Raw genomic sequence first — 72,089 nt, 5'->3', positions numbered from 1 at the left:
CACATGTTCACAACACAATTTCAATATGAAGTACTCAACCTGGAAAGACTCGCAAAGAGAAGACAGGGATGCAATTAGAAAAGTTTATTAGTGAATGTTTATTTCTTTCGCTCTCGGACCCCAGTGGAAGACATGAATGCTGAGAATGACATGCGCTTGAATGAACATCTTAAGGTTAGATTTAGAGATGTCTTCCCCGCTGAGATCCGATCCTGGTGGTGGAGTGGACGCCTGAGGAGATTTGAAGGCCAAATGGTGGAGAAGGGGTGGATGAGGGTCAAAGTTCAGCTGCAGAACGGAGGGATCCATGGATGAAGATCTTTTAAAGCGGAGCCTTGAAGGATGACTGGTCAGGGAGAAATGCAGACTTGACGCTGATTGGTGGAGCAGAGCCACACTGAGGAGTAATTAGACGAAGCTGGAGGTGATAATGAGTCTTCCATGTTGAATTGTCATTTAAACTCCATTTGAAGGGCATACGACGAGTGGCACCAGGTCTTAACCCTGGAACAGCTAGAAACTGCTGAGCCCCTGACATCACCGCTATGCCGCCGAGAGAGAAATAAGGGGATAAAATCTAGGCAGCTGGGCTTCTACAATTTACAGTCACCAACAGTCTACAGCTAACTCACACATTGTGAATAATGATTGTTAGAATGGCTACCTGTAATTAACCTGGCTCCCTGGCTGTGCTGGCCTTTTTGGCGGGCCTGAATCGCTGCCAACAAAAAAGTCGGCTTCATCTCCAGGACAACGAACAAAATATGTGTCCAGGTTTTGTGTCTTGGCTGTTCCTTGCTCTCATTTTTCCTTTTTTTTTCGCTTTGCCGCTCCACTTTTATGCTTATATGAAGTGCCACTCATGTTAGCTTAGTCGGTAAAAATGCTCCACTTAGTTTACAATCTGTTGCCTCGTGACCGATGATGACGTTGGTGGACATTTGGTGACGAGTTTTACCCAAAATACACTTGGAGAAAATATCAGAAAATAAAGTCATAAAGTTAAATGTAAGAGTGAAAATAAAGCCAGTCATGCAGAACGTTTTATTCAATATTTTACAGCTACTACATCGCTAAAGTCAGTCGGTCTTCTAAAGCTTTTAGAAACCATGACTCATTCCTGACTGTGGCACCCTTGAAAACCCCCGTGTTGACGAGTGATTTAAAGTACGCTATGCCTCTGGCCATACACCGTGCTCATCTGGTCAAGTCAAGTAGACGAAATGTATGAGACAGGCTGACCTTGTGAGCAGTATTTGATTTCTTGTTGCTTGATGAGGTTGCCAGGTGTCCTGTTTGAATAACAATCATCTCCTGCTGGTTAATCTGTAGGTTTTACCTGATAGGAGGGAAACTGACAAGTTATTTGCATGATGCAAAACTACTGATGAATTGTTTGTCCATTTATCTCTGTAGAAACATCTGCCAAAGTCAGATTTGGATTTTTCCTTAAAAGCATGAAACGTTGCCAGGTAAAATAACGACAAAATCAGTTTCTTTCTCTAAACTGCAGCTTTTCAATAGATTTTCCTTTCCAAGAATGTCCTTTTGACTCTCAGTTTTTAGGTAAATCTTTACACTTACAGCAGGGAATCTGTGATTTATTGATATAAAGCCCCAACTAAACATTTATGTAATGTTGGACTTTATGTTAGATGTTATTGTTCTTTTGAAAAGGAGTTTTTGTTGTTAGGAAATAAATAAACCAGGCTACAATGTACAGTCTAATTTGTTCTGCAGAGCATAATATTCTGATGATTGGGGGAATCGGAAGGGTTTTTAATGCATAAACGACATGGTGTCGGGGTTCTGGAGTTCTGTTTTCTGTGCCTGCTAATTACCTTCTTCAGTCACTAAATGGCGCCAGGAGCCACTGGTGTTCTCCATCCATATCATCTGCTGAGGAGCTTAAATACTCTAGACAGCCAACACTCCAGTGCCTGAGTTATGACCTTCAGTGGTAACTCTAGCTGGCCGATTCTTAATGCTTCTTGTGAAAGCTATTTCCAGAGACTTATCTTCTTGTGTCCTCCTTCCAGGTTACTTTGTGGTCCTGCACCCAGTATCCAGTTCTGCCGTCTAGCAGAGGTTCTGACTTACCTTTCTCAAGAGGATTGTCCTCGTATGTCATTTCCAGTTGGCTGTCTCTGGTTGCGAGGCTCCTCTGGCTCTCCTACGAACGAACCTTGCTCACCCTCCACCGTGCTCCCTCTACAAGAACATCCACCAGGGGCCAAGTTCACCTCCCCAAGCAAGAGAAACAACTTACCCGGATCAAATCACCATCTACTGGAACTCACCAGTCCTTCAGGATCGGACTTGGGCCCACCGAGGCATCCAGTGGGCAAACTTCCAACAAAAGAAAGAAGCCGGTTAGTTCCAGATTTCATTCATCCACAAAATAAGATCACTTGCCTCAAGATAGAATCCCATGTCCTGCCGAAACCCCTGGACCCCAGCAGTAATTTCCCCCTGGACAATCATCTCAAGCCTAAGGTCAACAATATAAATAAAGGGTAATTGTTAAGCATACAAAGTTGTGCAGGTTTCTATGTTTCTCTCCTGCTCCTTCCTCCCAGGGCGTTATCGCAGCTCTTTGGATGTTATCACTGTTCATTTTGTCTGCCTTTTCTAAACATCCATGTGATGGTGGAAGAGCTTCCAATATTTGACTTTTATGGAAAATCAAAAACACTGCCACCTCAGCTAAACTCCATACGCTCCTATGTATGGCGTGCCTTGCAGCTCTTGCCGCCGAAGATGTGAGGAAAGAGGTGGACGACTTCTAAGACTACGGGCTCTCCTGGATTCATCCTTTAGAAACACTTTCTGTGATTCCACTTTTCTAGATTTCTTGGGAGTACACCCACTTTTATCTAGATCGCCTTGCAGAGTATTCCCACCGCTGTTACAACTGGTCAACTCAGACTCCGGCTGCACGTTTCCTCGCAGCCCAACATGAAGATCTGCAGAAGGGGCAGATCCGGTAGAACCTCTGCCCACCCAGTGGTGTCTCCTAGCAGGCTGACCATTGCTCCAGTGGCATCGCTCGGTTTAATACTAGATCACTAACTAATAAAACTTTTATACTCGGTGACGTTTTTCATTCTCACTTCCAGGATTTCTTTTTGTTGGTGGAAACGTGGCTGAAACCAGGTGACTACAGTGCGTTTTCAGAGCTCCTCCCAAATGACTGTTGCTTTTTTAATTCTCCATGTTTGATTGGACGAGATGGAGGTTTTACCAATATTTACACAGACATTTTTAAATGCAGACTTGTGCCCGCTATGACTTATTCCCCCTTTGAATTTTAACTGTTTGTGGCTGAGCTCATGCATCCTGTGATATGTGCTTCCCTTAAGAGGTCGGACACCGTTGGGGGTCAGACACCAGGAAGCCCAGGTCGCTGCCTTGCCATCATGGCGCTGTGTGGAGCTTCAGAGCTCTTAAGGGAAGCTGCTAATAGACTGGAGGAATTAGAACGCTGTTAAGAGGTCGGACACCAAACCTCTGCCTGCTGCGTTCGCCGATGAATGGAAAAAAATTGAGTAAAAAAAATATAAAGGAAAAATTCAACAGACAGAAAATTTTAAAACATACCCATAAATACATTTGAAAATAAGTCATTAATGAATAAAGTTAAAAATAGCAATGGATAAAAACTAAATAAGGTAATTATTACAAAGGTGAATAAATAAAGAAGCTAATTAAAATAGATGTAGTCATTTATGTCTCATTGAATAATTTCATTACATTTATTTATTTACTGCATTTTTGGGTATTTAATCGTATACTTATTTATTTATTGAGGATTTATTTATATATTCTTAATTACAGCAGGACTGGTCCTCCAAAACCTTGATCCCTCAGTTTTACCTAATTTTAGACCAATTCCATTTTTTTTTTTTTCTAAGGTTTTAAAAAAAATTTTATTTCATTTCAACACTTTTTAAAGAGTAATGGCAGCTTTGAAAAATGTCAGTCTGGCTTCGTTTCAAGGCCGCTTGAAGGACTGCTTTATTAAAAGTACATAATAAAATATCTATGTCTGTCGATTAAAAGTCCCCTGTGGTTCTGATTTTGTTGGACCTCATAGCAGCCTTTGGCACAATGGATCATTCTGTTCTTTTGTCCCAATGTTAGTATCCGTGGCACAGCACTGAAGCTTCCTTTGGATCTTCATACTGGTGTATTTAGGGTTCCAAGCCCGCGGGTGTGGGCCAAGGCCATGCAAGGCAGGCTTAACAGGTTTGAACAGGTTAATTTTATGAAACCCATTACATCTAGGGACATCATAAACAATGCATATTATTGCAGATATAGACAGTTATGAGAATATTTTGGACATTTTTAGTGAAGCAGCCTTGGTTATTTTTTGATGAAATATAGATTCTGCAGAAAGCTCGCTGTCTGCCGCCCGCGGAAGAAACAGTGCCCCCAAAATGACGCTAGTGGCCAAAAGGTGTATTGCATTCGTAGTGTTCACAACCACTATCTCCGGTCGGTACGCGGGTTCGGGGTTCAGTAGTAACCTCTGTTTTATTTGTTTTTTTTTCTGACAAGTATCAGAACCCTAACCCTAAACTAAACCCCCCCCCCGCCTTCTTCCTCCATAGCTGCAAATATCCCTCAAGGGCCTTTCAAACAGGACGCGGTTTGCGCTGTGCTTGCCGCTGGGTTTAGTGCATTTGTGCTGCATGCCGCTAAGCCTGTGAGGTCTGAGCGCTTCTGCAACCAAGATCTGACCTGACAATTTGGAAAACGTGGTCATGTGGGCGTGTGACGTGGTAGTCTGGAAGGGGCGGAGCAGGAGGCGGAGTTGCTGGGAGGGGCTTGGAACCCGATCATAACTGCTTGCAGTTCTAGTTATTATTATTATTATATTATTTAATATTTCATTTAATAATAACTCGGTAATAAGTGTTGTCCTGTGAATACCAGCCCAGTAAGGTGGTGGTATTAGGACAGAAGTGAAAGGGATGAGCCAAGCTCTGACATTATTGAACAGCAAAACTCTGCACACACATGGAATAAATTCATGCAATTTCTTAAAATACAAGAATTTCTAAACAAAATTGAGTCAACTCAAAGTCAAACATATTTCAATCAACAAACCTTTTACTATACTACAACAATCCAGCTAAGACTACCAATCAGAATGAAAGCATAAGGAAGACCAACTATATATAATATGGACCAATGAATCAAAGATGGTTAAAAACCATGACCAATAAAGTGATGCAATATTACCATTCAATGTTATTTATGTTTGAGAAACCAGGATTATCTTGAGGAATCTGGAAATGAGGTTAAGTTAGTCTTGGAACTTAGACAAAAATTGGAATGCAAAAACCAAACTTCATGTAAATATTATTCATAATATTTCATCCTAAACTTATTTCCTCTTCTATGAACCGTGCTGAGGAAAAGGTCCCAAAGGGCACTGGGTTTGGGAAGCCAAGTTCCGGTCATCCACATGTGGACTGAAGTGTATGACAAAAACACATTTCGACTACCTACACGGTGCGGCGGGGCAGCTCTCGCTACCTAAACGTGTGCAGATCTGGCGGCTCCTACGCTGTCGTCTTTTATGCAGGGGGAGAACCACTTCAATTAAAGCAGCTGTGGGGACCTGGGACACAGGTCGCTTCTGTAGGCCTCAGAAGAGAAGTCAAGCTTGTCTTAATTACCCCCTTTTATGAATGAATGCTGGGTACTCGAACAGTAAATCATTACTTAACTTTGTGGATCTGAGTTGAAGAGATATGCCTTCTCGCCTGCAAGGAGATTTATAAAGAGATATGATATTTAAAACATTATTATTGTTATCATTGCTGATGTTTTGCTGCTTTTATTGGTAGTAGTATTGTTTGCTTATATATAAATATAATGTATAATACATTATTTGTAAATACACTATATTTCCAAAAGTATTAATAATTGAAATCGCACTTTTCCATCTGGTTATCCAATTGACGAGTCTGAAGTCGGGGGTTGCCAGGTGAACTCTGCTTCCTTGACTGTTTTGTGCCAAGTTGAAAGTTTGGTAGAGGGAGGATTATGCTGTGGGGTTGTTTTTCAGGAATGTGTAGATAATATTAAAAGAAAATACATAGGTTGTAGCAACAGTTTCTTCTCGTAAACAGGAACAGTGTATAAAAAAGGGTCTGGTAAAAGGGTGGGTCCATATACGTAAATTAATATTTCTCCCCACCATTTAAATATGTACACCAATTTTTAATTAAATGTTAAAATCAAATTGCTAATTTGATTAAAAAGATTTTTGTACAGTCAGCATAAACGGCCTTATATTTTAGTCCAATCATTATATATTTAAAAATAATGTTAGTAATAACTGTAATCCTAGCGGAGAGTTTTAGCTATCTCTTTTAATCAGCTAAAGGAGGATGTATAATCTCTAACAGGTTTCTGCAGAGACTGACACAGAGAGACAGGTGTGCCTGGTTGAATGGGCCATTGAGATGGATCATTTTATTTGCATGAGATAAAATGGCTAATGACCCAAAATGTAAATCAGATTTATCTCTTTAACTGAACAAGACGCAGAATTATTTGAAAATGATGGTATGAGTGAGACCTTCAACACAAATTAATGAGAGGTGCTGTTCATGACTACCACTCTGTCATATGCTGACCCTTCTTTGGTTCTGTGGTACCAACTCAGACTCTGGCTACACTGCTATGGACATTTTACTTAGCCTTTTTTCCTCTGTTTTTAAAGAAATCTGCAACAATCAGATCCAGATTTCAAAGAAAAATGTTGTAATGCCTGATTAACACCAGCAGGTGGAGACACCTCAGAGAATGGCAACATAAACAACACCACCCCAGCTTCTGCTTGGGCATGGAGGCTGGGGTAGGGTGGCGCGGGGCCCTTGCCTTGCCATCGCAGCGAGCTGTGTGGTGGAAGCCGGGATGCGCCGTGGGTGCTTAGAGCGCCAGGGGTGCAGAGGTCATTCAAGTTTGGGCGGTGTCTAGTCTGGTGGCTCGGGCTGTCTGCCTGTCTCCACCCCAGAATAAAGGGGACAGCCTCCTGTGTCCAGGGGCTGGTTGCGGTATCGGTACCTGGACTTGGGAGTATAGAGTATATATGGGGAGTGTGAGTGAGCGTCCATTGTCGTGTGTCTTTATATTGGATGTGTGTGTGTGAGTGGTTTTATGTGTACACATGAGGGTGGGAACGCATGATTGTGACTCTGTGCGCCTGTTTTTGTGCCAGGTTGGGTCTTGGGCTGCTCCCTCTTATGTAAAATTTAATATGTTGGGCTTCTTCTTGGCAGTCAGAAAACTATTTTGAGTGCTACTCTGTCGGATAGGACACGTTAAAATAAACTAATAATAATCAAAAGACGCTCCTGGGCATAGCTAGGCTAGAGTTATCAGCCATGATTGTTTTTACCGGGTTTTCAGGTGTTGTTCTGATTCCCTAATTAGGGTCTTCTATCAATCTCTGCTTGTAAATAATCTGTCAGAGACAGAAATATTGACAAATATTGTAGTGATGTTAAACTATAATCTACAGAAATTGTACGTTTTAGGCAAGCATATTTTGCAAGAATATTTAATTTCAGTAATAAGGGACTTGAGACTTGACTTACAGCTGAAGAAATGACTCAGAACACCTCTAGGTCTCACATAACTCAAATTAAGTTACGTTTATGACATGTTAGCTTCCTATTCCTATGCAGAAACAATAAAGGTATAACTAGATTACTTGGTAAACACAACCAAGTCCCAGAAAAATAAATTTCACAATAATACAACTGCATTCCTGGTATAGAATTAAAAATGAGCATGAAAACAATCTGCCCATAAAATCTCAGCACCAGTGTTCCTGTTATGGCTACGATGGTGTGGAACGCCCTCCATTTAGTCTGATCTCTTCTCATTCCTGAGCACATCAAGACACAGAAGACAGCAAGGCTGCAGAAACACATGATCAAGATAATGAAGACATAGATGGAAAAGTACACTGAGATCGGGAAGATGGGGAAAAACATGGCTAATAAACCACCCGACCCGAGGCTCAGAAGCCAAGCTAAAACAATGCAAATGTTTCTGATTCTGACCCCATGTGAACTTTTGAGCTTCATGTAGATGATGGGGTGAACAACAGCCAGATAACGCTCTACACAGGTCAGGCAGTGAAAGAAGGTCTGTGCAGTAGAAACAGTGCAGGCGCAGCAATAACCTAACACCATGATGGTTGTACTGCAGGTATAGATGGCACTACAGTAAGAAAACAGACCAAAAACGGTCAGAATCTCCACAGCAGCCATGTAGTAGGTGAAGACATCAGTGTGGCTGGTTTGACTTGGATGATATCTCCATCTCTGGAAACCCATCCAGAGAATGAAAAGGTACAGAGGGAGGATGAGGAGGAGGTTGATTAGGATGTAGAGGTGGAGGTGGATGTTGTGTTTGGTGTCGCTGAAGCAAGAGAAGACGACAGGATAGAGGGATGTATTAAATGAGCAGGCAGGTGGGGATGATGGGAAGATGGTTGAAGAGGAGTTGGTCAGCATGACTGATGAATGAAACCTGAGAAGAAGAAGGTATAGAATGGATCAGTTACCACCTTGAAGATAAACCTGGATGTCTTGAGAAACCAACATTAAACAACACCTTTAAATTTTTAGAATGTACATTGACACTTAGCATTTTACCTTCAAGTAAGAAAGTGTTCGGCTACAGTTTTGCAAGACCATGTGCTAACAGGAGAGTGGGAGCGCATGGTAAGTTGAACCAAACGTACCAAGCGCTCATTAAAACTACCCAAACCGGGTTGCTGGATGGGGTCTCGGAAGAAAGGAGAAAACCAAAAAAACACAAAACAGAATTCAGGTGGACAGCCAGGAAATCATCCCGAGGACGCACAGAGTTAAACCGAACCTTTGGGAGGTCATCCCGAGGGCAATCTGGAAGCCAGCAACAAAATAGCAGGGACCTGAGAGGTCGATGGCGATGCAGAGAGTCTGGAGGTCAGCCGCAGAGCTTAGAGGACCTTGGAACCCTGTCTGGAGGTCGGCCACAGGGTGTAAAGGACCAGGAGAACCTACGAAGGACCCCTTCAGGTGGCTGACTGAGAGGTTGGACAGGAGACCTGAACCACAAACACTCCCTGGAGACTTGAACCCACAAAGGAGCTCTGGAGACTTGAACCTTGGATGGCGCCCTGGAGATTTGCTGTGGAACCCATGACGGAACCCTAGAGAACGGCTAAGGATCCCATGATGAAACCCTGAAGAGCGACACAAGAACCACTGGAACCCTCGACGAGGCCCTGAAGGAAGGCGTGGAAGACGGTTGAAAAGCAGACAGATTTGTGAAGAGTAGATTTGATACCCACAAAAATAAATTGTGGCCACATCTCCGGGGACATTTCGGTTTTAAATAATGGTAAGTTCTCAGTGAAAGACACAAGTATATGATCAGTTATCAGAAAATCTGGTGTTGTAGAGTTCATTGGTGTGAGACCAGCACAACAGATGTGGTCCAGTAGATGTGGTCCAGTATATGTCGTTCGGATTGAGTAGGTAATTCAGCACATTGCTGGAGACCAAAACTGTCTAAACATGATGTACAATCTTCTGTAAGAGCTTTATGAGTATTGTCCATGTGGATGTTAAAGTCCCCCAACAATTTGGACACAAAGAGGTCTGTCTGGCAATAAAATCTGAAAAATCTTTTATAAATTTTGGGTTATGCACACAGAGGTTTTGCAGCGTGTTTCTGTTTATGTTAAAGGTTTTATTAGTTAAAGTTAAGGCTTGCTTTTATTGTTAGTAAGTTACTGCATGCTGTCTGGTCATGTTTTTTTAAGTCATGAACAGATTTAATGGTCAATTCTGCTCTTAGTGAGATGAACTGTAGTTATTACTGTTGCTGAGAAAGACAAATAACAGCTAGTTGAAAATCAAAAAAAGGAGATTAAAGTGCCGCTCTCAACGAATGTTCCAGAACTTCTTGAGCGTGCACCAGGCTCCTGAGAATCTGATGTCGTCATGGGCTGAACTATTGCTAAACTGGTTTTCCGTCCCACTTCTTGGCTAGATAACGTCTCTATACTGTATAAGGTTGCATACTGATAAGTTGAGGCATCACTTTCCATTCAGAGGGCTGGTTTCTCCAGCAGAGCGAGAAAGGAAGTGTGGCATTTAGATTTTGTTTAGTGTACATGCATACAAATAAATACAAATAAATTAAAACTTGTGTACCCAATTCTTTAAAGGATCTGGCAAAACCTAATATCAATGTGATATTCTTGCCCACATACACTGTAAGTGCCAGCTTCTTCTCATTCAAACACTAGTGTTGCAGCTGTGTAAGAATATGCTAAAAAGTTTTTTCTCTTTAGGGGACTTGTTAGCAACAAAAGATCCAAAAACAGTGAAGAAATGTTCATAAATATATTTTGAATTTGTCTTCAATGATTGTGGGACAGAGGCGTGATCACTGTCTACGTCTAGACAATAAATGCTCAAAACCATCAATCTGAACTGCACCCTTCACCAAACCTCCAGCGTTCATGGCGAAGAATTTACATGTTTTGTTTTTAAATTAGAAAATACAAGCTAGAAAGTGTTAAATTACTTATTTATGTTCTAAACCTTCTAGTTTTATTTTCCTTCTTTATTGTGGGATTCCATATTTGTTCTCTGGTAAAAGACATTTTCGGGACTTACATATTTATTTCTAATTAGTTTACAAACCCAGAATATTCAATGAAAAATGCAATTCCTTTGTTTACCTTTAGAAACAAACAAAAAAATATGTGACAAAATAATAATTATAACTGAACATGTTTTAAAAGAATCAAGAGCATTTTAAAGGCAACATGGGGGATCATCACAGCTCATTTAAAGCAGAGTTATTCAGTATTTATCCTTAAGCCAAGAAACTTTACCTGCCCCTAATCTCAGAGAAGATACATCAATGATCAACAGCTGTAACCAAATGTAAATGAAGGCAAATCCGACCATTTGTAACAGAAAGGTGTCTATACTGGTCAGACTGGTTCAGGAATACCTCATATATTTGTCACCATAACAAAAGTAGCTCATTAATACATAGTTTGATTGAAGGCACCTCATGCTGTTCAGTTCAGTTCTGATCCCCTCTCACAGCTCATTAAAAATAAGTCATCTGAAGGTGGACCCAGGTGGTTCTGAACCCAGTTTGAGACAAAAAACTCAGTCCAGTTCATCTTAATAGAGTCCAGTTAAATCCACTTGCAATTCAGTCCAACCATCCCAGTGGTTACATCATTTATAAAAGTAAAGAAAAACCGGAACCTGAAAGTTTCTACAATTTAATGAAATACATAAAAATGATATATAACTTTATTTAAAAGACACAACCCTTACCAGCAGAGTTTCTTCCAGACAGAGGAAGGAGAAACTTTAACAGGCTTTTGCACAGAACGGCATGGAGCCTGGTTATATATCACATATGTGTTATTTGCATGTTACAAAATGACTAATGATTCACTATTTAAATCAGATGTGTTCTGTTTCTATTGGGACTGAAAGAGCAGAAGCAGAATTATTTAGAAAAGAAAGTATGAGCAGCATTTTCAACAAACATTTTAAACATGGAGCTCTGCATCGCTTCCTCTGAGTCAAACTGAACACCGTCTTTGGTTTGGCTGTTTGCATTGTTTTTAAACACCCATTATTGTGGGCGGTGGCTGGTTTAGTTGATGTGTTGTGAAGACAACGTCTGAAGAGGTCTTATTTATTTGGGATTTTATTCAGTTATATCTTATTAGTTGATCTTTTTGTTCATTTATCAAATGTCTCAAATAATTCATCCTGGGAGCTGTTTGTGAATTTTGTCCACTAAATAAAACTTTAGGGCTAATTCTTCCAGGAGTACCATTTGACAACTAACCCTCACCAAGGCAAATATTAAATTCATAGAACCTCTTCATTCATAAAAAACATAATGTTAACTATAGATACAACCACTGCTGTTGATGGTCAACACACCTAAAACATGTCCCAAACTGACACTGCCATTACTCCATTACTGGAAACCCATCCAGAAGACAAAGAGGTGCAGTGAGGGAATGAGAAGTAACAATAACATTGCCAGAATAGTTTAAATTTAGGTCACTTTGCATTTCACCTCCCCTGAAAGTCAAGCTTATGGCCATCTTCAAAGAATAAACCTGACTTCTTAAAACAACTAAAGTCTCAAAAATTGTATTGCCAACTGGGTTCTATTTTAATGAAATTATATCCTATGTTTTTGCCTCTCCATAGAACTGCCACCTTAACATAGAGGAGTGGTTTTAGATGTCCTTGCAGATCCAGACTGGATGTAATCAGCTCCAACGTACCTCAATTCAAGCTGTGCTTCTAACACGTTAGCTTCCCATTCCTGTACAGAAACAATAAGGGTAGAACCAGACTGCTTGGCAAATAAAACCAGAACCCATAACAGATGTTTTTACAAAAATCCAACTCTTTGACTTGTGCTGAAGTGAATAGGATCGTGAGGGATATCTGCCCATAGAATCTCAGCACCAGTGTTCCTGTTATTGCCACGATGGTGTGGAACGCCCTCCATTTAATCCGATCTCTCCTTACTCCAGAGCAGATCAGAACACAGAAGACAGCAAGGCTGCAGAAACACATGATCAAGATAATGAAGACATAGATGGAAAAGTACACTGCGATCGGGAAGATGGGGAAAAACATGGCTACAAAACCAGCCGTTTCGAAGCTCAGCAGCCAAGCTAAAACAATGCAGATGTTTCTGATTCTGACCCCATGCGACCTTTTAAGCTTCATGTACATGATGGGGTGAACAACAGCCAGATAACGCTCTACACAGGTCAGGCAGTGAAAGAAGGTCTGTGCAGAGGAACCAATGCAGATGCAGTAATAACCTAACACCATGATGGTTGTACTGCAGGTGTAGATGGCACAACAGTAAGAAAACAGACCAAAAACAGCCAGAGTCTCCATGGAAGCCATGCAGTAGGTGAAGACATCAGTGTGGCTGGTTTGTCCTGAGGCATGCCTGTTATATCTCCATTTCTGGAAACCCAACCAGAGGATGAAGAAGTATGGAGGGAGGATGAGGAGGAGGTTGATTAGGGTGTAGAGGAGGAAGTGGACGCTGTTTTTGGTGTCGCTTAAGCAAGAGAAGACGACAGGATAGAGGGATGTATTAAATGAGCAGACAGGTGGGGATGATGGGAAGATGGTTGAAGAGGAGTTGGTCAGCATGATTGATGAATGAAACCTGAGAAGAAGAAGGTATGGAATGAGTTAGCTGTTTTACCTGTAAGATCAAATCTCAACGTTATTTGAACTGTTCTAGTTTGTTATTTAGAGTCAGTGTTTTCCTGCTGCAGTAAAAGCTAAGGGCAGCTCTTTGTAAATTGATTTCCTAAAACATTCATTGTTTCTGATGACATAAAGGGTTTAATATGGACTTTTATTGTGAAAGGTCCCAACCTTATGATATTGTTCCTATGAAATTAGTCTCATCCTTTAATGTAAAGGTTTATGGATATCTGACCAAGGTTAACGTTAACCCTAATATCTATCTTAGTTCTGCTTCATTCTTTAGATATTTCACCATTTATTTAATTTAAAAGGAAATTTGGCTTGAAATATTCCTGACATCTGCAGAGAAGTAAATACATTTTACCTTATTTAGTTGGCAAATACGTTGGGTATCTACTAATCTACAATCCTCAACAGAATGACAATCCCAGCGCTAATCTCAGAGCAGTTCTTCTAGAAGTTTACTTTCTATCAACATCCATAACAAAGGTCAGACGTCCATTAATATATCCATATAACAGTATCATAGAAACCCTTTCCTAAAACATTTTATGCCTCTTTCTGAAACTGCAGGACTTAAATCTGAACCTATTACAGGGATATAAAGACGCTGACGACTCTGATAGAAGGAACAGAAAACACAAACAGTGATCCAGAGATAATCAGAGAGTAATAAAGTCAGGGGAAAGTTTAGGTAATCTTTATCTTTGACTGTATTCTCTGAGTTATGTCAATTTAAAACCAGTAAAAATTGAACTCATTCACCCTCACAATTAATTATTTTTAAATAATCTCCACAGAATGTGATAATTATGTCAAAATTAATAATTAATAAAATAGCCTGACCTTATGCGTGGTATTTTGATTCGTTGTAGTTGTAAATGTTTGCAACCATCCGCTCGTCCGACTTGAAGAGATGTCGTGTTTGAGTAACAATGAGTTACTGCCGGGCCCTGCGTTGCTTTGGCTCAATGGGAGGGAATTGACAGGCTCTTTGCATCATGTCATTTCCTTCATGTTTCAAGGGTTCCTACACAGCCTGGAAAAGGATCTTTCTTGATATGTCAGAACAAGAAAACAAAAGTAAAAAGGTTTTTCTGTTCCAAGAATTTATTCCTAATCCTATTGGCTAAAAGTTGTTTTGGCGGTCCATCCATCTGTCCATCCATCTGTCCATCCATCGGTCCATCCGTCCATCCCACCAGCCATTGGTCCATCCGTCCGTCCATCGGTCCATGCCCATTATGGTTCTGATGATCATATCTGGTGAACAGATGTTCCACATGATGATGCATTTTGTATCTGTGGTCGCAAGGTCTTTCTGTCTCTTTTCGTATCTCTCTGTATAGTTAAATTTATGTCTTGAATGAACTCTGAGCTACAGATCTACTGGGTTTACAGATACTTCATCTCGCTGTCTCTGTGGAGAGGGTTTGTGTCCATAGCTGCACCTGATGCTTTATGGATGCACCTAAGGGTGATAAGGATGAAGGTGGCATTCAACAGGAAGTTGCTCGCATTGTATTGTGATTTCATCAATGCTGTCTATAGAGCTGACAGTTCTTGGTTTATAACGCTCCAAATGTGATTTATACTCACAGGTGGGATGGCCTGGTTTGGCTGCTCGAAGGAATACCCACTGGTCAACGTTTATTTACAAGGCATTTCTTAAACTCGTACACCTTTCCCTCAAACAATTTGCTGCTTCTTTCTGTCCCTTTTTCACAGACTGAATTGGGCAAGAAGGCTTTTGTTCACTCAGCTCCCTTCTCCTGGAACTTGCCTCAGAAAACTCAGTTCAGAAATAGACTGAACTTATCTCACTGAATGATTTTACTTCCAAACTAAAAGTTTTAGAGGTTTATTCTATAACGTACCTTTTTCTCGTAGTTTGTTGTTTTTCTTTTAACTGTTGACCAGGACACTCTTGAAAAAGAGGTTTTTAATATCAATGGGATTTTTTCTGGTTAAATAAAGTTAAATAAATAAATGCAGCTGATTCTTATTCCTTGTTGCAAAGCACTGATTGGTGAGGTCCGGTTAAATAGACCCACTGTAGTACTATGACCAGCTTGCTCTGGTCCAGATCGACCGCTGGTCAGAGTATGGGGTCCTTAAGGAGGAATATGTTATACTTTAAAGGTCAGTCTGCAGATTTAGCAGTCTGGATAATGTTTAGAGAGCTGGTATTACCTGATGCACAGAAGGAAAATGTTGTAGCTTATTGGTCTGTAAGGATTGATGCACACAGTTCTTCCAGCTTGATAATTGTTACTGGCTCCCCCCAGGGCTGCGTGCTGAGCCCACTACAATCCGTCATTTACACCCTTGACTTTATCCCATTTCCCCACCAACACCATCACCAAATTCACAGATGACACTACTCTTGTATGACTTATAATTGGTGATGATGCGTCAGCACACAAGGAAGGGTTGTAAGGGTTGGTAGAGTGATGTGCCATTAACAACCGGTCACGTAATACCAGAAAAACCAAACAGGTGCTCATGAATTGCAGGAAGAACAAGATTGGCCCCAGTCCACATCAGTGGCGACAGTATGGAGACAGTCCCCGATTGGATATCTTTGGAGACTTACATGTCAGAACCTTTCCTGGTGCTTTAACACCACAGTGTTGATCAAGTAAGCCCAACAACGAATGCACTTCCTGGGAGTACTCAGATGAAATAACTTGGTAACTAAGCTGTTTTCATGGTTTTGGGAGGTTTCCTGACTCACATGCAGAAATACCCAGGAGAGTAAAGTTTAAACTGATTATTTCAATAAAGAATTTATCTTGGGCTGGATCCAGAAGGGGCCTCAACAGTTCAGGTATGGCAAGCCACTGGAGGAAAGAGAAGGGAGTGGTGAGTAAATGAATAAGGGAGAATGGTAAAATAAGATCGATTATTGAGGCTTTCTGGTGAAGGTGATGATCGAGCCTTGGAGGAGGTAACGAAGTTCGGTGTGGCAGCTTGAGCTTTTTCAAGGAGAGGAACCAGGAAGCTTCCAGGAGGCCCTTAACAGGTCCAAGAGAAACCAGGGTTACATTTCTCAAAAACACTATAGTGATCAAAGAAGTCAAAGGGAGGGCTAGAAGTATCACTATGGTTGACACTCAGGCGTTGAATGTCCAGCAGCCAGCCTGTATTTCATTGAAGTTTCTCTTGTCAGACTAATTGTTTGATGGTCAGTTTTTAGCACAGATTTAGGTATTTTGGATAGAAACTTACAACAAAGCATCTATTGAGTATTTTATGGTTCTTATTTCATTGTCAAAGTGGGATTCTGTCATTTTTCTATAGAAAGGTAAAAATATAGATATAGATATAGATCTCCAATACATAATATTCAGGTGAGTCAGATAATAAAAGGTGGCTTAATTAAGTAAAATCCCCAGCTGGAAGCCACTTGTATCTAAGCACATCTGTGTATCTTTTTCCCTAGAAAGAGTAAACAAGAACAAACACACATCAGCTCATTGGGTTTTCTCATCACTTATGTAATCATCAGCTCACAGGTGTCCTGTCAGAGAAGTATCCATCAGGGTGGTGTTTGAGTAGGTTCAAAATCAAAAGAACACAGACAACCACCTACAGGGCAGTCTTCATCATTCAAGGAGGTCCCTGACTGTATGTGAGTGTGAGTGGTGTGAGGCTTTTTCCGAATTGAGGATCTCAGCTGGAGGGCTCAGCCGCTGACTGCAGCTTTACACACCTGTCTGTAATCAGCTGTCGGGGATTTATGGTGCAGCTGGAAGACTTGAACTCTTTTTTTGTGCCTCTCAGAGGGAATCTCTTCTGAAAGATTCCATGTTTCTCCGAGATGCTTCTACCAAACTCTCCCAGACAGATGTCTCCGGAAATCCTCTCAGTCTTCGCAGCATCTCCTACGCATACCAGATGTTGCCTGTTCACTCGGATCACAAATCTCTGAAAGTTATTCAGGAACCCGACCTTCAAATGGAAGATTCCCTTATTGTTATCAGGATCTTGTCTTCTCACTTGAACTATCTCCCAATGATAATTCAGTAAGCTGCTCTGTCTTTCTGCATTCAGAGATTCATATTCACTCCATTTTTTGCTGCTTCATCTAACTGCACTTCTGTCCTTTCCCAGAGGGGGCTGAAGCCCCTTCTGAAGTCTCTCTGTCACACTTTTCTCTTATCGTAAATAAATCCTTGTTTTATATTTTATCTGAGTCCTGAGTTTTGATTCTAATTGTCTAATGGTAGACAAAAGAATATATCAGAGGGAATGTGGCTGAAGAAGTAGTCCATTAATTTAACAGTTGCTGAAAAGTAAAGTGTCTTCTAAAGATTGAGAAATAATCACAGCAAATTAATTCAATGTATATCAAATACATTTCACATTTAGAAGTAATCAGCAACCATTTTTGTTGACCACATCCTTGGTTCCATAGTATTTGTTTTATATACTAAACTGTCAGGGCACTTTTCATCAATTGTCCATGACTCTCTGTAAGATAGATGGCAAAGACAGGGAGCCATTTTTCATTGCCATTCTTCAAACTGAGAAAGACGAGAACATGCAATTCAATTATGACCCATGTGTGCCAATCTATGAATCATTCAAACATGAAATGGTGATAAAAATAGGTGCTCACCCAAACGTATCCATCTTCAGAAATCGTCTGTAAAACAAAGTTGAAAGGTGTCACAAATGGAACAGGGAGAAGCAGTGGCCTATCCATTCCTGCCCTTAACTTTGCCCAGATAGAGCAATACTTGAATATATAAGAACCGGAACTGTGACAAGGCTGGATGAGGATCCAGGTTAATTAGAGTCAGAATAAAGTTAATAGAGAACTACAGAAAAGGGTGGCGTTTCAGGGTTGCCAAGTCTCCATAACACCCACCACCTAGCTGCATGCCAACTGGTTGTTTCAGAAACACCCCATGGAAAAAGCTTTTCGTAAATGTGTGAAGTTTGATCAATGTTTACAGGAGTTTAAATGGACCAGTGCACTTTGGTTAGATGAGACTAAGATTGAGCTTTTAAGGAAGAAACATTACAAGTGTGAATGGTGTAAATATGTGAGGAAGGTCCCCTGTTACATATGGTGGATCTGTGATAATGTGGGCCATTTCTCACCTGCCTAGTCATCTGCCTAAACAAGAATTAATTGTATCTTTACAACTCAGCAATGACAAAAAACCACTGGACATCAAATATCTGAAGTACCGTACCTGTGATGTGGAGATAACTATTTATCTGAGATGATTTTAAATCTCTGGATGTGAAGTCATATCTGTAGAAATGTTCTATAATTGTACCGATTGACCTCCTGAATGTTAAACACAAACAGTATTTCATGCATTGTTTTGCCTACTTGCTTACCCTTGCAAATTGAGGTGCAAATCTTTTTTCTGAGGGCTTAATGAATCAGAGAAATTGTCCTGCTCTGGTTTGCATGCATGGTTCTTTAGTGAATTGCTCTGTGAGTGTTGTTTTCTTAAGCCATCACAGTTTCCCATATGAAGCTAATTGCATTTTTGCATGCCACTGATTCACACTGATTTATATGTTTGAGCTATATACAACGGCTACCACTGTTAGGGCTGTTTGCTGACCCCTTACTCTGAGCCTGAGCCTGAGCCTGGCCAGCCGCACCGTTAAAACATGGTTCACAGCTGGACACGAGCTAGGACTGAGATGACAAGAGGGATCCTGATGGCTCAGTTTCAGTGCCTTTGCCCAAATTGGGTCTGTGACATAGTAGTTGCTTGTATTATTCTACACAATGTAGTCACTACAAGAGGCAAAAGCTGTCCTGTTTATGAACAAATTTTTCCAGATGTGGACCACACCGTTGACACGGGCAGAGAGACGGCCGAGCAGTTAGAGATGCAGTGTATCATGGCCATAGGTGAGTGAAGGAACGTAGACCGATCGGTAAATCGAGAGCTTCGCTTTTTGGCTCAGTTCTCTCTTCACCACAATGGACCGGCACAGTGCCCCCATTACTGCGGCGGCTGCACCAATCCGCCTGTCGATCTCCCGCTCCATTCTTCCCTCTCTCGTGAACAAGACCCCAAGATACTTGAACTCCTCCACTTGAGGCAGGAACTCCTCTCCAACCTGAAGAGGACAAGCCACCCGTTTCTGGTTGAGTACCATGGCCTCGGACTTGGAGGAGCTGATCTTCATCCCAGCCGCTTCACACTCGGCTGCGAACTGCCACAGCGCATGCTGTAGGTCTTGGCTAGAGGGGGCCAGCAGGACCACGTCATCTATAAAAAGAAGAGACGAAATCCACTGGTCCCAAAACCAGACACCATCCGGCCCTTGGCTGCGCCTAGAAATCCTGTCCATAAAAGTTATGAACAGGACCAGCGACAGAGCAGCCCTGCCGGAGTCCAACATACACCGGGAACAGGTCCGACTTATTGCTGGCAACGCAGACCAAACTCCTGCTCCTCTTGTACAGAAACTGGATGGCCCCCGACTCTATACTCCTGGAGCACCCCCCACAGGGCACCAAAAGGGATATAGTCGAATGCCTTCTCCAAGTCCACAAAACACATGTGGACCGGTTGAGCAAACTCCCATGAACCCTCAAGTACCCTATAGAGGGTGTAGAGCTGGTTCATTGTTCCACAGCCAGGACAAAAGCCACACTCTTCCTCTTGAAGCCGAGGTTCTATGAAAGCAAATCGTTACCACATTTCAAATGAAAAAGCATTTTCAGAAATGCTTTTTCATTTTAAGAATGTGGCTGCATTGTTTGACTCATAAATGAAATTAGTAATCAATAATCCTATTTGCATTTAATTTTCTTCTTGAAGACTGCTCATTCTTTCACTTAATTAAAATGAAAAAGAAAAAGACATTTGAGATTTATTTTTCAAAATATGCCCCAGCCAATAGATACCAAAATTCAATTTGAAATGTAAAATTTGAAAATGAAAAAGCATTTCCAGAAATGCTTTTTCATTTTAAGAATGCGGCTCCATTATTTGACCCATAAATAAAATTAGTAATCAATCATCCTATTTGCATTTGCATTTTCTTCTTCACGACTGCACATTTTATGCCATAATCAAAAAGAAAACAAAGCAGACATTGCTTTTTCGTTTCCGTGGTCTGCCCGCAAAGTACTGCCCAGAACTTGAAAACGAAAAAGCATTCCGAGCTGCGGGCGCAGCCGAGTGACGTCAGCAGCCGCTCTTCCTCAGCTCCCTGCTGACCGAGCTAACCATCTTGTTCGGTAGGGGGCGCTGTGCACGTCTGCAGTGCATTACATTGCAAACCTGCCGAGAAATTGATTGAATTGCAGCAGGACCGAGCTCAATGTGTGGCAGTGGCAGAACTGCAAATAGAATGATTGATAACTAATTTTATTTATGAGTCAAATAACGCAGCTTTTTCATTTTCAAATTTTACATTTCAAATTGAATTTTGGTATCTATTTGCTGGGGCATATTTTGAAAAATAAATCTCAAATGTCTTTTTCATTTTAATTAAGTGAAAGAATGAGCAGTCTTGAAGAAGAAAATTAAAATGCAAATAGGATTATTGATAACTAATTTTATTTATGGGTCAAATGTTGCAGCCACATTCTTAAAATGAAAAAGCATTTCTGGTAACGATTTGCTTCCATAAGGTTTGACTATCGGCTGAACTCTCCTCTCCAATACCCTGGCATAGGCCTTTCCAAGGAGGCTGAGGAGTGTGATCCCCCTGTAGTTGGAACACAACCTACAGTAACCCTTCTTATGAAGGGGACCACCACCCTAGTCTGCCAGGCCAGAGGCACTGTCCCCGACAGAGGAGTGTCAACCATGACAGTCCCACAACATCCAGAGACTTAAGGTACTCAGGGCGGATCTCATCCACCCCCGAAGCCCTGCCACCGCAGAGCTTTTTAACTATCTTGGTGACTTCAGCCTGGGTGATGAAAGAGTCCAACCCCGATTCCCAAGCCTCTGCTTCCACCATATTTTGTTCAAACAAATAAAATCATTTGTTCTCTGTGGGCAGCTCACCCACATTTAAGTGATGCTCAAGCAGTTGTATTTCGACTTGTGTTTTCTAGAGCTGCATTTTTAGGCCTTCCTTATTGATTGCTCAAGTTTCTTTGTTGTCTTGTAAGTACACCCTTTACAGCTGTTTCACATGGAGCTTTAGGGACAGAAAAACGTCTCCGTTTTTATATTAGGTCATGAGCCAAGGTTGAACGACTTACAGAGACATGTTGTGCTCTAGAGGTGGATGTACCCTCTTCACCTGAATGACCATCATTGTCAGTTAGGGAAAAATGTCCAGCTGTCATTCGGCTACACACTATAAAACATAATCAACTGTTACAGTACACTTTTAAGAGCCAGACCTCAAAGAGCATCGATGTCTGCTCCCTCTGTGAGGCAGTAGACCAAGTGTCTTCATCCTTATCTTTATCCTTATCGTATAATGATTGATGGGTGTAGTTGGGTGTACTCTGATCCATTATGAAAACACGTGTGAACTATAAAGACTGCTTACAACTTCATGGAGAAGGTTTGGGACAGAAGTCAGTAGACCATCCACAACTGATCGGTCAAACATAAGAGTGTTAAATTGCACATTTACCCCAGACAAATGTACCACTTCATTTGCTTGTTTTTTGTGGGGGGGTTTTCCAGCCACATGATATTTGTTTACTTATATAACTCCACCTCTACTTAGCCTTACTGTCATGATCTGCCTGTGTTAGGTTCCTGTTTTCTCAACTTCAGTTGATGTTATTTCAGTTCATTCTTGTTTATTTGATTCATCATTAATTCTTGTGTTTAGATTAATTTCTTGGATTCCTGTGTTAGATGTTTTAGTTTGTATTTCCTTGTAGATCTGGCTCCTCTCTGTTTATGTTCTTTAGTTAGTTCTTTTGTTATTCTACTGGATTCCCTGCTCATCGGAGTTAATTAGTCTCCCTCCATCAGCTGCCTTGCCTTATCTCTAACCAGCTGCTTCCAGTTCCTTCGGATTCTCCTCCCTACCCCAGTATTTATAAGCTCTGGCCTTCACTGTTGCCAGCTGGATCCAACTGCTGACTTCCCTGTTCCATGTCTCTGTTCCTGCCTGTTACTCTGTGTGTGTTCCCTGCTGTACGTTCTCAGTTCAGCTATTATTAAAAACTCTCTACTCACCATGCGATAGTAGTCACAACTTGTACACCTACAAGAGAATCAGTGTCAACTACTGTTTAAGATGGATGGGTGGGTTTTATAGAACCAATGCTGGAAAAAGGATGATAGTACATCTCAGTCATTTCAAGAACTAAACTCTAATATTATGGTTTGTGTCCTGAGGGATGTTTGGGTCAGATGACATCCCCCCCAAGAGATGAACTCAGCAATTGGTTACCCACTATTGTGACTGAGGGCCATTTGTTCTGCCTTTGAGGGTGGTGGTGGTGGTGGACTCCCACCTGTTTGTCTGGCCTCTGCCTTTTTTTACATTTGCTATATTCGAGGTCAGATTGGACCATTTTATCTGCCTTCCATTCATAAGGTTTTCTTATATGCTCGTGGTCGTGCTTAATGCAGGGTTGACTTGACTCAGAGTTGAGTAACTCGGGTGGCATCCAACGTTAAGATGAATTATCAGCCGCTTGACTCGATCTAGTGCTGATTGCTTTGGCTTGAGTCACCAGAAGGTCAACACATTTGCAGGCAAATTTTTGCTGCTGCCGAATTTCTGCAGGTGAATTTTATTTTAGGCAAATTTTTGCATGTGAATTTTAAGTACCAAAAAAATCACATACATAATTGCACAGGAAAAAAAATCAGTGTTATAAATTCAATGTCTAAAAAATGTCTGATTCTAATGAGACTATTTTACTTCCATACTGAAGCTCCTCGATCACTATGTTGTAAGTGAAGAAGAGCAGGAATTGGAAGAACACATTAAGGGGAGTGTACGAGGTGTAGATGACTGTGTTGGAGAAGGAGTGATTCCTTACCAAGCTCATCTCAGAGCAGTATGAAAATCTGGTTCATTATTATTATGGTAAAATAATACAAAACAGGTCTTTCTCAAAATGTGAAACAGGTAGCATTGGAAGCACGGACAACGAAGCAATGAAGAGCATGAAGTCAACGGATGGAACCAGTAAAGCATGATAACAACCAGAGAGCTTAAATACAGAAGGGAAAGTGAGGAGAATGCATAGAGGAATAAGGAAATGAACAATGAACACCATCAGGCCAATGGTGGTTCAGCTGGTAGGGTTCTGTCCTGTAATCAGTGTGATGCCGGTTTGAATCCCTTGATGGTGGTCAGAGGGCTCGATGGCATCGATTATATGGCAGCCTCACTTATGTCAGTCTGCACCAGGGTGCCTGTGGCTACAATGTCCTACTAAACTTTGATACCAAAAACATCAATATCCAATTAGACATTGACAAGTTTAGCCTTCAGTTCCTGACAGATATCCTCCCAGTCAGACCTTTGCCTCAGGTTACCTTTTTCTGGAAGACATTTTGTTAAAAGGCTAAAGCTGACTAATAAAGTATTATGGTTGCATGTCAATGCATTTAAAACAGACTTGCACTGGTTAGCACTGTTGCCTTGTGGCACGAAGATCCGGGGTTGGGTTCTGCATGGAGTTTGCATGGTCTCCTCATGCATGTGTGAATTCTCTCCAGGTATTCCGGGTTCCTACCACAGTTCAACTGTTGGGCTAATTAGTTTCTACTAATTGCCATTAGGCGTGAGTGTGCATGTTTGTTTGTCCTGTGTTTTTCCATATATTGCCTTATGATAAGGTGGTGACCTATCCAGAGCGTACCCTGTGTCTGGCCCAATAACTGCAAGAGATGGAGGGATGGAGAAACAAATATAACGGTCTAAATTTATGAAAAGCAAAGCTTCTGAGCAGAGCTTCCTGTCTTTTGCCAAAGTGAAGGTTTCTCTTGTTTGTTAGTCTTAAAATAATGCCACACACTTTCATCCCGTCAAGACATTTAGTGTTTAGATCTATAAAATCTATGGAAAACTTTGCAGCACAAGTAGTTTGCATGAGAACAAATCTCACCAAACCAGTAATGACCAAATATTTAGGTCTTATTCATGGCCTCAAATGACACCAGTCCCACACCAAAGGGACTGGTCTTTATTTCAATCTCAAAGTTTCTTTCAAGGAAAAAACAAACTACAGTTATAAATGGTCACTAAAAGCACCTGACATTTGCTTGGTCTCTTCATCGGTCCATTAAAGCTGATGGATCATCAGATTCAAATGGCCTGTAAACCTCAGCATCTGCTGATTCAAATAAAGCTTCAACCATGTGATGAGGAACACCTGTGACCTCCTCCACCTGTGGGTGGGAACATGTTTTGGCTTCAATTCCATGAGGACTCTGCCTTGACAGCCAGTGATTGTTTTTCATGTGTTCACACAGAACATACATCTGAATCCAGTGAGATACCTTACTGAGTTAACTGTAACCTAGAGGCACAGACTGAGCCCTTCATAGTTTTTTCACACTCTGTAAAAAATGTCTATAAAGCCTTAAAATGAATGATTCTGTTATGACAGTATCATTTTACACAATTAGAAATAACCCCATTGGGGAAACATCTAATTTAATATATAATTGTTACAAAACCACCAGAAGACCCAACAGTTCCTTTAATGTCATGAATCCATGGACTTTGTGTTGATTTGACTAAGTTCTGTGTTCTGGAAGGTACTGGAAATGTAGTTGCAGAACCTCTGACTCTCCATCAACAGCGCCCAGAATATTATCGGTCACCATCTTCCTTCCTGTAGAACCTTTTCAGAACTCGTTGTCTGAAGAGGACATGCAGCGTTCTGAGGGATGGTACACGCCCAGAACACCAGGTGTTTGAGCTGCTGCCCTCGGGTCACAGGTACAGAGTTCTGAGGTCATGGTCAAACAGTGCAATAATTCTGATCAATTCCTCCATGCACCTTACGTGGGTTCACTAACTTCATTGTAGTTCTACACATTGTATGTTGGCACAGTGACAGCAAGCATTTATCTTTTGTCATTATATTTGCAATAGATCTGACCCACATACAGAGAACACTCCAGAGAACAGAATGAGTAAAAGGTTGTTTATTTGGAAGATAATCAGGAACGCAATGGTCGAAAATCTCTCTGTATGGACAGAGGGGTAGAGGTTGAGTGAATACAGGGAAACGGAAAGTAAAAGAAACTAAGAACAATAAACTAAAATGATTGTGAGTTTGGCTTACTAGGTAGCTGTGGTCAGGACGCCAGGGGTAGAGAGATTCAGGATCCAGGCTTAATGAAGGTGAGTTCATGGAAGGTTTTTTGGGTGCTGTTCTGTGTGAGCTCGGAGCGGACAGGAACGAGTTCAGTGTGCAAATGCTTACGTTGGAGGGTGGACAGATTAAGCTTACGGCTTGGTCCAGGAGACGACGGGAGCAGGAAAGTGCCAGCTTGATGTGTATTCAAACAAAGACAGGAGATAGAATATGAAATCCAAAGAGCGTAGATAGTCTTGATCATTCAGAGTAACTTCCGGAGACATAGTCATTACACAGTGACATAGATCCAAAGCTTAGGCTTTCTAAATCTGCAAAAGGAACAAAGACAAAGTTACACAAGGTCGAAGAACAAAGCATAAACTTAGTGTCTGGCTCAAGCTTGTACCACTGGTGGCACAACACTCTGGCATCAAAGTGCTGGCAGCTTCCTGCTTAAGTACTCCTCAGAGTAATCAGTGGAAATAAGTCGCACCTGTCACCCAGCACACCTGAGAGCTCCAGCACCGTCTGAAAATGAGCACTTGTAGCAAGCACAACCTAGATCCTGACAATCTTAATCTTAATGAGGCCAGTGAAAAGGCATCATCAGCAGAGCACAGAAACACTAATTCAAACTTAGGACCTCGCTGGAGCAGGATGTCCCTCCTTAAGCTTTAAAGCATATGTGATCACATATTCTGTTAAAACGTAACGAGGCAGCTGCAGACAGAGAGAGGTTGCTTGGACTTACAGCCCCGAAATGTTAAATGGACATTTATTTAACATTTATTCTTATTGTCAGTTGTACTATGGAGGCTCTGTTAGAGACTGGACTGAATAAAAAGGTTTTTCATACTACAGGCACATCTCAGTAAATTAGAAAATGAGTTCAAATGAGGATTTAAACAGACTTTTCATTAAATCCACATTTCTGTATTACATTTTTTTTTTAATTAGTCTGATGTAATATTCTAATTTTAAATGTGTTTTCATTGGCTCGAGGCAGAAAATCATAATTAACAGAAATAAAGGCTTGAAAACATAAGTATGTGTGAAATGAAGCAATATAATGTGTTTCCCTCACCTCCCCCAGAGTATGAGTATGTTCAGTTATATAACATTATTCTGTTAAATGAGTAATATTACAGCCTGAAAGGTCATCAGCAGGGTCATCAATCTGTCTGGCAGGAGGCGGTTCTGCTGTGATTGGAGAAGCATTTTGGAGAACACACGTCACAATGATGTCACATGACCTCTCTGTGGTGACCCAGAGCTCCCACCAGAGCTGGATCAAAGATCTGAGACTGGTCCTCTGAATCTGGGTTCCAGGGCTGCAGTGGGCCTCATGACATCATTAAGACCCAGGTCAGGGTCTGGATAAAGCATCAGAGAGGAAGATCCTCTGTCAGTAGATATCTGTGAAGTCCACCTGGAACTTCAATGCAGCTAAGCTCGTCTAACATCTGCATCATGTTTGATCCTGACAGTGAAAAGAATGACCTGAGATTTGAAACATGTGATGTATTAGAATCTCTGAGTTCATTAACAAATGAACAGTGATGCTGTGAAAAGATTTTCATTCCAGATTACTTAGTTTAATCCACTGTTCCTGCAGTAAAAATATTGAGACTAATATATTATCTCTAGATGAAGAAAAAGCATTTGATAAGAGTTAACTGGAAACTCTTGTTTGCAACCTTGAGTAAATTTAATTTTGGAAATTCTTTCATAAACTGGTAAAAATATTATACAGTTCCCCAACAGCATGTATCGGGAACAAATAACCAAACATCTTTCAGCTTCTATCTTCAGGGGGGCACCAGGCAGGCCACTTTCCCCCTCAGTATTTGCTACTTTTAGTGAACCACTAGCAGCAGTAATCAGGCAAACTAAAGATATTAAAGGCATAAAATGCATGAATATTGAACATTAAATCAATCTTTATGCAGATGATGCATTACGTTTCTTCAACATTCACTCAGGTAATTGGATTGATAAATTATTTCTCAAGAATTTCAGATTATTCTATAAATTGGTTAAAATCAACAGTTCTTCCAATTAATTGTTCTTTCCACAATTCCCTTAATATGCAACTACAGTCAGGGAATATTACATACTTGGGTATTAATGTTTCACCTAGACTGGCAGATTTAACAAAACTAAACCACATCCCGCTTTTAAAAAAAGTGGAAGATGATCTCGCTAGATGGAAATCTCTACCCATATCACTCATAGGCAGGGTTGCTTCAATAAAAATGATGGTCCTGCCAAATATCAATTACTTATTCTCAATGATCCCAAATAAACCGTCATCTGACTGGTTTAGATCTCTGGACTCCTCCATCACTAAATGTCTTTGGAAAGCTAAACCCCCGCGAATTAGCTTAAAAACGCTACAAAAGACCAAAGACAAAGGAGGACTAGATCTGCCTAACTTTCATCTTTACGTCTTAGCCAACAGGCTACAATATATCACAAAATGGTTTAAACCAATTCCTCTAGATGAACCCTGGCTAGACGTAGAACAGACATTATGCCATTATATTAAGGTTTCCGATCTACCATTTATTAGCTCAAATATAAAACGACATGTATGCTTTAAAAGCCTCAACGTCAGCACCTCTCTGACAGCATGGTGGGAATATCTAAAGATGACAGGGTCTTCACTAATCCCATGCGGACACACACCCATCTGGAACAATCCTGACATCCTACAAAAACAAATCTGATCAATTTTCCAGATTGGAGAAGTAAAGGAATATAATACCAGGAACATATATTTGAAGGAATTCAGTTCATCCCATTTAACAGATTAATTATACAATACGGGATGGACAAGAACACATTTTTATGCTATCAACAAATTAAATCTATAATTAAAAATAAATTTAGACTCAATAGTTTGGACGACACCACTTTGGTGGGTCTCATATCTAACAATGCTGAGACCCAGGAGATCCCCAACCTGACTCAGTGGTGCTCCATGAACAACCTCATCCTGAACACCAACATAATCAAGGAAGTCATAGTGGATCACAGGAGGTCCATGAAGACTGAACAAACTCCCACATTTTGGGCTCAGATATGTTTAAGAACTTTCAAATTGACCCGTAACTCCAGTTTAATACAATATAAAATCCTTCATAGAGTATACTATACAGGTCAACGGATGTTCAGGATGGGTTTTGCATCGTCTAATTCTTGCTTATACTGCACAGGCAATTTACCTGACAACTATATCCATGCACTATGGTTATGTACACCTGTTCAGAGGTTCTGGTGCCGGATATGAGAAGACTTGTCAAAGTGTTTGAGATGTAAAATTTCACCTTCTTGTTGGGCAACTTAGCTGATGTCACCATGAAGACTCCCATGGTTTTTACTGCCTTATGTATCGCTAAAAAAACTATCCTCATGAATTGGACAAATAAAAATGTTCTTAGTATTAACCAGTATGGAGATCTTCTGTTGGACTACATATCAGATCCATTACTCTGGGCTCCTTTCATCAGCTCCATCACCTAATGGGGGTGAGGGACCTTTGGCTTCGTCCTGTGGGACGTTGTGGATGATATGAGGGGGCCTGGAACAGTTCTGTGTACCGGCTGTACATCCCATCATATGTGTAGGCTCTGCAAAGGGACCTAAACAGGTAACCAATCCCAGGCTGCAGAGGAGGATCTAGCATCATTTATTCATACATAGAATAAAGAACTTTGAATAAATTATCTCCACATAATTCACCTCGTAGACATCCTGTCTTGTTGCTCTCTTACATTTTCTTTGGGTTTGTGGCCAAGAAACATGCTTCATGATAGGGAAGAGTTATTTCAGTTCATCTGCATCATTTCATAAAGGAAGCTTGTTAGGTATTATTTAGTCAACTCAGAGGTAAGAACGATACAGTCAGAGTTACTTGCAGCACGGGTAGCCCACTTTGCAGTGCAACTACAAAGTTTTGACACCCTATCTCTTTATTTATATACACAATTCAACAGACAGTTCAGACAGGGTGTATGTGTGTGAGACAGAAAGGAGGCTGGTTCACACAGAGATAACAATAATTCACACACACAGGTTGCAGGTGCCTTGCAACACAAAGTTTTTACATGAGTGATAACAAGTTTTTGCACCCATCCAACAGTCCCTCCTTTTATCACAGGTAAAAACATTTAATATAAAAACGAATAAGAAAAATACTCTGCATGAGCAGAAACCCACGGACGGTAAACAGATTATATTTTGTGGGAAATACTCATACGGTCCCGCCGCCCTCGGCAACCATTGAAAGTTAAATGTTGATTAATACTTGAAATCATAAAAATAAAAGAATAATACTTGAAATCATAAAAATAAAAGAATAATACTTGAAATCATAAAAATAAAAGAATAATACTTGAAATCATAAAAATAAAAGAATAATACTTAATTAATGAAAACAGTGAAACATAATAAAGGAATTTAAAAATCTGCCCTGTTTATGTCATCATTGTACTTTTTCTCATTTCACTTAAGCAACAACTTCTTTCGATTTTTTGCTGTAAGGTCATTTTATGAAATACAATGTATGAGTACACTCAGGCTTTCGATGTGATTTATTTACAACATGTCATCATAATCGTCCCCTTCATTTTAGTGCATTTCTACCTGGTTCAGTGTTGCATATGCCACCGTGACTGACTGAGTTACTATTCTTTGTACCATGCATTTGCAACATGGGATAATACATATTGACAGGAGACACAGAAGGCCCATGCATGCTATTACTGCAACTAGGAGAACCTTAAACAGATTTATCCATCCCCCTGTGAGCATCCAATCTAACCAAGAAGAGTTAGGATCTGGGTGGTCATGTGCCATGACATTTTGCAGATTCTGTAGGTTGTTTAATGCTCCCGTTATGTTTGCAGAGTGTATATTATCTGGGATATATGTGCAACAGGTGTTATTCAATCCTGTAATGTTGAGAGGTTGCCAGTGTTTTCTGTCGCAAGTGCAGTTTTCTGGGTCACAACTGTAATTTAATCTCTGGTTACTGAAAGATTGGTCTGGCATAAGAAATAACTTTTTATTTGTATATCCTATCAGGCCCATTGATATGGCGCAACTTGTCTCGGTGAGGTTCATAGCTTTGACATATATGGTGGGGCCTTGGGAATCCACGGGCATTATAGAACACACATAACAATCAGTTTTATTTTGAGTTTTAGCTGTGTCATACACATAACGATACCAGTAATTTTGCAGAAATGGGTGTGTGTCATGTCCTTCCGTCAGTGGTCTGAGATGGGTCCCGTCTGATGTCCATCTCTTCTGGTTCGGTATCACCTCCTGTGGATCCTGCTTTAGACAGAGAAAGAGTCCTGCTACCAGAATTAAGCTCAGGCTTATCAGTCCTGTCCACATGTTACAGAGAGCCATTTTATAATTGGGCGCAGATCAGCTGTTTTCTTCACCGGTTTGAGACGCTGGGCCATATGGGTCCTCCAACTCCTTTGAACCCGGACTTCCTCTGCTACCCCGTCGGTTGATCTGGCTCCTGTAACGGCAAAACTGGCTTACAGTGGCTTTTATGGATCCAGGAAGGCCTCTCTGCTATTTTCAGAGCTGTGGGCGTTGTCAGGAGTATTTGAAACGGCCCTTTCCACCAAGGAGTGCTCCAATCCTTCCGGTGGAGTGTCTTAATCAGGACCAGGTCTCCAGGCCTCAGGTCGTTCTGTGGGATAGGAGCAGAGATTATCGGCAGACCACTGGACATTTGTGTTTCTTTTGTCTGCAACATTTTATTCATCCACTCAGCTAATGAAGTTTCCTGTTGTGCTTTCTCTATTTCATTCATGTCAGAGGGCAGAGAAAACGGTCTGCCATGTACTATTTCTTTGAGAATACAAATTCACATCTGCAACTTGGTGCCACGTGATCTCAGGCTCAGAATATAGTGGGTGGAGTTATACAATGATGTACAGTAGGTGGCAAATGGAGTAAGACCAGTTTGATTTGGAGTTATTCTCATCCATAATTTAACCAGGGATAGGCATTCGGGCCATGGCCTCCCTGTTTCTTCCATTGTTTTCCTTAATCTTTAACTGAAACCCTAATGCTTTAGAACTTAGTTCTATTAGTTTATTTACAAAATGAGTTCCATTATCTGACCTTATAATCTGTGGGATACCATATGTGGGGAAGAAATGTGTCACTAGGTTCATCTATTACAACTAGGCAATATTTCTTCCCCCATGTTTGCAACAAATTATGCATGATCTGCAAAAATTCTTTGCATAGTCAGAAAAATTTATAGTGTAGCATTAATGCTTTATCTCTATTTCAGTCCAGTCCAGTAATTCTGTTAAGGTTTATTTAATCTTATGTTAAGTTTGAGTCTAATTAAATCATTTTGAACCTGACTGGAAAAAGTCTAAACGTCTGTTAAAATCTTTTTGTTTTACTATAGAGAACTGACCTAATATTATTATGGTAATGTTGAGGACTCTAATTTTTACATAACATGAAACAGACATTTATTTCACAAAAACAGAAAGTCAAATACAGACATTTGGCCACATGAAAGTTTAAATAACCTGTTTGTAAAAGAATTATGAAAAATTGAAGACGGATCTATGAACTTTCTTATAGTTATCAGTATTTTCAATACAGGTAGAACCTTTGCCATCTTTATATGATATTTTGGAAAAGATTCTGGAAACCTTATTAAGATATAAATTTGGCAAAGATCATCAGAACATCAGACCTTTATTAGCGCTTTTAAAGTCCCTCAAAGATGCTCTACAATGAAATCAGTCATTCCCATTCACACACATTCACACACTACTTACTTATTTCTCTGTCAGAGTCATTTTATTTGCAAAAATTTGAACCTAATTTGACTTCTATTATTCTTAAAATGCACATCGTTTCCTCATAACCCCTTTTGTTTCCACAAGGTCTGTTTTGGACGCTTCAATTCTTTTTATACACCAAGAATCAATAAGGTGGTCTTAGTGGGTCCACCTTAAAGGTGTTATCTGTTGGGTGTCATGTTATCATTGTCAGGTCAGTGAGGTTCATAAGTCAGTCAGAACCTTGGTCATTTGTTCTGTGCACATAATGTTTCATAGATCCAGCCTATGATTAGTCAGCAAAACTTCCACCTATAGAAGAAAAATTGATTGTTAATGAATGAGCTGCATTTCCTAGGAACACTGTCTTCCTCCTGGATGAGCATCACCTGTTGAAAAACTTTCATCATTGTTTGTTTCACATATTCAATCAGATCTTTATATTATACCAGTAGGTGAAGTTGTTAGTATCTCATGTAGACTGACATATACTGTTGCATTTGGAGAAGATCTCAGATTAAATAAACTTAGTTAGAGCTTCAATCCAGGTTCATTTTGTGTCTGCAGACTGTAGCCAATTTCTCTTTTTTTTTTTTACATAAAGAGCAAGATTCAAAACATTTTCAAAAGGCAGATTGTGGCAGAATGTAGACAAAACTGCTTATTGATTGACAAAATAACATTCAAGCACACAATCACCATATTAAAAGGCTCTACTTCTAGAGAATCACTAAACTTCTGAGGCCCGGTTTTGGCCCGCGGACCTTGAGTTTGACACATGCAGGGTAGAGTTACAATTATTATTTTTTTTTCAGACCTTTCAGCAGAGACAAACTTCTGCTGTTTGCAGAAGTTTTATCTTTGTTTTCAGGCAGCTGCATCTCTTTGTCAAGGTCGTTTCACAGAGCTGAAATTTAACTTCTCTCAAAGAGGAAAAATCAAGAATGCACAAAATCTGAGCCAAATATGGAATTATTTCCCTGTAAAATGAATCTTTTGCATTTTATCATGATATCGTTGGTAGTATAACACCATAGAATGATTTTTAAAGCACCTGTTTCTCACTAATGCTTGCCTACAAAATCTTTTACTCTCAGATTACTTCTTTAACAACATTCTGTTCTCCCTTCTCTAGTCATTGTTCACTGGGTTGTCCAGTTGGACAGTTTCCATGTTGTCCACATTGTCACCTCCTCTTTTAACTTCTTTTACCACGTCCTCTAAAACCATCTCTTAGTCTTTATAATTTGGGGCTACCTTGGTATTCTAAACTGGGATGGGTGGCGGTCCGCCCCCCTTTATTTGTTTTCAGTTAAGCTGAAAGTTGTTTTTTTTTCTGTGTTTTTCTCAAGGTATCAGTATTATGGCTATGTCAGTTAAAGGCTGCTCTTATTGTTTTATTTTAATTCATCTTTTTGTTTTAATCTGTTTATCAACTGTGTGCTCTCAGGGACTGAAAAGTCCCCTTTGAAATTATAATCTGGCAAGGTTTTTTATTGTCTCTTGAATCTTTTGAATGCATAATCCCCAGTTTTAGATTCCCGTGCATAAAAAACAGTGAGATCCACAAAATGTGTTCTGATGTGAGGGTGATGACCCATTTTCATTTTAATGTCAGATGCCACCAAATTTGTATTTGAATTCTCCTGGTGTTTCCAAGTGTCCAGGATGTCATGCACTCTAACAAGCTTCCCAGGGCCTTTAAAGTGGAACAGGCCCACAGCATCACAGAGCCTCCACCATACTTATGAGCTGTTTTTCCAAATTATTATCCTTGGTTATCAAACCAGAACCATTTGGTTTGTTTGTTTGTTACTCTCTCCTGACCAAAGAACACATGTCTAGTTAAAGCCCCAACACAGTTTAGCAAACTCTGCCGTGATTATGTCTTTGTTGGTGTGAAAAAAATAGTTTTTTCTAGGATCACTTGAAAAAAGCTGTTGGAATGAACAAAAAAAGCCCAAATATATATTTGCAGAAAAAAAGTATAAGGAACAGAACAGAGCAGAACAAATCCACAATTAAATAGAGCAAAGCAGCAGCAGTCTGTTTTATTTTTTTTATTTAAATTAAAACAATAAATGTCTCACCATTCCAAAATTCCAAAATAAAAAAGTGAAAAAATAAAATACAAAAATTAAAATTAAAAAGTGAAAGTGTAAAATATCACTTCACATAGCATCATTGTTCTATGATTCACATAATCTATAACTGGAGTCTTTTCTTGACTTTTAACCTTTTTATTACTGTCCTTTTCGGGTAAATACCTCTCAAGGGTTTATTTCTGCAATAATAATGTTGACAGCCTCCTTTTAAGACTTTTAGACTTTAAAGTTTGTATAAAGTCTCTGCAGGAGGTTGTAGTGATCTAACTCAGTTGGAAGTGGACCAGGAAACTGAAGCAAATGATTGACTTCACAGTTAAAGGAACAGGATGTATTCAGACATGGTGTCTTCATTTAAAGGATGAATCTCTCACGCTGCAGAATTTGATCTCCAAAGAGAACATATTACCTTATATTTGAGCCAATATTGTAATTAAAGTAAATTCCTGCTCTTTTATCTGACCTTTGCCCCACAGACATGTAGTTTTCCTACCCTCTGCAGAAAGAGCAGAGGTAACACCAGACTGTTGGGCAAGAAAAACCACACTGAAGACCACCCAATCAAACAATGAACACGTCCAAACTGTTCTGACATATTTTGCATTATAGAAGTAATCAGACTGCCTATAAACCTGAGGAAAAGAGTTCCTGTGATGATGATAATGTTGCGGAAAGCTCTCTGCCTTAATTGGTCAGCCCTCTCTCTGGTCCTGCCCCCCTTGCCAGGCGCTGGACGAATCAGAGCAGTGAGAACAGAGACGCTGCAGAAGAAGAAAGCTACAGATGTGAAGGACAGAAGCAATCCATTGATGATGGCAAAGGAAACACCCAACTGCATTATTAAAATCATTACTACAATGGAAATCAGCCAAACACATCCGACGGTGATGTTTCTGATCCTGATGCCTGCTGACCCTTTAGAGCGTAGGTAGAAGAAAGGGTGGACAACGGCCAGGTAGCGCTCCATACAGGTGAGGAGGTGAAACAGAGTCTGCCCTGGTATGAAAATGCTATATATGCTGTTTCCTGCCATCACCATACCTAGTTTTTCAGTGAGGACACCAAAAACAAAGAAGTAGGTCCCCAGGATATTAAGCAGGTCCAGGACCACCACATTGTAGGTGAAGATGTCACTGTGGCTCCATGTTGTGCAAGTAGAGCTGAAACCTTCTTTCCTCCATCGCTGGTAACCAACAACAAGGACGTAGATGAAAAGAGGCATCACTAAAACATAAACGACCAACAGGCTTGACATGATCGACATTATCTCATCTGTTATGCAGTTTTCAAGCTGAGGATAGAGGGAGGAGTTGGAGGGCAGCACCATTTCCACCGATGTCTGAAGATGAGAAGGAAAGAAATATTAACTGAAAACATAGAAGAGAGTTTAAATGGTAGAGAACACGACTATCCCCTGTCTAGTAGAGCTGGACTAAATATTGAATCACAATCATCATCTCTACTTCAGTGGTAGTAATATCACCTCACAAAGGACTGCTTGGATACAGTATTTGGTTGGATATCAAACATTCATTCTGTGCAAAGCAGTAAATACATTTGGCCAGATGAGCTCTAACTGCCCTTGGTCCCCAAACTACATGTAGTAGCTGCTCACAGAAATGATGGCGATGAAGATGAGGGTAAACACCCAGGAAAATGAGGATTAATCCTAACTGGTATCAGCATCTGAAGATTCAGCTGTAGCATCGCAGTGACATGCTGTCCTGATACCATGCAGCCCTGATCTATACTCACGGTAAAAAATTCCCAGATTTCATCCTTCTATAATTTTTCCAAAAAGGATCAGGCTGAATTTTTAATCAAATATAGCCAAAAACCCCAGATTGGTACAAAATACATCAAACTTCAGAAGCTAAAGTGTAGGTGCAATAAGATAGGCTGTGTAATTATTGGTAATTTTAGTTTAGTTAATAATTAGTGATTAACATTTTCATGATTTAACTGTATTTAAATATGTTATGTTCTGCATAATTATAATCTGATTAGTGTTTGCGATGTTATTATTTCCACAGTCATAGTTTCATTTGTTTCATGTTGAAGGTCTAAATAAAAACAAGTGCTTGTAGCTTTAAGAAGGTTGTTGCTAGGTGATGGAGAGCTGGAGAAGGGAGAGGAACGCACAGTTTTTCTGACTGTTTTCAGATTGACATTGTGGAAATGTTAGTACTTTTGTGGTTGTGTTGGGCAGAAAATGTAAACAGTGGAGTATGTTTTGTTTTTTCATGTTTTTTTGCTCAAAAATCTAATAAGACTAACATTTTCTCAGTTATACACTCCAGTGGAGCGTTTTATTGGAAGACTAAACATAAAGTTCATTTATCGGCAAACAGCTGCCCTCAGATGTTTCTGAATTAGTTAACGGAGTCATTCTGTGTCTAGCTTAAGATCAACTTAAACCCAGCTGTACTGTGAAGGTTTGTTAGAGAACAACCAGCGTCATTAAGACCAAGGAACACAGTAGACAGATCAGAGAGAAATCTGTGGAGATGTTTAAAGCCAGTCGATATCTCATCTTCTGGCTGCCGACATAACCTGACAGGCCAGACATGAAGAGCATTAATCTGAGAAACAGCCAAGAAACCCATGGTGACTTTGGAGGAGCTGTAGAAAGGGCAGTCATTTGTGCACTCCACTGTCAGGACAGTCCTTGAAGAAAACCTGTTACTACCTGGAAAAGACTGGTTCACCTTCCAGCAGGACAGCTGCCCTAAACATGCACCCAGAAATTCACTGGATAGATGAGATGTAAGCATATTTATATGTAAGAATGACCTAGTCAAAGTCCAGATCTAAATCCAGCCGAGAACATTAGTGTAAGAATGGCCCAGTCAAGGTCCAGCTGCTAGAAGCACCTTTCACTTCCACCTGAAGTGAAAGGTGCTTCTGTTGACTCAGACGGACTAAGTTTGTTCTGATTTTGAATTGTAAAAACTTTTGACACCATGTTCTGATTTCTTTCCACTTAACAACTACATGCTACTTTTCCTTCCTAAGAACTTATAGACAACTGGATTGTAGTTTTACATAAACTAATGCAGTGATGAGCACTTCAGGATTGAAGACTGATGATCCAAAGACACCTGGAGAGGCTGTTGATCTGCTGCCAGCGTCTTTAACCCCTCAGCATCATACCGTCCACACTAAGCATTATTACCAGTTAGTACTGAAAATACATTTGAATTATTTCTGTGACTTGAGGAGAAAAAATAAAATACAGAACAATTTTGATCAAATTTAAAGTGACAAGCTTTAGATTTGTTAAAAACACACACCTCTTCAGTTGGGTTTGGTCCTTGTCGTCTTCTCAGAGCTCCAGTCTTAAACAAAATGCTGCCATCCGATCTCATGTAAGACTTGTCAAAATGATGCATGAGGGTCTTTTGCATTTTTTACAGAAGCTCATTATTTACTGTCCTTCTGTGGCGTAAGATGGAGAACTTCTTTAAAGCAGGGATTTCAAGCACATCTAGCTTTTTTATCTCACTGCTTTTATTTTTAGTTTTTATACAAAACGTTCTTTCCAAGTAATTATAAAATATTATCTACATATTTTATCATTAGAAAATATCATCACAGCTATTGCTGATAGCTGTTTAATGCGTATAAAGATGTCTTAGAATCTCTCAATCATTAGATGATTTACAGGATAGATACGTTTTTTTCTCAGTCCAAAGACATCAACAAGACAAAGAGCAACCTTTGCATAAAAAAAAAAAACTATTTAAACTAAAAGTGATGTCTCTGTTAACTCAGTGAAATAGAAATAAATACAGAAGTTAAAAAGAAGTCAAACCTTGCCATTATTTTTCTAAGCGGATAAAGTTGTATCCTGTTAGTAATTTTCCACAGAATGCACCTACTTTCTCCTGTTGAATCATTTATTGTCTTCACCTCTGCAGAATCCACAGCAGAAAGTGGTTTGCATGTATTTAAACTTTTCAGAACCACTCATGAGAAAATATTTAAATCCCAGCTTGGACCAGGAGGCTCCGAGACAAGTTCATTAGAGCTTCCTGGATGTGGTTGCTGCAGTGGTCGAACTTCGCTTCTTGGTCAAAAACAAATAAAAACTAAAAAGTTCACTGTTTATACCTTTTTAATTTTACTAACAGTTTCTTTAAAAAAGATGATATGATTTAAGTAGCAGCAGAAAAATTAACTAGCAGAACTTATTGTAAGGTAAAACAGCAGCAAAGCACACCAGCCTTGAAGCTCATTTCTTACATATCTGTGCAATCATATCTCTGTACTCACGCCACCTGCTGGCAACATGATGACCACAACAAACTAGTTGGTTTTGGCTTCACACTTATTACCTCCAGGTAAATTTCTTGGTTTTTCTAGGTTTCTCTGATGTAGAAAGCTGTTGCCAAACAGAGTGGCTTGCCGATTGCTTAATGATTTTCCCATTTTGTCATATTCCCAGTGAAACACCCAAACATTCAGGGTGTTTCACTGGGATTTCATGCGACAGAACAACACAAAGTAACACATTTTGATTGTAAGGTGGAAAGAAAAAGTTACATACATTTTTTTTTATTGCAATTAAATCAGTCTGAAAAATATGGCGTCCATTTGCACTACTCACATTTCACCAGAAGATGGTACTGTGGTTTCAACTTTTTCTGTCAGCTCAAAACTTAACAGGTTTTTCCATCACTCATTTAGCCTTCATCACAGTCAACCCCTTCCTATAATTGCTGACCAGTCTTTTTAATGTTTAGACTGGTATTTTGATCATTAATTTGTTGGCTCCCCGCACAGATTCCCTATCAGATTCAAGTCGGGACCTCGTTGGATCGCTCTAAACCATTAATATTACTTTCACTCAGAGGAAACGTTGGTGAAATTAAAACATTACATTACGCCTTAACCCACAAGGAATAGTAATAATTTTAGGTTTAACTGTTTTTGTTCTTTTATAAGTGCATTTAAAACAGGTGTTTCTTGAAAATGCAACCTCTTTTCTATTACCTGAATACATAGAGAGTGTTACTAACAAAATACTGTAGGAAGAAAGAGAATAATCAGAATCAGCTTTATTGCTAAGTTCGTACATACAAACAAGGAATTTGACTCCGGTACACTTTGCTCTTTGGTTTTGTTTTTGCATTATATAATAAAAAGTTGCATTTGCAACATCTGTATGCTGTTGTTTTGTACTCTTTTGAATGGGTTAGAGTTAGGGACTTATTAAACAATAAGGGACTTATTGTTAATAAGACAAAACATTACAGACAAGTTGAAACTCAGCAGTTTTTACTTTGCTAGCTGCGACAGAGAGTTAGAAAATCAGAGCAATAAACATATTGTTGGATTGTTTAACTGTTGTTTTTACATAGAGCACTGTTTTAGCTTGTGTTAGCGTTGCAGCACAACTAGCTCTGACAGGAAGTTAGAAAAATAATGGCAGATGGCAAGTTTTTTTTTTTTTTATTGAAGTTGTTTTATGTTAGTTGGAGCTGTGTGTTGTTATATGGTTGTTTTACTGGCCGAGTGGCCATGGAGGTGGGACCCAAACGTAATGAACACAAATCCAAAATGACGCCAGCGGAAGCTTCTTTTATTTTCAGCCCCAGCATTGTTACAGTAAAACTCACCAACATTAACAATATATGACAGACTGCTTAAATACAAATTAACCTACCCATCTTCTATCATTGCAACTGCTACAATAAACAAAGCAATACATTAATTACAAATCCTTACAAAATAAAATTATTTTAATTGAATCCTAATAATTATTCCAAAAGCAACATATAATGCACCATCCTGCTAAAACAGGCATTAGGAACTAGTTTACAGGGTACTGACTGAACAAGGATCCAAGCATATGGAACTAAAAATGTTTTACAAATGGTGCAATTAATGACAAATAAGCTGAAATCTTAGCTCTTTGATATATGTCCTTCTTTACTTTAGTTAATTCAGTACTTGAAATCTTCCTGGTTGGTTAATTTTGGACCTACTTTCAACAAAACAATAGACTGGTTTTCTCCTGTCTGGAAAGTTGTCATCCAAACTGTTCCTCCTCACACACTAGTTTATCTCCTGCATGTTAGCTTTCCTGCTCTGTGCAGAAACAGAAGAGGCAGAACCAGACTACTGGGAACGGTCAGTAAGATTCCACAATCCAGCAATCCACAAAACCGTTTCTGGGCCAGTAAGTCCATATATTTTAAACCAAAAGTCACCATGAGTCCAGCAAATCTCAACACTAAAGTGACAGTTATGGCCAAGATCATGATAAAAGCCCTCTGCTTGGTTTGGTCAACCTGTTTCTCATGATCTCCCACCTCCCCTGGTGCTGGGTGAGTTAAACCCCAGAGAACAGAAAAGCAGCAGAAAAACATAACACATATGCTGATCGCTAAAATGGAGAAAAAAGGGACAGCTGGAAAGTTTGGCAAGTACAACTTTATCACCCCCACCCATCCAAAGCATAGCAGCCAAACACAAATGTTGCTGATGTTTCTCATTTTGACCCCATGTGTTTCTCTTTTCTGCATGTAGATGATGGGGTAAACAACAGCTAGATAGCGATCAACACAGGTGAGGACATGAAAAAGAGTTTGTCCAGGTAAAATGATACCGAAAAAAAACACACCCAACAGGTACAAAAGCTGACTTCTAGTGTAAAGGCCTAGAGTAAAGAAAACTGATCCCAGAACACAAATAATCTCTGAAATCGTCATGTTGAGGGTAAAGAAGTTGGATGGGCTCATTGCCATCCTTGTAGGTTCAAAGCGCTGATGCCTCCATCTCTGGATCCCCATGTGGAGAATGATGACGTAGAGTGGGAAGAGGATGAAGGTGTTGATAATGCTGTACAAAGTGAATATCGCTCTTCTGGGAATTGAGTGCTCACATGCTAAGTAAAAGGGGATGTTCGAGGAGTTGTCACTGAAGGACATGGAAGAGTTTAAGGACATGGCCTATGAAAAAGAGCAAAAAAGGAAAAAACCATCACTAATTAATTTTCCTTTTAAGTCTGTAACATATTCATGGTATTACATATACTGATGATAGTCAGGTTTCTACCAGTGTTGTATATAAACATACTCAGCAGCCAACAATAAGGATCTGTGAAAAGAGAACTGAAGAACTTGACCTGTGGAAACCTGCCACATCATAGAACCTTCCAAAATACATCATTCTTAGTCTGTAACATTTTCATATTATCCCATATGCTGATGATAGTCAGGTTTCCTACCAAGTTGCATAAAAATGCATACATTTACCCTCAGCACTTGCCAACAATGCATATATAGAATAATAAAATAGCAGAAGATAATACAGGATCCGGTATACTTAATGGTACTTAAGGTAGGAGACCATTAAATATACAGTATTGAAAGTTATGAATGTTTAACATTCGTTAAATAAAATGGATTAAGCTCTTGTGGTTATCTAGACTTCATGTTTGGAAAAATCAGCTACTTTCGGAAGTCAGGAAGGATAGGAGTCCAGCTCATTAAAAAAATAAAGAAAAACAGAGAAAAGGAGAAGGAAAAGTCCTCAAGGGAACAATAAATGGTGGACCATTATGTTTATATCTGTAAAATCTTAGTCTCCTATAAAAACATGTTATCATCTAAGCAGTCTCAAAATGTAATAATTCTTTCGAAAGGGTGATTGTTTTACTCAACCAATTTGCCCAAATGTCATACTATACAGAAAGGAAGGGCAGGAATATATCATAGAAATACTTTCTTTTCTCAGAATCACAATTATTGACCAACAGTACCTCTACTACAGAAGAGCTGGAAGAAAAACAATAGACGCAGTGCAATGGCCCACTCAAAGTCCACACCTGAAACATATTGAAAATGCTTTGTTAGACCAAAGGAGACGTGTTTATGTGCAGGAGCAAAAATCCGCAAACCTCAGTGATTGGAAAGAAGATCTAGCTGAAATTATTCCAAAGCTGAAGAAACGTTTATCCCTTTAAAAAGGAATAACTGTCAAATAAAATGGGTTGGAATGGTAATTCTAGACAATTTGAAATTTTATAAAAAAGTTTCCTAAATAGTCGACTCAATGAAGGCAGTTTTCAAAAATAAGATATAAATGACTGAAACGGATCACTCTGTTTATTGTCAGAAATATATTAAATAAATAATCAAATCCATAAATAATCCAGGACATTCTAAAGAAAAACTTTCCAGTAGCAACAATGTATGAATAAAATAATTTCTGAAAACATTCTATAAATCTACCTGATAATTTGGACCTTGCCAGTGATTTTTCCTTGTCCTTCTTCCAAAGTTTTCGTTTGGCAGGTTCTGACTATCAGAGAATTGAATGATTACTGGAGATATATTCCTGAAGCAGATGTGTCTTAAACAAACACAGAGAAACAGACCTGATCAAATGTTCTCATGTAACTTAATCCTACTGGGCCGATTATTTAAATCTCATTGCCGTTCTAACCCTAACCCTTAGTCTGAAATCGAGACCCAATAGCAGACGATGGTGCTCATCCTGAGGTAAAACAAGCCAGCATGTATGCAAAGATAGCAAATGAACCTGTGGTGTAGAATGGCATGGAAATGCAAACATAATCTGAAGCATTTACAGGACACCAAAGACAAGATGTGCAGCTGCTATTGCTTCCCAAAAATTGTGGCTGATGCTATCGGAAAAACTTACATCATTAAGCAAAATCCTGCTTGGAGTCTCTGAAATGAACAGAACCTTTTTTCAACATTTCAGTGAGGCATGGTGATGTCGGCATCATAGTAAAGGAGTTTTTATTTTAAGAATGGGCCAAGAACATTTCTCAGAACCAAGATTGAACAAAGGCACATCCAAATCCTGTTTGTATCCAGACTCATCTTTAAGCTTCAAAATCACCATCCAGGGTCATGTAGGAGAACACATTTGGTTCTGACCTTGTCTAAATGAGAGGTTGTAAGATAGCTTTAAAATGGCAGAACCAACAGAACAACTCACACAAATGGAAACAGTTTCCAACAAAGAAATCACATTTTATTATTGCTACTTGCGTACATAATAAATAAATAAATTAGAAATACGTAAATGAGTAAAATAGAAATAAAAATCCGCAACAAAGCGCTAGTTTGGGGTTCAACACTAAAAACGAAATAAAAATAACAAGGATGGCAACCTAGAAATGTTATGGCCTTCGTGTTTTTTCGGCGGTAGAAAATAGATTTAAAGTTCCCCTTACAGGAGGCTTTAAGTGCTTGATCATTACTTTTCGAATAAAATACATTTTCTCTTGATAAAAAGGTCAGGATCGCTAAAGTAATGTTCAGCTACTCGACAGCGGAACTGTTGCGTTGGGTTTCCAGTGGGACTGTTTTAGTTGACGCACCAGCGCACCTTGAACTCCTCGTACAGAAACAGAAGTTTGGACTTTTCTCCTCTCTTTTCTGTCCTCTGTCCCCGTTGTATGAACCATGTCTGGGTTTCCTCGGTTCCTCCGTTTGTCCCGCTCGGCCTCGGAGCGGCTGTGGCGCAGAGGAAGCGCAGAAAAGTGCGTCAGTTTGTGTTTCAGAGCCAACTTTCCGCGCCTGGGTTTGGCCCACCAGAACAGCAGAGGCGGTTCCAGGTATTACAGTAGCTGTAAAACGGTCCGGATCGGCTGCGCCTCCGGGTTCTGGGGGGACACGACCACATCAGGTAAAAAGGTCCTTTGAGGGCCCCCTCCTCAGAACAACAAGGGACCCAGTTCTTTGAGGATATGTTCTGGTTGCACACTGCCTAGCAAAAGTATTCACACCCTCAAACATTGCGTGAGGTTTTATGTGACAGACTGATTACTTTGACTAGGCCTTTCCACTTTAGCTCTGGCTGTATGATGAGGATCTGTACAGCCTCTTCCAGAACCCCTCCCCGTCCCTGTATGTCCCACAGCATAATGCTGCCATCTTATGTTTCATCTATAAATGTCACCGGTGTGTTAGATTTCTACCATGAAGGTCAAAAAGTTCAGCCTTGGTCCGATCTGACCAGAGCAGCTTCCTCCACATGTTCGCTGTGTCTCCTTCATGGATTATGGGAAACTTCAAACTTGGCTTCTCGTGGCTTTCTTTCAACACGTGTAAAGTGTACAACTAACAATTGTCCTGCTGTGGATCTCTGCAGCTCTTCCAGAGCCTCTTATCTGCTTCTCTGATTAATGCTCTCCTTGCCCAGCCTGTCATTCTAGGTGGACGTCCATGTCTTGGTAGGTCAGCAGTTGGTCCATCCTCTCTCCATGTTCAGATGATAGATCTACCAGAGCTCTGGGAGATGTTCACATCTTGGGATATTGTTGTAGAACCTAACCTGCTTTAAAATACCCAGAACCTTCTCCCTGACCTGTCTGCTGGCTTGGCTTGGTCTTCATGATGCTGTTTGTTCTCCATTGTTCTAGAACAAACCTCTGAGTCCTTCACAGAACATCTGTATTCATCCTCAGATAAAAATCAACATGTATTTACTCTGTTCTTACCAATTACCATGGCAACCTTCTAATTCATGCTGCAACCTAACCCACTTCACACCTTTGACCCTATGATTGCATTTTAAATCAGATCCAGAATTGACACCCGTGTTGATACCCTGCGGTGCTGCTCAGTCCAGACTCTCTAACCTGTCCTTGTTCTTGCTTTCAGCCCCTCAGCTGATCTACGGCGGGAAGCTGGACTTCCTGGTGTTTGACTACCTCAGTGAGATCACCATGTCTCTGCTTACCGCCGCCAGGACGAAGATGCCCGTGAGTCTCATGGGTTCAACAGCAGGTGTCGACTGATCAAAATATTGATTTCCAACTCAAATATTTCCAGATCTCACTCTGTAAACATGGCCGTCTCTAAACCCAATTAGACAAGCTCCTGTAATAATAGATGTATTTTCAAGCATCTTTTTATATTGACTTTGTAGAAATGTTTTGTTTTTTGTTTTTCTTTTATTGTTATAACTTTTTATTGTTTCACTTTTAGCTTTTTGTATTTTTTTTTATTTTATCTATTCCTGTATCATTTCTTGCTTTTTATCTATACTTTTTGTCATAACTATTTTTATTTTAATGGTGCTTCATTTTTATATTTTCAGTATTTTTTTATTTTAGTCTTTTTTTCTTTATTAGTATTTTTTTTTTCGGTAATGGTTGTTGTGATCTCTAAGCTGTATACTGGAACAGAATTGAAGTAAATATTAAAGTTTTATCAGTTAATTAGACCTAGAGCTGAATACAAGAGATTGTCATCTGCAGGGGCAGCTCAGAGCCTCTAGAGGGTGCTGTTATCACTGCTTTAATGTTGAATAAATCCTTCTGCAGAACCTGGGTTATGCTCCAGACTTTGTCCAGGTGGCTCTGGCTCCGTACATCAATGACATCCACAGGAAAGGTAAGTCTACCACCCAACAGCAGATGTACTCTGTCTCCATGGCAACTGCCAATGCAGGCCTCTCTGCTCCTCAGGTATCCGTGTCGTCAGCAATGCAGGAGGAGTGAACCCGCTGGCCTGTGCCGAGGCCATACAGGAAGTCATCAAAAAGGCGGGGCTGGAATTAAAGGTTGCTGTGGTGACCGGTGATGACCTAATGCCCATTGTACGTCCCATCCTCTAATTATATAAAACTTTTTCATTATTAAATAGAGTTTTAGTTAATCTGAGCTCTCCTTTTCTGCAGAGGAGCATCCTGTCTGAAGTAAAGATGGCCGACGGCGGCAGCAGACAACCGCTGCCTAAAACTCTGCACAGCATGAATGCCTACCTCGGGTATGAACACATTCACCAGACAGCGACTAGACAGTGACCACACAGGGACCAGACCGCAACCTCACAGGGACCAGAGCGCGACCTCACAGGGACCATAGCATGACCTCACAGGGACCAGAGCGCGACTAGACAGCGACCAGGCATTGACCACACAAGGAGCAGAGCGCAACCTCACAGGGACCAGAGCGCGACCTCACAGGGACCATAGCATGACCTCACAGGGACCAGAGCGCGACTAGACAGCGACCAGGCATTGACCACACAAGGAGCAGAGCGCAACCTCACAGGGACCAGAGCGCGACTAGACAGCGACCAGACATTGACCACACAGGGACCAGAGCGCGACTAGACAGCGACCAGACATTGACCACACAGGGAGCTGAGCGCGACTAGACAGCGACCACACAGCGACCAGACAGCGACCAGGCATTGACCACACAGGGAGCAGAGCGCGACCTCACAGGGACCAGACAGCGACCGCACAGCGACCAGACAGCGACCACACAGCGACCAGACAGCGACCACACAGCGACCAGACAGCGACCACACAGCGACCAGACAGCGACCAGGCATTGGCCAAACAGCGACCAGGCATTGGCCACACAGCGACCAGGCATTGACCACACAGGGACCAGACAGCGACCACACAGCGACCAGACAGCGACCACACAGCGACCAGACAGCGACCACACAGCGACCAGACAGCGACCACACAGCGACCAGACAGCGACCACACAGCGACCAGACAGCGACCAGGCATTGGCCACACAGGGACCAGGCAGCAACTAGACATTGACCTCACAGGGACCAGACAGTTCATGTATATGAGGACCAGAAAGTCCGGTTTGTGGGGTTAAAACCCAGCACTGAAAGTTATGCAGTTACTTCATTTCATTAATAGAATATATTATTTATGTACAGAAGGCCAATCACACTATCACAAATTTCAGTTGCTTGGAATAAAATGATTTTACAGGTTTTCTAACAAACCTGATTTAAATCTTATAACTTTGGAATCATTAGTGAACTTAAATATTTGAATATAAGATCTTTAACATCCCGCTGACTCTTAGTTGAGCCTGTAGATTCCACCTGCAGCTGACGTCCCTCTCTGTGTCCAGGGCTGAGCCAATCCGCCACTGTCTGGACCTGGGAGCCGACATCGTGGTGACGGGACGCTGCGTGGACAGCGCCGTGGCTCTCGGGCCGCTCATGCACAAGGTACAGCTGGCTGCTAGCATCTGTCGGGTGAATTGTTGCTGCTGTTGTTTCACTCAGCCAGAATCCTCTGCAGTGACTATCTGAGGGGATTAAACATACAAATAGCTGCTTTCTGCAGATTTAGATGCTTTATAAAGCACAGAAAACAACTAAAGAACATCTTACATCTCTGAAATTTAATATAGGACCCCAAAATAAAAACACAGTGCATTTGTGTATTATATGGCATAACACGTATAACATCTGATCTGGGAATGACATCACTGAGTTGAGCATCAGTGGGATCTGCTTACAGCGATGTTCAGTGACCAGGCTACCTGCTGTTAGCGGTACAGGCCCAAAAACAAGGTATTTCTGTCCGTTTCATGTATTTAAAGCTAAGGGAACATGCTCACTAATAGAGACTGTATGGGGCTACGTGTGCTGATGGTTTGATGTAATAAAATCCATGTGAGGTACAGATAAACACTTTACTGTCTTAGCATCTCTGTGTGCGGCAGCCATATTGAATCTAAGCCTGGGGTTGAACTCAGGGACGTTTGTTTCATTTTTATGTCTTATAGCTCAAAATGTCCAACCTCAAACTACAAGAACAACATACTGTTCCATGGCTTGATGCAGCGTAGCATAGAACTTCATGACTTGGTCCTGCTTTGTATATCGGAACATAACATTTCATAGCATAACTCACATATTTTTAGGTCATCTGCTATATTATCAGATGCATGCTTGCCACATTTGGAGCTTTCAGTGAAAGATGTAGAAAACAGAGCAAAAATCTGAATTTAATGCTAAGAATGTAGACTTAGATGACTCAGATGTTTGGTTTCAGGCGCCTAAGAACTATTTGTGGTAAAAGATTTACGTTGATTCCTTAAACATTCAGGGATATTAATAACTGGATGGAGTTTGTCAGATGGTTGTTTGACCCGTTTTGTCCTAAACTCTGTGTTTCTGTTGCAGTTTGGTTGGAAGAGAGACGATTATGACTTGCTTGCGGCGGGAAGGTAAAAACACACAGAACTATTTAATATATGCCTTGCATCTCCTGGGCATTTTTCATGTGTTGTTGCCTCACAGCCTGGAATTAAAATGGATTTTTTTGACAGTTTGCACCATTTCATTTATAGAGCATTACTACAACTTTGAAGATGTATTATTTTTTTATTGTGATGTAAACAACAAATAGGACCAAATAACAGAAAGCCTTAGCTACATAGGTGTTCACCGCCTAAAATCAGCACTTTGTAGAGCCTCCTTCTGCAGTAATTCCAGCGGCACGTCCCGCTGGATCTATGAGCTCGCCACATCTTGCCACTGGGATTTTTGCCCAAGTCTAAACTGCTCCAGCTCCTTCATGTTGGATGTTTTTTGCTTGTTAACCACAGAATGTCAATTGGATGGAGTTCTGGACTTTGACTAGGCCATTCCAACATATTTAAATGTTTCCCTTTAAACCACTCCAGTGTTCCTGTAGCAGTATCATCGTCCTGCTGAAGGTGAACTTCCGTCCCGGTTTCAGATCGCAGGCAGACTGACCCAGGTTCATATTTAGCACCATAAATCCTTCCTTCAACTCGGACCAGTTTCCCAGTCCCTGTTGCTGAAAAACATCCCCACAGCATGATGCTGCCACCACCACGTTTCACTGTGGGGATGGTATTCTGGGGGTGATGTGATGTGTTGGGTTTGCATCAGTGTTTTCCTTGGTGGCTGAAAAGTTCCATTCTAGTCCCATCTGACCAGAGGACCTTCCTCCATAAATCAGGGGAGTTTCCCGCGTGCCTTTTGGCAAACTCAAACCGTGCCTTTTTATTTTTAACACTAAGTAATGGCTTTTTTCTGGCCGCTCTTCCAGAAAACCCAGCTCTGTGGAGCTTACCGTGGTCCTATGGACAGATACTCCAGACTCCGCTGTGGAACTCGGCAGCTCCTCCAGGGTAACCTTTTGTCTCTGTCCTGCCTCTCTGATTAATGCCCTTCTTGCCCAGTCCATGAGTTCTGGTGGGCAGGTTTGTTGTGGTACCGTGTGCTTTCCATTTGCTGATGATGGATTTGGTGGAGCTCCAGGGGAATATTAAAGATTTGGATGATTTTTTTGACCCCACCCTGACTTCAACAGCTTGGTCTTCATGCTGTGAAGTCTGTTGCTTAACCCTAACCCTCTGGGGCCTTTCAGAGAAGGTGTGTTTATACTGACAGATCATGTGACACCTAGACTGCACGCAGGTGGACTTCATTTCGTTAATTATGGGACTTTTGAAGGTAATTGTTTGCACCAGAACATTTTGGGGGATTCAAAGGGAGTGAGTATATATTTGCATATGGCCATTTTTTTCTTTTGTTTAATCATTTTTTAAGCCACTGTACCAAGAGCTGTTCAACACCCCGGATTTCTTTACTCGTGTAAATGCAGGTAGTCTTTTAAACGCTCAGGCCAAGAAGCAAACAAACAAAATCAGAGCAGGAAAATCATTTTCTTCTTATATAAATCTGTTTTTCAGATAAACATCTAGAGATTTTAACCCATCTCATGTTTTATGGAGCAGGAAATTCTGCAATATTTAAAGTCTTTTAGATTTTTCAGACCTAAACTTTCATTTGGACCGTTTTTGATTTTGTTTTTTACGGCTTTGACTTTTTTATTATATTGTTGCATTCCTGTCTGTTTAAACTATTAAGTTTATTCAGAATGAATTTACATCAAGAGAAAAATGAAGGATTATTAACTAAATTAGACTCAGTGGTGAAAAATAATTGATTTCTTACATATTATTTGCACACAATGAGAAAAACAAATGAACTTTCAATAAAACATTAAACAAACACTAGAATATGGAAAAAATCACCTTTTCATCAGAATGTTTTTATGCTAATTTTAAAGCTTTTATCGTTGTTATTTTTATTCAGCCTTGCAGGTCATCTCATAGAGTGTGGAGCTCAGAGTACTGGAGGGATCTTCACCGACTGGCACCAAGTTCCTGACTGGTCAGTTTCAACAGAACAAAGATCTGGGCCCGTATTCACAAAGAATCCTAAGACTACAAGTAGCTCCTAGTGGCGTCATTCTTAGAATAAAGAAAGATTTTTCCTAGAAATTTCCTCGGTTAGATGAAAGTTATTCAGGAAGCATCCTAGGACTTCAGAGATTAATATGACATAGATGCAGTTTAAAAACGACCAGCATGGCGAGTAAACATAATAATAAGCAAATCAAACAATGATGAGCATTTAAATAAGCTACAGTCAAACATTTTATTGCTGTAGGACAAAATAATTTAATCTTGCTAAGTTTTATCATCATGATTTAAATATTTCTGAATCCAGTCTAAATTCTGTGATACTAGGAGTGCATTTGCATTTTTCTTTTTTTAAGCAACCAATTACAGCTCTTAGAAGGCAGCGTTACACCTAGCAACGAGGTCAACCACACCTAGCAATGGGGTCACCCACACCTCACTTAGATAGGAATCTCTGTCGTCTCCTCGCTCAGAGTCGCTCTCGCAGCGAACTAAATGACTCCTAAGTTAGGAGTTTTTGCCAAGAAGATTAGGCTAAGATAGGAGCTCTCTGGGGATCTTTGTGAATACGGGCCCTGATCTTTATTCATCCATCTCCCTTTGTGTGTGATCTCCGACCTCAACCATCGGAGCCAACAACTCTCAGTGTGATGTCACTGTGGTGAATCTCTCATGGAGCAGTCAAACAGCTAGGGTCAGGAACTGCTTGAGAGGAAAATCCTACTGTAAATTCAAAACTCAAGTAATTTTGTGTTATTACAGAGACGTGTTTCTGTTTTTACTGCGTTCTCCACTGGATGTGGCTATGTTAACTGCTGCTAACCATCTGAATCTGGCAGGACTTGTCCAATCTCCCTGACCAAATTATAATTTTTTTTCTGTTAGCTTAAACAGATAATCTCTAATCTTGTGAGGAAAAAAATGGGTGGTAGCTGTTAGCTGGACTCTGACTTATTGTTAGCGTGACTTTGTGAAGCTTGTGTGAGTTTTGTTTGACTCTGATTAGCTGGTATATTTCCTATAAGTAGTTGTTACACTGATTCTGATTAGTGGTTAGCTCGACTCATGCTAGCAGTTAACTCTGAGAAGCTGTTAACTTGGCTTTTAGTTGCTGTTAGCATGCATAGCTGTTAGCTTGACTCTCACTGACTGCTTAACTTTGAGAACTTGTTAGCTTGAGTACGTGTTGTTTGACTCGCTGTTATCTTCCCTCTGAATAGTTTTTTATTTGATTCTGATTAGCTGGTAGCTTGGATCATGGTACCAGTTAGCCTAACCGTGAAAAGCTGTTAACCTGACTTTTAATAGCTGTTAGCTCACATAGCTTTTAGCTTCACAGCAAGTAGCAATTAGCTTAACTCCATGAGAAATTCTTCTCGATTATTCAAACTGAGATCATTCTGGCAGCTGTTTACTGCAGGTAAGATATTGACGTCTCAGACGTACTGCTCATAAAAGATCAAATTCCACCTGAAAGCCAGAAACAGCCACTGTTTATTATTCTGGCCCACAATGTCCTCTGGTGTTAACAAAAAAAAAACTTCAAGACCTGGAAAACTAACAAATCTTGAATCAATGAAATGAATTACTGATTAAATATATAAAAGAGGTTTCCGGTTTAAAGATTCTGAAACTGCTGTTTCTGCAGGGTAGATATATGTGCAACATGCTAAAGAATGTACAGATAATTCACTCTGAATGTTGCATATTTGTAAACTGAAATCTGAACATTTGCGTAGTCAAAATGATATCTGCGTTCATGCAGACATTTTGCCCCTAACATGCCTAAAAACACAAACCTGTTTTCATTGCAAGAATTTAAAAAAAGCCTCCAAAGTGCTTTAAATAATGTTGTTTCCAGTTCAATGTTTGGCCCTTTGGGTGTAGGTTAATATGGACACCACACAGCTGCATAGGAACGATTAAAATGTCATGACTAGGTTTCTGACACAGACAGAAACCTGACCGCTGCCATCTGATCCACTCTCAGGGATAACATGGGCTTCCCGGTGGTCGAATGTTCCGCAGACGGCTCCTTCGTCCTTTCCAAGCCTCCAAACACCGGCGGCCTGGTCTCCTTTGGAACCGTCGCCGAGCAGCTGGTGTACGAGATCGGCGACCCGCGGAGATACCTGCTGCCTGACGTCATCTGTGATTTTAGCCAGGTGGCGATCCAGGAACTACCCGGTACCCACACACACAGAGTGCTGAGGACATGACCACAGTTTGAACCGCTGACTGTTTTCATAACCCTAAAAAACTCCTAAACAAATGCATCTGGAGCTTTGTTTGGCCCCCTGACTGAACCCTTCACCCTCCTCTGAACCTCCATTAAACTCTATATCAGCTATCAGTCACAGATTTTCCTTTTATAAACCTAAACATGGATCCATCAGCCCCTGACTGAACCCATGGGCAGCTCTGCAACAGTGTCTAACCTTCAGTTGAACCCCAGAAACCTTCTGCTGAACTCCTCGCTGATAAAACGCCTCATTTTCTGCCTGTTTGGTCATTAATTCAGAACTTTTTTGATTGATAGAGAGAAAATTCACTACTGTTGCCAGATTTCTGAAATTCCACCCCCAGCTCTCCCTCCTTCTGCTCAGCCTGAGTAAATAAGAGCTGTGTATACATTTGGCTTAAGTACATCCAGAATATTTCACACATGTAGGTCGATGTATAACCCAGTTTGCACCATGATGCCTCATTTAGGAAGGAAGAGGGAACAGAATCAGCAGAAAATATGTATTTTTTAAAAACAAATCTGTATATTTTACCTTCAAAAAGTCATGCTGTATAAATTTAAGGAGGGCAAAATGTCCTCAACGTTCAAAAATCACAGAAATACTGATCAGCAAAGATGTGATAGGTGATATAAACCTACCAGTTAAGGATAATCAAAGGTGAGGATGATTTCCCAACTTGTAATGTCAACAGATCATTGAAGTCATAAAATAGGTAGGAAAGATTGAAAAGGATTTGCAGATATCTCCCTCTTCAGTTCTAAGTATATTTCAAACATTCAAGGAATGTAAAAACATTTCAGGGAGCGAGCCTAACCTGGACAGCCATGATCCTCAGTCCTACAGCTGACACTGCATCCAGAACCGCCACTCTGCCGTACGTATTTACATTCATAAAGGTCACTTCGATCATTACTTGAGACAATTATAATGGTGTTCCTCAGGTACGATCATCAGGCCTACTAAAATTTTGTCTTTAAGGCCTTCTTGTTGCTACTTCATGTCAAGTACATGTGTCCCTTTTAGGTTTAATAGAGACAATGAAACCAAACACAACATAAAGCTCAGGAAGGAAGTTCTGGTTCAGTTTAAAGCAGGATTAGGTTCTACAACAATATTCCAAGTTCTGAACCTCTCCCAGAGTTCTGTTCATTCAATTCATCATCTGAACATGGAGAGAGGATGGACCTGATAACCTACCAAGACATGGACACCCACCTAAACGGACTGGTCAAGGAAAGCATCAGAGAAGCAGTTAAGAGGTCCATGGTAACTCTGGAGGAGCTGCAGAAATCCACAGCTCAAGTGGAACAATCTGAATAGAGATGCTTCTCCTTAGCAGGGACATGGGGGACTGACTAAAATGCATGCCACACTTTTCAGATCTTTATTCAGCATCATTAACATGTATAATTTTCACTTGACTTCACTACTATGCAACCTCTTGTGTTGGTTTATCACATGGCGGTCCAGAACAGCTGATTCGGATGGTCCAACTACCTCCTCTGCATGTCATAAAGTTCTGCAGAGGCCTTCTAACGAACCATCATTTGATTCAGGTGTGTTGAACCAGGGAAAGAACTCCAAACCTGCAGTATTCCGGCCCTTGATGACCAACTTTGGACCTACTGGTCTATCGCATGAAATTCTAATAATAATCCACCATTTTGGCTGGAAAAATAAAAAGCAGCGCCTAAAACCTAAAACTATCGGTAAACTTTTACTCCTGAAAACCACACAGTCCAGTCAGAATCGACCCTAAAGGTTAGATGATTGATGTTGTGTTCACTGTCAATGCGATGGGAACCTTCAGCTCCTGCTGCTGCTAAAAAAATGTAAATATTTTAGTCTAATTGAACTGAACTCTCAGACCCCGTTTGACCACTTGCTGACCCGTCTCATTCGTTGACCGTTTATCTTTAAACATTAACAAGACGGGCCAGTGGTGAGCCTGCAGCTCGGTTCAAACAGGGGTGAACAAAGAGAAGGGGTCCAGAACCGGACATCTTCCTCCTTTCTGTGTACTTAAGCAACAAAGAGGCCATGGAGCTGACAAGGAGCTCTAGGAGACGTCTGATAGGTTCAGCTGGAGAAACTAAACTAGAAACATTCAACCATGGTACAAAAAGAACGTTGATTTAGTTTACATAGCTGTTTGAAATGATAATATTAGAAAATTAGAAAGCATTGTAGAAAAGCTAAAAATATTAAGAGATTGTTTAAAAATAGATTAGATGGTAAAATTATTGCAAACTGAAAATCTAGGAAATCTATTTTCTTAAAACATTACAGCCTGCAAATTATATAAATTATAAATGAAATGCATTCAACAATAAATAACCAAAGAAATATACAATGATGTTGAAATATGAAAGAAAACATTTAAATAGAACGTTTCTAGTTTTTTAAGGACAATTATTAATATTTAATAGGACATATTTTATACATTTAAAATGGAGAAATAAAGATAATAAAATGGAAAACTAAAATTGTTTTTGCATTCAGTTAAATGTTTTTAACTAAAATATTCATATATTTTATGAATTTATAAAAAGATGAACAATTTTATTTAAAAAAAAAAGTTAGAAATTAATGACAGAGGTTGAGGTAAATAAAATGGTTGTGACCTGATTATAAAATACTATCAGCGTAAAACAAATATTCAGCAAAAACTTGAATTGATCATTTTACTTTCATTTGTATAATTAAAAATGATAAAAAAAAATCAAAAATGTCTAGTGAAAAAATATTCATTATTTAAACTCTTTACCATAAGTTACTATTTTGATACTTTAAACAGATAAAGTCTTTCAACAAAGTTGTCAAAATAAAATCATTTAATAAACGTTTGAAATAAAAAAGGTTTTGTTCTCATTGAACTTTCCTGCTGATCCGTGTTCTGGTTCTGTGAGGTTGCTAATATGTTTGTATTTGTCCAGGTGTAGAAGGAGGTGCTGTCCGAGTCACCGGGGCCAGAGGGTCCAGTCCCTCTCATCACTATAAGGTAACCCAGCAGCGCCGCCAGCAGAGGGCGCTAACAGCAGCAGAAGGAGACCTCATGGCAACCTTTTATTCTGATGTCCAGGTTTGTGCCACCTACATGGATGGTTTCAGAGCGACGGCGGTGTGTCCCGTCGGAGGGCCCAGAGCCGCTGAGAAGGCCCGGCGGACCGCAGACAGCATCATCAAACGGTGCGTGGAAGAAACAGCGGCCCAAATTTAGGTTTTCTGTTCAGTTTATGTTGTTTCCCATCAGTTCATTTATATTAATAAGAGGAATAATGGTAGCAGCAGTAAATCTTTAATTCCTTTAATGTTTGCATGTTTTTCTTGTCCAGAACTTGGACCATAATGTAATTAAGGCTCGTTATGATTCTGTTTAATGTTTGCGGTTTGTTTCAGTCTCTTAATGGCCGCTCTACCAATCAAATCAACTTGCATTGTTTGTTTAGGACAAGGAGAATGTTTAAGCAGTTAGGACTCGAGGATTTTAACTCGGTCAACATCCAGGTTCTAGGAGCTGAAGACACTTATGGCCCAAACGCTCGCAGAAAGGTAAGAAAAACAGAACAAATCATAATACAGCAGAACGTATTTTTCACAATTACTTTAAAAGACCAAAAACGGATCAAAGTTCTGTCGTCGGCGCCGAAGATGGTAGGGATCCCAACCAGGGATGGTTGGGTTTTAGGTCGGTACTGCTCTGATGGTTTTGGAAATTATTTGGACTGTTCTGGTCCTGGGCTCAAAACAGTGAGTTAGTTGAATCCAGTCTTGGACCGGGTCCAATTTCTGTTGATTAGATTGCTCCAACTTGTTCCACTTGGTTGACTGGGATTGGTTCATTATACTCTGGTAGCATTCCCAGTGTAGAACTGGTGGGGCAGTCTGTCTCCTTCGGACTGGGTCGGTTCTTTAGCTGGTTCTGTACGAGTTAGTCGATCAGATGGTTCAGTCAAGATTAGGTGGTCTTCTAAAGACCAAGTCCATTTGGTGGAGCAAGTGTTGATGCTGTGTGTTCTAGTCTGGGTCAGTCAGTGGGTCCGTTCCGGTCCCGGTTAATCTGTTGGTTGGCTCATTTTAACCTAGACCAAATCTTCAGTTGACCCGCTTCTGTTATTCTGGTCCAGTGTCAGTTAATCGGCTCCTCTACTCTGTCTGTGGCAGGTTTGGTCATTCGGTCTTTCCTGGGTTGGGTCAGTTGGTTCTTGGTAAGTTCTAGTGTGTGGTAGTGTTCTGTTGTCGAACAGTTGGTCCGGTCCAGTCTCAGTCAACTGGGATCTTTGATTCTTCTGTCACAGTTTTGGTTGTTTGTCAGTCGTTATCCAAGCATTTTCAGTTCGGGTTACTTGAGTCTTTTCTGGTTCAGGTCAGTTTGGGTCGAACGGTTCATTTTAAGGTAGTTTGGTTAGTAGGTCCAGTCTGAGACCGGTTTCAGTTCTACTCCATCCAATCCAGGTTTTAAAAGTTTTGAAATCCAGGTTCTAAAGCTGAAAAATGTCGGCTAAATCTGGTCCGGATTATGTCGGGTTTCTAAACCACAAACCTCGGTTCTAGTGTGTGGAAAGGAGCGAGGCCCGGCGCCGCAGCTTCCAGTGGGTTTGGTGCTTCAACTAGATGCCTACCTGCTGGAATTTCATCCCTCTGAGTTTGCCTCTTTAACCGTCAATATGAGATTCTGTTTCTCCACCAGAACCCAGAGAAATACGATCACCGTAAAACTCACCTTCTCGGTTCAGGTTCGCAGAATTTCAATCAGGTTGAGGCCTGGACTTTGACTAGGCCCTTTGTTTCTTTCCTTTTTCAGCAGCTGCTGTGTGGGATCGTTGTCCTGGTGATGACCCAGTTTCGGTCAAGCCTTAGCTGTTGGACGGGTGGCCTCACATTGACTCGAGTCAAAACTGTTTCATACAGAGCAGATCATGGTTGACTCCAAGGTTCATGACTCCGCCACCACCGTGCTTGGCTGCTGTCAGATGTTGGTGCTGATATCCGGGCTTTTTCAAACAGGGTTCTGTGCTTAATAGAGACACATCTCTTCTCTGGTCTAAACTGTAGTTTTATGTTTTGTTCAGATCCAAGCTTCCAAAGTCCTGCTGCCATGTTCATTTTCAGGAGAAAAGGCAAACTATGCTGCTTTAATCTTTTCCTGACTGTCTTGTGATGAACTTTAACCTTTAACCTGCTAGCTGAGGCCTGTGGAGTCTCAGATGGAGCTCCTGTGTGTTTGTCATTTCTCTGATGTTGCCGTGAATTTGCTGGGATCACCGCTGCTAGGAAGATTGGCAGGTGTCTTAAATGTTTTCCACTTTCTCCCTGCAGAATGATGGAGTGCAGAAACGTTTCAGCACCAGAACCTGACAGAAGCAACAGGAAGTGCGCTTTGATTTCCACAAGGTGGTTCTGAAACCTCTAATCTCTCCAGTTCTGTTCAGGGCGCTACTTTAGTCTAACTCCAGTCTTTACTGGACGGTCATTCGGTGTTCCTTCTTCTTTTGGTGTAGTTTAAGTCCACATCATTCTTCTGTACCCGTCCCCTTGTTAAACCAATGGGTCCGGGTCAGAGTTAAGCCTGTTTCAAGCCTCTGAACTCCCTCTGCTGCTCCTTTGTTCTTCATTCGACACAGACGTTGTTTCGATCCTCTCCTGCCCTACATTTAGAGAGCCGGGTCAGGGTCAGAGCGGAGCCACTGTCAGCCTTCTTCTTCATGCCATTTCCTCAGCGGTTCTGGGTCTCCTCTTTGGTTAAACCTGACTTTGGGTTTCTGTGTGTGTTCAGGACTCCAGAGAGGCTGTGATCTGGATGGCTGTCCACCACAAACAGAAGAAAGCTCTGGAGATCTTTTCCAGAGAAGTCGCTCCTGCAGGCACCGGCATGGGTACGATAATCACTCTGCAGCCTCGTCTCCACACAGATGTCTCTTTGATAGAACCAGAACATCCATATGAACCCCTCTGCTTATGGTGAAGCACTGATTTAAACCGGTTATATAAGAATGTCATCACGATTAAACGCTTCTAACCCCCGAGCAGATCAGATAGTTCTATAGTTTCTGTTTCTGACCAATGAGGTGACTGGACCACATGTCTTCATCGAACCATCCTGCTGTCAGAACGACCCATTAATGAGCCCCGGAGAAGAGGTGGTTCTGAAGAGCCGTTCTTTGAACACTCCTTGGTGTAAACTCTGATCTGTCTATTGGTTCAGATGTGGGTCACTGTCTCAGTGTGGGCTTCGTTTCTGTCATCGCTGCGTTTTTTCCCGTGCTGAGCAGCTCGGCCCACGACATGCAGTCCTGGTTCTGTTTCTGGTGTAACGTTCGGAGGGGTTTGCATGATTCGTCTCTTTTAAACTGTGATTCCTCTGTTTAGTTTGTTGCATTTTAGATTTGGTGTGTTGTCATCATCAAACATCCTGAACGAGGAAAATTAGCAGCGGGAATCATCTTGTCTGCATCATCTTCCAGAGAGGAAGAGGAGGTAAATGAAGGTCAGACCCTACCAACCCAACCAGTTTTCTCCTCGACCACATGCAGCACCCTGCATGTTTATTGGCAAAGTTTCAGAGAACGAACTGCACAGCGGTCTCCGTGACAACGCCACGCGTTATATAATTCATTCATGTATTTCTTTATAAAATAGATACAGTAAGACATAGGAAGCATTTTAGCTTCCTTATCATAAATCGTCAGCAGAGAAAAAAACGTTAAAGTGTGAACCAAAGTTCATTGAGTTGTTTGTGGATTTTTCTCCTCAGTCAGTGGAGTACAGCTGAAGCATGTGGGTTAAACCGGGTTTTTCCAGACATTAATTAATTGTCTGTGGTGTATAAAAAGTCAGTGAGCAGTAAACAGACACACAGAGGTTTACTGAACCGCAGTCTCCCGGCTGGCTGCAGATAAGAGGGGTTACGACCTCCTGAACCGCATTCGGGTTGGACTTTTTCAACTCTGAGTGAACTCTGCCCGACTCCGGCCGGTTCCGACTCTCGGTGCATCTCAAATATTTGCGGCAGAGGAATCTGACCCGAACTCAGGTGACCTTCTGATAGCCTGAACTTGTGTTCTCTCTTTTCTCTCCAAACCTGCAGCTCCTGGACTCACCGGCATTGTGGGCGGGCGACCCAGAGTGTGAGTTCTTGTTCCTGCGGAGACGACTGTTTTCCAGAACCCTCAGAGAAAACATCACTTCCTTCAGGACTTTGCTTTGTTTGTGTTATTTTTAAGCCCGTTTCTTGTGTTCTGCTCAACAGGTCTCCAGTCTTGAAGCCGTTTTTCTTCTTACATCCCAAATCCCAGATAAAAGTGAGTTTGATCTGAATGGAAATGAGCTACATATGATGTCATTGGTCTTATGTCAGGAGTTCTGGTGTTTATGGGAAAACGGACACCATACCTCCAGATAAAATGGCCTTTTACCATAAGCATCGTCGTTACTGCAGGTGGACATTCATGTTGCCGGACAGCTGGTCCAGTCGCTCACAGAACCGGACACACCTGAACAGAAGCGGGAAGAAGCTCCTCCCACCTGTGATCAGGATGTGCCCGACGCAGGTGAACAAACGTCTCAGCCTGAACCATGATTACGATTTCATCGCGATCCTCCTACATAAAATCATAACCGGTTTAGAGGAATTCACAGTTTTCTGTTCCAGTGAGCAGCGAGGAAGCTAAGTGGTCATAATTAGTTGTCTGCTATTTATCTGTTAGCAGCTGGCAGCAGCTGGAGCAGAGAGCTGCTCCTGTAGTTTCCCTCTGCACAAAGTGAGGACGCAGCGTCGTCAAAAAGCTTTGGCAAAGGTTCAAAGTTCATCTACCTTTAACCCTTGGTGCCGTTTGGTGATTTAAATGTCTCTGCCTTCAGTAATCATTTCTTCTTAGCTACATTAAAGCTTTGTATGATTGTTGTCTGAGTGAGAACATAGAACTGCAATGTATAGAATGCCTCTCATGATGTCTGCTTCATGCAGCTCAACGATAATTACTAACCTTTCATGATCGTCACATCGCCCTCCACCTATCGGGGCTGTTTAGCATGATATGGAGGTATTTGGCTGAGTGGTAAAGGTGTCGTTAGGTTAAAAAAAGACGCATCATTTTGCACTGAGTTGGTTTTTACATGAGAAACCAGGGTTCTCTTGGGATTTCATGGATGTTTAAAGGTTCTGATGATTGATTGTCGTTAAATATACCAGTCCCCAGTCCTTAAAGAGACAGTTGCTTTATTTTAATGTTTGTTAACTTGTGAAAAAACTCCAGATGTATTGAACAAATGTAAAAAATGTTATCAATAATGTAAACAGTGTGACGATTGTGAGAACTGCTCGGCCCTTCAGAATGAACCCGGGTTCTGTTTGTGTTTATTTACCTCTAACAGTAAAACCGGTGCCGCTTCTCAACCTTTCGCTCTTTGGAGCGGTGTTTCCGTCACTTTGTTCTGCTCAGCACTCAGCAGAACTTCAGGCCCTGCAGTGCATTAAGGTGCTGAAATGTATCTGCAGAATCAAACACATAAAACAGGCTCTGCAGCATCGACCACGTCTGGATCATTCACACAAACTACGGTCATGTTTTCCAAGTAGTTGTGGTTTTATGCATGCTTTCATCTTTACAGATGCATGACTCGGAAATGAAGATATGTGGCTTCCATTAAAGATCCATTAGGCCCAGTTAGTGACTGTCAAAGATGCTTCTTGGAAAGATGACAGGTTTCTAGAGCCTTAATGTTAAAACAGACATCTTTATGTTGGAAATGGGCTGAAACTGGTTACAGATGTCCTCATACACCCATTGTTTTTGTGCTAATTTCATAGATTATTGAGATTCTTAGAGATGTTTTATGAGCTTTAATGGTTTGTTGAGAGCTTTCAACTTGAACTGAATGGGTTGCATTGGAACAAAGCAGACGAATGGCAGGAAAAAACTATTTAACAGACTGAATGTGTGTTTGCCTCCGTCTTACCACAAGTATCTGAGCCAAACACGCTGGTCTTTCTGGTTTCCTTCCAGACCTGCCCAGCGGACCACACACCTACAGACTGGAGGACCTGGCATACGCACGGAGCGGCGACAAAGGAGACTCTGCAAACATTGGTGAGAACTTGGAAGCGTCAGCATTGCATTTTAATGGCGCCAAAGACCCAGACTGATCAGAATTACGTGAGCAGTGCTTCAGACTTCAGTTCAGGTTTAAATACTCCTGTAATGATAGATATAAAGGTGAAGGTGAGACCATGACTCAGCAGAAGTTTGGTGAAGCCAAGCAGTAAATTCAATTTCAGCTTTTGTATGCGTCCATGTTCTGGTGTTTTTTATTTTAACTAATAAAAGTATATAGGAATCCATACCAGTAAATACAACTGTATGCCACTCTGTACCACTTTATACCATCTGTACCAGTCTATACCAGGCTGAACACTCTATGCAGCCAGTCTATCTTAGACTATACCAATCTACGCTGCTCTGTACCAGGCTGTACCACTCCGTTCTAGTCTACAGCAGCAGGACCACCATCATACCCCAGTATACACATCCATCCCAGGCTATGCTATTCTTTATCAGCCTCTACCAGTCTGTACTGGTCCGTTTCAATCTATAACAGAGTCTGCTAGTCTAACCCAGTCTATACCAGGCTATAGTCAGTACTAGTCTACACTAATCAATGCCAGTCCAATCATCTCATTGATCAAATGTAGGTATATTTTTATTGGCGGAGTTTACAGGAAGTGTTGGGAGCGATGTGATTATGTGTTGATAGTTACCAACCTACCTGACAAACAAAAGTTAAAAACCAAGAGAATAATATCTAAAGAGTCAAACACCAATCCTTCTTGTGTCTACAGGAGTGATCGCTCGTCATCCTCTCTACTTTCCTTACCTGAAGAAACACCTGACTTCTTCTGTGGTGGAGGACTACTTCTCTCACCTGATCCAGCCTGGAGAGCTCAACGCCGTCACACGGTGAGGAGCACAGAGGTGCTACGATGTGACTTTAAGCACCTTTAAGCGAGTCGAGGTTTGTTAAATTACTGTCAGACGAACTTAAAACAGGATATTAGTCATGAATGAGAACATTCATGCTGCTAACACAGCAGTCTCCAAACCCAAACCGCCAACTAACGTCAAACACTTATACATACAACTAAAGACCTGCAGCTGTAACTGCAACACAAGGTGGTTTACAAGGTACTGTCTCAGGGGGACATGGCTGCATGCAAAATGAAACCATGTGTCACAACTTAGCGTTGGTCTGTCTCATGGAGTCCCAATGAAAGATATCAACTTTGTGGTTTTAATGTGAAAAAATGTAAAAACCATTCTAGGGATGTGGAAACACTGGTTGTGTGGTTCTTTCATCCAACACAAACTGAAGACTTTAAAGCTCTTCATCAAGTCAGGTTAAAGTCCAACATTACAGGACCTGCATGATGTAAATGCTGTCAGCTCTACAAGTTCAGGAATCTCCTTGTAGGTTTGTGGACAGGAACACCAAACCCCCATAAATCCATTAAATAAAACGCTGGAGAGGTTAGCAGTCCTGGAGATGGAGAATGATGGCTGTGGTTTAAACCACTTCTCTGCATTCATGAATCAAACCACAACATAACAAAGACAACAAAGAGCGCAACGTCTGCTGCAACCAAGAAGCAGCAGCTACATCAAAGTGATCGTCCTTTAAAGTCCCAGCAGGAAAAACCCCAATCAGCAGCAGAAGTTCCTTCTTAAAGCCAGACCTTCTAGTTGCACACTTAATCTCCAGCTACTTACATTTAGACGTTCCTGCTGCATGAACAAACTCTCACTGAAAGGTGTAAAAATGATGTTTTGGGACCAGTGGTTCGTTTTCCTGGGAGTCCTGCGGGAGCTTCCGAACATACGTCCGCTTTATGGTTGAGATTTTTCCGATCTTTTCCTTTTAGTTCCAAAAAAAGGATCAGATTTTTCTTTTAAAACGCTCCTCAGAAAGATTTGCTGTGAGAACCACTTGGCTTCATTACCTTGGAGTTCAGTGAACTCATTCTGAACTTCTAAGTTTCTGTTTCATCCTGTTTTCAGCAACAGAAACCTCAAACCTGCTCTCTTGTTGTCTCACCACAACATTTCTATCAGGTTGATGATTCTACCACCTTCATTCTTCTCTTTTCTGCTCTGTTTGGGATTACAGTCCAGTTGATGAGCCCGTTTGGACCAAGCTTCAGCTGTAAAACATATGGACTCACATTGACCCTGTAATACAGAGGAGGTCATGGTTGCTCCTTTTAGATCATACATTTATTCCATGATCCACTAAGTTCTCTACTCTTTGTGATCTGCTGAAAGGTCTTGACACCTAATGGGGGTTGATCCACCTCAGGATAGAGTTACAGACCAGTACCAACCATGAAATGAAATGAAAAACTGCTTTAAAAGCTGCTACAGCAGCGCTGTCTGTTGCAGATTACAGACCAGGGCAACTTCATGAACCTCCAGAAACGATCCATCATGAGAAACATGTTCATCAGCAGAATCTGTGGCAGATCATTTCTTGTTGAGGATAGTCCACGACAGCACAGAATGTCTTTGGGTTCTCTTAGCTTAGCCAAATGTTATTCAGTGTCAGGGGCCCTAAACACGATATATGCCACACCCCCTTTGGTTCTGTGATCCCAGCTGCATGTTCTGAAAGCACGCTTAGCCCAGTGGTTTCACCAGATCAACTTCTATGACACAGAAGACAAAGTCACCTGTAAAGGGTTGTGTGTTTCGCTAAGCATTGCTCGCTCTGACCTTGGGGTGAATTTGCGGGACGTCCACTCCCTGTAAGATTGGCAGCTGTCTTTAATAACCTTCTCCCTGCAAAGTGATGGACTTTAGATGGGTGGAAAAACAGCCTTATGGGCCTCGACAGATTCATGGGTTAGAGTTTGAAGCAACAGGTGCTCCTGTAGTTATATTACTGATGCCTTTCCTTCCTGGGATTGTGTTAACCGAAAGCAGCAAACTGGCAAAATAGAAAAACTAAACGATGTATGTTTTATTGATGGTCAAAGTGATGACGCTCAGTTAATCAGCAGCACCTGGTGGCCTCTTACCTTCATAAATCCTGTGATATAGTAAGGATGTGCTGAGTCTCTGGCGAAATAGATTATTACTTTCTGATACTTCAACTTTCAAATTAAAATAGGGTCACACCAGCTATTGGAGCGTAGCCTCAGAACATGGGGTGGTTCTGATTAGCACATTAAAGGCTTTCAGGCTGTAAATCCGACTGCCCAGTGTCTCTTTTCACACCTTGAACGCCTCCCTGCCGCCAGGGCTGCTTCATTAGTGCGCCGCCGCTGCTCGTTAACCCTGCAGGCGGCCCGAGCACGCTCACTTTTAAACACTTACAGACACACATGGGCCTGTATGGGAGGGTTGGAGTTCGACCCACTTTTGAAAATGGCAATGTGAGCCAAAACGTGTAACGGTGTGGCGATTCAGCCGTTTATTCATCACACATGAACTTCTTGTAAGTCCCACAGCAGGTCCAAGAAAAACACGCACACGTGTGAAAGTATGAGTTCAGTTCGGCCAGTTTTTTCCAACACATCTGCTCAGGTTTCTTTTTCTGTGGGGGGTGTTTGTGGTTTTGCAGATACACTCTGCCAGGGATCCACGGCCTCAACTTTGTCCTGAGGAGTTCCTTGGGAGGGGGAGGGGTGGCCTCACTACGCAGCGACCCCCAGGTAGCACACACACACACACACACACACACGTCCTTATTTGTTACCGATAGGACTGTTAAGTCACCTTAATACGATATTTTTACTTGACGTTTTCCGTCTGGACATACACAGGCCAGCTTTCTGCTTGTTTAGCTGTTTACAGACCTCTGTTTGACCACCTCTCCTCTCACACCTCACGCTCTTTGCTAAACATGTGTTGAGACACCTGAAGGTCAACCCAGCAGGGAGGAATGTGAGGAAGCTTGCAGTTAAACTGTGGAGCAAGCAGAGATTTCTGCAGAAAAACAACACAAAATCTGTTAAAGCAACATTTTGACATATTTTCATTAGTCTAAAACTTTGCTTCAACCTTTTGACCCAGAAAAATATATTTAGTGGCTAAACTTTAAATACAAGAGATTTTCAGCTTGCAACACATTCAACATTTGCTCATATTTTACTCACAAACATCAGCTTCCTAAGCCTTGGTTGTCAGTAACAAAGCGAGAAAAGTTGTTTTATGAATTATTAACTTGAACATAAATGCATGAATATGATTTAGGGTTTTATTAACTTCATACTTTAAACTAAATAGAATTTTAAACTTATTTGTTGGCTCTCTGCTGTTGGAAAATGACCCAGATTAAACCCAGAGTAACCAGCTCCTGACTGTTTTTAATCAAATGTAAAATCTTTGAAGAAAAAACGTATTTCTGTTTGGTTCTGTTCAGTTTCCATCAGTTTCTGGCTCACTGCTTCCAGCATGTTGAACAAAATCACATGAAAGAATAAAAACGGCATCCAGTTTGCAGAAAAAATCATGAAAAGATTCTGTATATGCAATAAAGAAAACAACAGAAAGACGTGGATTTATTCAGGATCATCCTGCAGTAGATGCAGTTCCACGCTTCAGACTTTATTCTGAAACAATTTGTGGAAGCCCAGATGAGGGTGTAAGCTTCTGATAGGTTAATTCACTACATTTGAGGTAAATATGTGGCCGCACCTGTGGATGTATTTCAAGACATCATAGAAACATTAAAAAAAAGCAGCCATGATATTAGAAAAGAGAGTTATGGACCTCCAAAAGTCTGGTTCTTTCTTGGTTTAAATTCCCAGATCCCTGAAGGTCCCACGTTCAACTGTTTAAACAATTATACACAAGTATTAACATCATGGAGGTGCAACTGAGAAAAAGAGCTTAGTTTGTGGAGACATGCCCTGTGGTCTGACGAAACTAAAATTAAAGTGTTTGTCCTTCATGGCCATCGTTATATTTGGAGGAAGTCAGATGCTTTCAAGCCTGAGAACATCATCCCAGTGGTAGCGTGGTAGCATCATGTTTTGGGGATGTTTTGCTGCAGGAGGGACTGGTGCATGACTCAAAATAGATGGCATCATGAGTGAAGAACATTATCTGGAACTGGAACGTTCTAAAACGTTGGTAAACCTCGATGCCGGTGATAACCAGCCCATTTCTGATTGGGACAAATGCTATGGGTAGTGCTAATATATAAGATGGTGTTTAGATCTTTCTGTAAAGTCACACTAAATAAAGCTTGGAGTCTGAAGAGCATCATGTGACTCTTCAGACTGCGTTGTTTGTCAGTAACATTAACTTAGAGTTTAGCTAAAGTAGGTTTGGTTTACTGACTTGAAATAATTCGACTGCATTGACTGAGCTCATTTTAAAGTTTCCCACCTTTCACACAATGCAACAGGAAATAACAATCTCCGATTATTTTTACCTCCGCCTTCCTCCCTCCCTGTTGGATGGAGTAAGGGGGAGTCAGGTTTAGCCTAAACCGGCTCAGTTATGGTTGAGGTCCAAACACACCCTCCATTTCTGCTACCTGTGTGACCCCTTCTCTTCTCCAATGGTTATAATCCGTCTGACAGAGAGAGGTATCCCAATCCTTGTGGTTTTTAGTATAACAATGACCATCAGTGGGCTCTAGATGGACGAACTTTATCAGTTTGCTATTTTACTTTGTACTCCTACACATAGCCCATTCTAAAATGGCCAAACTCTAACACTCAGTAGTTTATTCTAACTTCCCCAACAACCTCGCACCATTCCAAAACCTTTGTGAAGAGCCTTGAGACGACATGTGTTGTGAATTCAGACACATCGGTGTTAGATGCGTCAACACATGAAGAACGTTTTGTTTGGTCTTTTCTCAGGGTAAAGCCTACGGACAGATGCTGCTGGACCTGAAGCTGACTGGACTGCCAGGTTTAAAATCACTTGTGGACTGAATGTCACGTAGACCCACTGAGAGACAAGCTAAGAAGACATAAAGGTGGACATGAAACATTTTACCTCAACCGGAACACAAGTGATCTTTTATTCCTTCAGTTTACATCCACTGACTAAAATACGTAAGGCCTGGAAGTCACAAAATTTAGATTAGAACATTTGGCACCATTTCACAGGACTTCATACACAGTGGAAACCAAAATAAAACCCCACAAAACAGAAGCAAAGTTGGCATTGGAGCCCCATTGTTCATCTTGGACAGGGTAGCTGAATGACAAATTATTTTGGTATTTCAAGCAAAGGTAAATCTGAACTATACTTGAACTATATAAATGAACTCAATCAAGGTCAGATTTACAAAGTCTAAAATGTATAAATCCCAGTTGCCCATTGGAACTAGAGAGTGAACAAGATCTTTAAAAGAAAGTAACTAAACACTGATTGAAACCGATGCAAACATTCTGCAGCTGCCAAAAGAACTGGAGCATCCAAAATCAAACCTAACATTTATTTCAATTATTTTATTACCACTTAACCGGGTTTCCTTCCTAACACACAGAACACTAAATCTGATCAAAAGTTTCCATTGTTTTAGGGGGGGGAAATAATACTGTCATCAGCATAAGTGATAATTCACTCCAAACGCCAATCAGCAGGGACGATTCAATTGCTTTGGGAATTCAAAGCATATTCAAGAAGCCGAGTTAAAAACAAGCCTACTGAACTAGAAGGTACTCACAAATCAAGTATACTGTTGCAAACAAAAGGTAGGTGGGGATAAAATCATGTAAATTTACTCTAATTTACAAATGAAGTCCACATTTTCAAATGTACGTAATAATTAAGTCTGCAGTGGCAATTTCAAAGTTTTGTTCTGTCCAAACAGATAAAGTTGATCTGTAGAATATTTGAGATTCAACATCTTAGCCATAACATACTTTATTTTTCTGTGCAAAAGAATTCAATAGCATAATTTATTGTTTCTGCTTTTACTCGTCTTGCTAATTAGGATTGCTAACTGGGATGATTCAACATTTTGCCAACCTGTACACATTTTTACATTAGTTGGCATCATATAACCTTTGTATCCCAGCTGCAAAATGCAGGAACCATAAAAAAGCAAGAGATCATTGGACAGTAAGTGTTGCTGTAGGGCTCCAACCTTGTCTGGCTTTGGTGTCAGAGGTGTAACACCACCGACCCTTCCTTCCAACATCAGTTTAAACAAATCTCTTTAAAGTTAATCCTGACTAATGGCAGTTTTAAAACAGATTTTGAATAATCTGAAGCATGGACATGTAAGAAGTGGCTAAGAAATGAATATTGATTTGGATTCAAAAGGATCCCTGTCGTCAAAGTTTACCCCACACCCCCATTTATACATCAGAGCAAGCAATAGACAGAATTACTGTTACTTACTGAGGTCTGTTTTAAAGAAGCTTTTGCTGCTACATTTGTTGTGTGTTCGGATCATTTTCTTAGCTGCTGCTTCAACTTCCAAGAATGAACATTGAGTCTGAAGAAAAATGATCTTGTTCTTTACATTCGTAGTTCCTTCTGTTTACAAGCTGGAGACTGATTGGCTCCTGTTGCCAAAGAACTAAGCAAAGCAGCAAAAGCTTTTTTTTTTTTTACCCCTAAGGCTTGGATCTAGCTACCTTTTTGTAGGGGCAACTGGGCCTGGTGCCCTACTTATTTTGTCTCAGGGGAGCTGACCTCTGACCTGAGGCCTGGAGAGTTTTGGTTTGCGTTTCCCAACAAGATGCTCCAGTCAGATACCAGAGGTGGTGTTCACTCAGTGGCCTCACATCCGACAGGCACAATGGTGTCTCGTTCACCTCGACACGACCCGGCTCTGATGTTCAACGCCCCGAAGGAATGTGTGTCTCTTTCTACCAAACAGACGCTGCTGCTTTGAGTCTGTGTAGTCGTAATTGCAACCAGACTGAAGCTGGGAGTTGAAGTCACTCTGCAGTTTAAACACCCTCCACCTCTGAGTCATCTCTCTCCTTCCCAAAACTTACTGAGCCGCTGCTGACTCCAACTTTCCTCCATTTCAGAGGAACCTCTTCAGCTACTGTTCTGTTTACCTTTGACCAAAAGTCTCCAAGAACCAGAAAATGTTAAACACAATTTTTTTCTTTTTGTTTTAGAAACATTGGTGATTTACACAGAAAAGAGGCCACATTTAACAGTCTGCCCAGAACAATAAATAAACAGCGGCCCTGTAAATAAACTATCAAAGACATTTGCTGACAGTAAAACAATAATAAATAATCAGTCAAATGCGTTTAGACAATATTTCGAAACAGGCTGTAAATTGTGACGCACATGAGGAAAGTTCAGATCTGTCTCCCTTTGTTTTAGAGTTAAAGGACATGCAGAGCTGGGTGTCACCATAAAATCTTTAAATGCTTGTTCTCATAAAACCCAAGCTGAAAGCATGAGCCACAAACCTCACCACGCTATATACGAAAGAGCTTAAGGACTTAAATGAGGAGGATTCACATCTGTCTCATGTTTTCCAACAAGGCATTTCAAAAGAATTGGTGATTGGTTATTTGCACTCATTGCTTTGTCATAAACTTTCCCAAGAGCCACTATCTGGGTCATAACTTTGTGATCTCAAACATCACAGTCAATCATCAGTGACCCGCTTTGCAACCGCCCACTTGTGTGTCATCCCATTCTTTCACACGGATCTGGGACACCTCAAGGGACTTTCTTCAACATTGTCCCACTTTTCTTACTAAAAGAATCATTTATGATTAGGACTCAGCAGTAAAAAAGTCACTGTAGTCATGAAAAACTATAATTAAATCAAGTCAGGCCTTGATTTTAACTTGATACCAGACAGGCAAAGAAATTAAACACAAAGCAGCACTTTTATTAAGAGAGGACATTTATGTCAATACTGTGAGAGAAAAACAAGGTCCAAGAAATGAGCCCTGTGGAACACCATAACATCTCTTTTTGACATTTACCAAATTTAAGAGCTGCAGACTAACGTAGAACATGAGTAAAAATGAAATAGTCCACAGTCTGTAAAATTTAAAAGAAAACTGTAAAGTTTTCTTTATTTTTTTCATGATCAGGATTATTTTCAACAGTTTATCAATTTAAACTTTGAATGTACAAAACACACTTTCATCTGAGCTAATGTTCTGTATTGGTTAATCAATGGACAAATAAGAACATTTTACTCCAAGAACATTTTATTTCTAAAATTAAAGGAAGAGCAGTACAGTTTACACACTCATCTCTAAATATTTTAAATACTCCAAAATCTGTTCTGTGATGTTTGTGCCAAATTTCAGAATAATCCATGCAGTTACCAACATATCACTGGAAATTATCCTTCCACTGATGTTCACCGTTTGACTATTGTTATTAAACAGTGCTATTAATGGAATATAATGTTAAAAAACATCATTTCGTGTTGCATAATTTATCCCGAAAAATGTCTTTATAAATTTCAACTTTTAGCACTGTTGGCTATGCAAATACAGATCATAATTTATTGTACTGTTGAAAAATCCACTAATGTTGTAACTTGTAAGGTTTGTGATGCAGTGTGTTGTGACGGTCCAAGTACTCTGCCCTGTGGAACACCAGAGATATTTTTCTTATTTTTATCGAGGTCTATTTCAACCAGAAAACACATTTTGTTCACATGTTTATTGAAATGACTACCAACGCTCACTTCAGCCACAAGGCCTTATGGTGGAACCACCAGCGCATTTTTATTGGTACACAAGTTCTGGTTAGGACAGTTTTATTTAATATTTGTGTATCTGATTGTATTTTTCAAATCATAGTTTAGCTTCTTGCAGTTAAACATAATGTGATGATTAAAATGTGAATTCTAAGCAGCTTTTGAAGAAAAATCGGATGTAAACTCTGGCCTTTTTTTCCCATTTAATCAGTTTAGAAATAAAACTCAGTTTCACAGCTTTTGACACTTTAAATGCCTTTAAAATGTAATGTACAAAACTGATTTTGTAGATACTAAAACTATTAAATTAAAGAGGTTTTTATTACCAAGGCTCATGTTTAACATTGTTCTTATTTCTCTTAAACATTTCTTTTTTCACAGAGGTGTTTTGAGGATTTTGATCGTTTTTGTTCCTGATTTAAATCTGAATTAACTCTTAACAATAAAGTTGAGTAAAAATCCTTAGAACATGGGTCTCCAACCTCAGTCTTTAGGAGCTAGTATCCTGCAGCTTTTAGATGCCACCTTGTTCACCTGACGGTTGGAATAAACAAAAACTAGCATAGATGTCCTAAGCTGCGCCCTGCAGATTGTTCAGTTTAATAATGTTGGTCAATCATACCAGCTGATATATGATCTTGTTTGACTCGATAATTACTGACAAACAGAACAAGCATTCATTCAGTCT

General features: G+C 40.6%; 1 protein-coding gene and 1 long non-coding RNA gene across 3 annotated transcripts; one reads left to right on the top strand and one right to left on the bottom strand.

Annotated features, from left to right (window-relative positions):
- Positions 1-40,069: 40,069 nt before the first annotated feature.
- LOC124881344 lies at positions 40,070-42,342 on the bottom strand. The gene is made up of 2 exons (XR_007041629.1): positions 42,270-42,342; positions 40,070-41,457 (listed from the first exon to the last, which is right to left on the bottom strand). It is a non-coding gene; the product is annotated as an uncharacterized LOC124881344 (long non-coding RNA).
- Positions 42,343-43,703: 1,361 nt separating this feature from the next.
- On the top strand, positions 43,704-71,731 carry LOC124880739. Of its 2 annotated transcripts, XM_047386063.1 has the most exons (21): positions 43,704-44,170; positions 45,148-45,248; positions 45,813-45,882; positions 45,957-46,087; positions 46,169-46,257; positions 47,379-47,478; positions 48,442-48,485; positions 50,389-50,466; positions 52,489-52,685; positions 54,220-54,300; positions 55,681-55,745; positions 55,827-55,933; positions 56,194-56,296; positions 58,521-58,620; positions 59,832-59,871; positions 59,994-60,045; positions 60,183-60,294; positions 61,750-61,833; positions 62,583-62,700; positions 65,357-65,447; positions 67,611-71,731. In XM_047386063.1, the coding sequence occupies exons 1-21, from the start codon at positions 43,948-43,950 to the stop codon at positions 67,683-67,685; spliced, it is 2,061 nt and encodes a 686-aa protein (XP_047242019.1). In that variant the 5' UTR covers positions 43,704-43,947; the 3' UTR covers positions 67,686-71,731. The 2 variants fall into 2 exon arrangements, with proteins under 2 accessions (XP_047242019.1, XP_047242020.1); XM_047386064.1 differs by lacking the exon at positions 54,220-54,300 and having other exon boundaries at positions 43,705-44,170.
- The last annotated feature ends 358 nt before the right edge of the window (positions 71,732-72,089 follow it).

Source organism: Girardinichthys multiradiatus, chromosome 14, assembly GCF_021462225.1.
Source record: "Girardinichthys multiradiatus isolate DD_20200921_A chromosome 14, DD_fGirMul_XY1, whole genome shotgun sequence".
NCBI lineage: Eukaryota > Metazoa > Chordata > Actinopteri > Cyprinodontiformes > Goodeidae > Girardinichthys > Girardinichthys multiradiatus.
Note: the sequence above shows the minus strand (reverse complement) of the source record. Positions and strands in the feature narration are given on the sequence as shown.

Excerpts from the sequence above, each read along its gene's own strand:
- LOC124880739 (XM_047386063.1), top strand. The coding sequence starts at position 43,948 with ATGTCTGGGTTTCCTCGGTTCCTCCGTTTGTCCCGCTCGGCCTCGGAG. Across the intron at positions 60,046-60,182 it reads ATCCCAAATCCCAGATAAAA|GTGGACATTCATGTTGCCGG; the intron begins GTGAGTTTGATC and ends TCGTTACTGCAG. Across the intron at positions 65,448-67,610 it reads CACTACGCAGCGACCCCCAG|GGTAAAGCCTACGGACAGAT; the intron begins GTAGCACACACA and ends GTCTTTTCTCAG.